The sequence below is a fragment of the Coptis chinensis genome, chromosome 8 (genome assembly GCF_015680905.1).
Source record: "Coptis chinensis isolate HL-2020 chromosome 8, ASM1568090v1, whole genome shotgun sequence".
NCBI lineage: Eukaryota > Viridiplantae > Streptophyta > Magnoliopsida > Ranunculales > Ranunculaceae > Coptis > Coptis chinensis.
The window spans coordinates 11,639,599-11,700,546 of NC_141463.1; the positions used below are offsets into that span (position 1 = coordinate 11,639,599).

A 60,948-nucleotide genomic window follows, 5' to 3' on the forward strand; every position below is an offset into this window, starting at 1 on the left:
GAAGTTGGCTTTAATGCAGCCATCTCTTGACTCTTCAAGGGTGGAGGTAGCGCATTGGATTGTTGAGACTAAACAATCGCAGGCCATTGCTGAACGAGCTCAAAATGAGTAAAACGACCTGGTCGATCTGGTAGAGAGTGGTGATGTCTACATTCTAGTGGATAATTATATGGAGCTAGAACGTAAGTGCAAAACCTTGAAAAGGTCTGTTGAAAGTAGGGCTGCAGTAGTAACTGTAGAAAGTACTATGGCAGATGCTAGTAGACAATCTAATCTACCCACCGACTTGAGTGCTGCTCCAGCCGCCGAACCAACTGAGGATGTTGCTGCTGATATACTTATTGCAAGTGGTGATCCGGTTGGTGGCTCTGTTGGTGAAGAGGGCTGCAATCTGGACCCCTTGAATATGGAGAATCTGTCTCGTGTGAACTAATATGTTTTTCTTTCTTTGATGGTGGGTGAAGTTTTTGAACTATTTTTGTTGTTGATACTGATAACTTTAATCTTTGATGGGGATGCTGAGGCCGTTTACCCAGGATAACCTGAGGGCCTCGAGTGTCTAACCGACTTTGTAGTAAGTGAAGTAGTTAATTTACTTACTTGTTTTGAATTGAGAATCTCTGTGAGTTTGGTATGACTGTGATTGCTTCCCTTGGTTCTTGTTTTACTATTTGACGACCTGTCTTGCATAGTAGTAATTTCGACAAACTGTCATATATTGGTAGATCGCCTGATGCTTGTAGGTCGTACGTACTTGTGCACGACCTGATAAATGTGCATAGTTGACACCTAGGTTACTTCATGCCCTTATGTGTGTGTGGGTTGATTGAGTGGTTCCTTTTGGGGGAACCTATGATTGATTTTTGATTGATAATTAGCCTTTGAGTGGTAATTATAATTGAGTCAAACTTAACCCTTTCAGAGGCCTTAAGTTGACTTGTGGTCCTTTTAAAGGTACCTTGGATTGGATTTGACTGATAATTAGCCTTTGCGTGGCAATTATAGTTGAATTGTGCTTAACCCTGGCATTGGTGTTAAGTTGATTTGTGATCCTTTTGAGGGACTATGGATTAGATTTGATTGATAATTAGCCTTTGAGTGGCAATTATAGTTGAATCGTGCTTAACCTTGGCGTTGGTGTTAGGTCGATTACTTTGTTGTATCAGATCGGGCAACGAGTGCAAGAGGCGTGTTATTCATGTAATGCAAGGAGAACACTTAAATGCGAAATATTGATGAAATTTTATTCATATTGATTGATACATCTGGAGAAAAATTATTGGTAAAAGCGCTTGAGTAGAGCTGTATTCCAAGGTCGGGGAAGCACATCATCGAGCTGAGTTTTGATCCAGTAAGCTCCATTTCTAACGACTCTATGAACTATGTATGGGCCTTCCCAAGTTGGGTCAAGCTTAGCTGGTGCTAAGGTCCTTTTGAAGACTAGGTCACCATCTTGGAAAGATTTTGGGACGACCTTCTTGTTGTAAGATCGTTGGATGGCTTGGTGGTACTGAGCTAGGGATGTGCAGCAGCCTCCCTACGCTTTTCTAGGAGGTCGACTTCTTTGGATAAGGTGTTGTCAGTTTTCTCCTGATTCGACGATGTCAAAACATGTGGTTGTGATTATAAGTTCTGATGGCATTACTGCTTCTGTTCCGAAACAAAGTGTGAAAAGAGACTCGTTAGTACTGGATCGGGCTATTATTCTGTATGCCCATAAAATGTTCTCAAGTTGTTCTGGCCATTGGATTTTCTTGCTCTCCAACTTCTTTTGGAGATTCTCTTTGATGGATTTGTTTGTGGCCTCTGCTTGGCCATTGCTTTGTGCGTATCTAGGTGTGGAAAATGCTTGAGTGATGTGCCACTTTTGTAGGAATGCCTTGACTTGTGTGCCGGCAAATTGGGTTCCATTATTGTCCATGATGAGGGTGTGGGGTAGACCAAATCTTATGATGATGTTTGTTCATATGAAGTTGATGACGTGGACTTCTTTGACTTGAACAAGTGGGATCGCCTCAACCCATTTGCTGAAGTAATCTGTTGTGGCCAAGACGCATTTAAGTCATGTCTTCTTTTGTGGGATAAATGGTCCCATGATGTCTAGCCCCCACACATGAAAAGGCCATGGGCTGGCTATGTTGATCAACTCCCGTGCTGGACTTAGGTGGTTGTGACCAAATGTTTGACATTGGTGGCATTTGAGAATATACTTTTTTGCTTTGATATGCATGCCTGGCCAATAATACCCTTGGGCGATTGCTTTGTGAGCAAGAGATCTTGCTCCTGCATGGTTGCCACATTCGCCTTTATGAATTTCGTTGAAGATGAGTTGGCCTTCGCGTGGAGTGATGCACCTTAGGTGAGGTCCTCCTGCGGATTTATGGAACAACCATCTGTTGATGACGGTGTATCTGGGAGCGCAAAATTGTATGGCACGAATGTTCTTTGCCTCCACTGGGAGCTCGCAATGTAAGATAAATTTTAGAAATGGACCGATCCAAGATTGGGTGATCTCTTCCTCGGTTGAAGGTTGGAAGTCCATGAGGCTGTTGATACTTTCATGTTGGTAGGCGGGCCTCTCTAGGATGTTAATGTAAACTGTTCTGGGGCATACATCTTGGGTCTTTGAGGCAAAGAAAGTCAGGTTGTCTGCATGTCTGTTATCTTCTCAATGAATGTGTTCCAAAGAGAATGTTGTGAACAAGCTGATTATATCGCTGACGACCTAAACGTACTTGGATAAGTTTGCTCCATTTGTCATATACTCTTTGGTGATCTGTTTGACGATTAATTGCGAGTCACTATAAGCTTTGAGCTTCCGTACTTGTAAGTGATGTGCCATGCGGAGGCCTGTGATTAACGCTTCATATTCCGCTTCGTTGTTAGATGTTGTGAAATCAATTTTTATAAACTTTTCTAGCTGGGTTCTTTCTGGTGAAGTTAACATAGCCCCCAATTTACTATCGCTGTTGTTGCAAGCTCCATCTACATAGAGGTGCCATGAGTCTGGGGTGGTTGGTTGATGGAGTGAGGTAATGGGCTCGGGTGCCTAGTTAGATATTTTCTACTGGGAAGTCAACAAGGAAGTCGACAACGACCTGACCTTTGCACGACGTTCTGGGGAAGAATTCGATGTGATGCTCTCCGAGTTCTTCAGCCCATTTGGCCATGCAGGCTGTTTTGTTGGTGGAACTCAAGACTTTCTTGATGGGTACATCTGTTAAGACCTTGATGTCGTGAGCCTGGAAGTATGGTCGAAACTTGCAAGCAGAGTATAACAAAGCTAACATTGTTTTCTCAATTGGAGAGTAATGTTTTTCTGAATCTGCTAATGTCTTGCTGGTGAAATAAACTGGTTTTTTTATTCCCTCGCTTTCGCAAAAGAGGACCAAGTTGATGGAAAAATCGGTAGTTGCAAGGTAAAGCCCCAATGTTTCTCCTTTATTTAGTTTAGACAGGACAGGTGGAGTTGACAGGTAAGCCTTCAAGTCGTTGAAAGCTTTGTGGCATTCATCTGTCCATGTGAATGTTGCACCTTTCTTCATTATTTGAAGGAACGATTTGCATTTGTCAGATGCACGTGAGATGAATCTGTTGAGGGCTGAAACCATGCCAGATAGCTTGTGTATTTGTTGTTTGGAAGTTGGTTCTAGCATTTCAAGGAGAGCTCGTATTTGTTCTGGATTTGCTTCAATGTGTCATTGTTAGACGAGGTATCCTAAGAATTTTCCTGGGGCTACTCCAAATACACACTTTATTTGCTGGGTTGAGCTTCATATTGTTTTGGCGCAATCTTCCAAAGGCTTCTTGTAGGTGAGAAATGTGGTCGCCATCCTTGGCTCTTTTGACTACTATGTCGTCTATGTAGACTTCCATAGTGTCGCCCAACATGTCTTTGAACATTTTCATGACAAGTCTCTGGTAGGTTGCGCCGGCGTTCTTCAAGCCAAATGGTAGGACATTGTAGCAGAACGTCCCTTGTTCGGTTATGAAGGACGTCTTTTCTTGGTCCTCTTCTGCAAGTGGTATCTGATTGTATCCTCTATATGCGTTCATAAATGATAAAAGTTCATGTCCACAAGTTTGATCTACCAGTATGTCAATCGCTGGGTAGGGGGAAGCTGTCTTTTGGATAATGTCTGTTGACGTTAGTGAAATCGATGCAGAGTCATACCTGGCCATTTTTCTTAGGAACGGCTACAATGTTAGCTAACCAGGTTGGGTATTCGACTTCTCTGATGAATCCAACCTTTTAAAGCTTTTCTATCTCTTCATTGATGACTTTTTTTGAAATTTGAGTGATAGTTTTCAAAGTCGTTGTTTGATAAGCTTTACAGTTGGATCTACATTTAATTTATGGCAAGCGACCTGAGGGTCGATTCCTGGCATATTGATATACAACCAAGCAAACACATCTTTATTGAGAGATAAAAAATTGACAAGGGTTGCTCCTTGAGCTTGGGGTCTAAATCAGCCCCTACATAAACAAATTTTGGGTCATCATCTATGCCCAAATTGACTTTCTCTCCTGGTTCGACTTGTACTTATTTTTCCTTGAGCTTGTCTGTTGTTGATGCTGGAGGGCTGGAAGCTTGAGGATCTTGTGGCTTCAAGATGTCATTTGACTTGGTGACCTGAGTTTTGGCCTTGGTTGTTGTGCTTACTTGATTGCATCGGTGAGCTTCTAGTTGGTTGCTTTTGAGCTCCATGATGCCTCGAGGTCCGGGGAACCGCAGGACTTAGTGTAAGGTTGATGGAACTATTTGGATCTTGTGAATCCACCTACGTCCTAAGATGGCAGTGTATGATGACTTGACATCTATCACACTGAATCGTGTTGAGATCTTAACCATGTCCTCTTTTTCTCCAATAAAGACTGGTAGGATGACGTCTCCAATGGCATCTGTGCGGTCTCCATTGAACCAGTAAAGTGGTGCATTTGAATCTATCATCACTGAGTCTGGTAAGTGCATGTCCTTGTATGTTTGGTAGAAGAGGATGTCTCAAGAGCTACCTAGATCGATTAGGACCCGCTTGACTGTCCATCCGTTGATCTTGACGTGCACTACTAGAGCATCATTATGGGGTAGGCACACCTTGTTGAGATCTTCCTCGGTGAATGATATCTCGGTTGTAGATCGAGAACTGGCAGGAGTGATCATTTCAGCTTTGTGGGAGAGGTGGTAGATCTCTTGTAGTGCTCCTACGCGCATGTGCTTTTCACGATCGGAGGTCTCGTTGTTGGAGGTGTTTGTAATCATGTGGATTATCTTTTCCTCTTCCTGATCGGAGGAGTGTTGTCATCTATTATGCCTCGACCAACCTGGAGATTTAGATCGTGGGTTGTTCTGCTTCTGCTCCTTCTGTGTGAGGTCGTTCATGACTACGACTCCTGCTTTTGTTGCAGTTGGCATTCAGTTTATGCCTGAGGTCGTTTTCTGGCAGAAATTCTTTGAGTTTTCCCTCTTCGACTAAGTCTTGGATGTAGTGATTGAGGCTCTAACATTCATCTATGTCATGATGGTGGAGTTTGTGGAAGTGGTAATACGAGCGTCCTGGGATTTCTATGACCTTGTTGATATGTGGCTTGAAGTAAGGGGATGTCTTTATCTTATTCAGGATGTGGCCTGGCGTCCTGGAGAAGTTGGAGAATTCTCTCTTGGTGTAATATGGCTTTTGGGAGTTTGTGCCCTTGTTGTTGCCTGAGTACTGTTTGCTTTCTTTGGGTCCCCATTTGTCGTTTACTGCGAGGACTTCTTTGCCTTTGCGCTGGGCCATCCATTCTTCGTAGTTCATGTACTAGTCGACTCTGTGGTACAGGTCGTCTAGGCGTTCTGGCTTATTGCGCATGAGAGACCCTATTAGTTCAGAATCGTCTAGGAGGGCGTTGGTGAATGCCGAGGTTGCAAAGCTGTCCTTGAGGCCTGGCTCTATTGATAGCAATTCCTTTTTGAAATGTCCTAAGAAAGCGCGAATAGTCTCGCCGTGTGTTTGCTTCAGCTGGAACAACGAGTATAGGTCGGCTTGCTTCTTCCTGTTGTGGATTGAATCAGGTGCTAGCGTATAGAACCAGTCTAATGCTCCATCCTTTAGACTGGCTGGGAAAAGTCTACATCTCAGGTAGTCAAAGTCTGGAGCGCTGTAGAGCGTCAGGATTTGGTTGAAACGAGCTACGTGCTGACTTGGACACGAGATGCCATCGTACATTGGAAACTTTGGCTGGATGAAATCATTGGAGGCTGCTTGTCCCGAATTTCAGCGGTGAATGGTGATGCTCTATAAGATTGGAGCATCTTTTGGACGATCTGGGCTGCGCTGGCCTTTTCGCTTGATTTCTCCAAGCGCTGGGCGAAGTCGTCAAGTCGCTGATTTGTGGTTGTTGTGAGTGTTGTGACGCCGTTGTTATCAATGGCGTCGGGATCCATGTTGTTGGTGTTGAACTTTGTTTGTTCGCAAAGTGTTTGATTCTCTTGCTGAAGGGATGTAAAAGAATCTTGGAGAGTCTTCATTTGATCGGCTAAAGCTTTGAGATGTCCTTCCATGGTGGTTTTTACCAAGTTTTGTGGACTTGAGAAAAATAGTGTGAATGCTTTTTCCTTAAGGAAATGAACTGGCAGACAGCACCAATGTAGATGTATAGTTTTCTACCTATAACCTGATGTTGAGGTTGATAGGGAATGGTTGCACTCTTTCTTGGGATAAGAGTTGCCTACGTATCAAGTTTCGTAGGTCAACTTGAATCAAGCCTTACGTAGTTCATCTCTCTCTACTTATAGGTGTTTGGTCAAGTGTAGATCCATATTTTGTGCTCTCTTGATGATTTGTCATTACTTCTGTTGTTACAAAGTAAATGCCTCCTTCATTGGTGCATTGACTGAGCTCCAAGATCGCGATAGATCATTTGTTTCCATGTATAGCTGTATTTGATATTTGGGATGACCTGAGTTTGGGTCGTGGTTACGTCCTGGTAGCGTAGTACGACCTAGTGATATACAAGCTGTGAGGATACGACCTGGTGGTGGACACGTGTGCTATAATGATTGGTTTGAGAACGGAGGGTACTTATAAAGATGATGGTGAGTTAGATGCTTAGAGATACGTATGTAAGCCCACGGGCAGTTAAGGGGATTTCTACGCCGTGCTTGGTGCCCACGAAATGGTGGGGAGACTCTCACCCCTCCATCTTTGTTTTGAAGAATTTAGTGCCATGTCTAATAGTTGTGAGCTAGCTACATCATGCACACACAAAGGGGACTCTATATACATGGTCTATTGGTAGATAGAAGGTCTCGTAGAAAAGAGGCTAGGCAGATGCTTGTGTTTATCCGAATTGCAAATTTGTCATAAACAAACAAATGCATACCTACTGATTTTGGAATGAACTCTCACGAGTTGCAACACTATACTTGTTCTCATAAGAAAAAAAACTATACTTGTTATTTTAGACATCCATTTCTTGGGGGTTGGGGGTTGGGGGTTGGGGGTTGAACAAGTTACAAGCTGAATTCAAGAAAAAGATATTTGAGGAATACATAATAATTCATTATGGTTAGTTAGGGGTGACCCCATTTCTAGTTGCAATTAGGGATGATCCAACAGCTACGAGATGGGTGTCTTCGAAAACATTATATTAACGACCAAAATTAACGAATAAGAACTAGCGACGAATCACTATTGTTAGACAAAGGTTCCTATATATTATGTCGCAAATGAAATTAAAGATTGTTACTTGAGATATAAGTTCTCATTTTGCATTATGGACCTCTAGCTGTTCAGTTCAACAAGGGATTAATGACGTGATTATTGAGTGAGCCTGGATCAGCTGGACCTTTAAAGTAAATCACAAAACTGCCTTGGGAGTAGTAACATCACATAATTTGGCAGAATGTACCGCGTGTGAAAGGAAGATGGAAGAATCCTATTGGGACCAGATAATCCAATCTCAGCTTTGAAATGCTTTGCTTTCCAAATATCAACCTACAAAAATATCTCTACATACGTCATAATATGCTTTAGATATGCTCCGAGTATAATGTCAATTCAGTCAGGAATACTTAACCAAAAGCATCTAATACCGTATCCATATCCTTCAAGTGCCCTCCATTTCATTAATTCTCATTCCCTTAACGTGCCATGCAAATAATGCAACTATCTTTTCACCAATTAACAGTAATTCCAGATTCTGTTTTTTTTTCTTGCCTTTGTCATTAACACAACTATAAATGCAAGTGTCTCTGTGTACAAATAACTTGTGAGAAAGAAGCAGCCTAACTCAAGCTTTTCATTATTTGCTTGTGTAAGAGTTTGAGAATGGCATCAATGAAGGCTGAGAGACCTATTGGTAGTACACAATTGTTTGGGCAGGTCAAGAAAGAGCCTGCAAAGCCTTCTGCTGCTGGTGCTGGTGCTGGTGCTTCCAAGGCCTCAACACCTAAGCCAGCTCCGAAAAAGGCGGAGCAGAAACCTAAAGCAGAGCCTAAGAAGAAGGTACTTCAATATTTAACAGAAATGATAAGCAACTATTGGAACAGATGACATCTCCTAAACGGCTAAGATTTCTGTTCAGGCAGATCCACTTTGAATTACTGCCATGACAAACTTGTCTTTTACATACTTATCTTTTACATAAGAGTTCTTGTTGTCTTTTTACGTATTTATTTCATCTTCTTCTTCTACTCATCAAATTGATTGTTTTATAGGCCAAAGGTGCCAAACCAGCAGCTAAGAACTAAGGATGGTGATTTCAAGTGATGGGTCGGTGTGTGGGAGTTGATGTTGCTGTTGATTTACGGACGTCATTCCTTGTTTAGTACTAGTAATGTAACCCGCTTGATGTTTTTCTTTGTTTTCTTTTCTTCCACTTCTCTGTGTGTTGCTTATTAGGATGATGACTCTGGTCTAATGAATAAAAAGATATTTAAATGATCTCTTAAGCAATATTCAATCATGTTTTAAATTCCTTTTATATTCAATGTTTTGTCCAATAGACGAGACTGGTGAAAATATATACAAAATCATGGCGTATATACATTTGACAAAAATAGCGTATATACATTTGACAAAAATAGTATAGGCCGGGTGCCTAGAAGTCTAGACTACCGCTGTTTCGAGATCTAAACTATATATATATATATATATATATATATATATATATATATATATATATATATATATATATATATATCGGGCCGGCTAGGTCGACATACTATTCTAACATACTATCTTGACATACCCAACCAACCCTCAGATTAAACAAAATCTAATGTCCAGATCTACTTCTAGAAAACCAAACAAATAATTTAAAAAAAAATAAAGGCAAAAATGACATTTTGTTTTGCAAAAGGGAAAACTTTCTTCTTCTTCATTTGGACGCAGGTGGCAAGAAGACGCTTCTATTCCAACACAAATTCTTCATCTTTTGGATGGGTATATTGTGGATCACATAATTTTAGTCCGGCTGCCTGGGGACGTCCAACAACATCAACTGGTCTAAAATTTTGAGTTGCAGAAACAAATTGTTCTCTTGGTGCGAGACTCCACATCTGTAATTATGAGCTTGGGATCATTTTCATTGTTCCTCTAGTGAATATATCTGAGGAAATCAGCCAATAGAATTTAAGCTTTGATGATATTACATTACCCTTTATCCTACCTGCACCAAAATATCGGCCCTGAGATCGGGCGGCAACAGCGAAAGCCGTGAGGGAGGCTGTTGCTAAACTTGCTGAACGAGAAGTTATTGAGGAGCACGAGGTTGTGAAAGAGATGATGGATGAGATTCCTGAAGAGGAGGAGATGGTAGAGGTGGCTGAATATGTTTCCGAAGAAAAAGAAGAAGAAAAGACTTATGCCGAGACACTTTGGAGCCAAGTGGATTCAGCCGACAATTGATGAATTTCCCTTATTTATCTACCAGTCTACGGGCCTTGGTTACTGCAGTGCATATGTGTATACGGTATACTTCTTGTAACTTGCAAGTAAAGAGCCGAAGATGGTGAAATAGCATTACGTGTTGGAAAATTCAGTGAGGGCAAAGTTGCGTCTCTGAAGTCAATGAATTTTGAGGATTACTATCCAATGCACCACCTTGCCAGTTAGTGTTCTAGTCAGATTTGAAACTGATTTTTCTTGAACAAATAGCTGGTTTTAGGAATTAGATTTTCTGTGGAAATTTGAATGTTAATTGTTATTTTTTCCTGAATAGCTGGTTTTAGGAATTAGATTCAATCAGCAAGGTTTCCACTGCATCATTAATCTTGTTGTCGAGATACAAGGAAACCATATCATGAACAACATTGGATATGAAACAGTTTTAATCAGCAGGGAACCTTCAATAAGCTTGCATACTATGAGAGGAAACAAACTCTCATGCCCTAACACAAACCAGAAAGCTTCAAGACAAGCTTCTGGAATGGATTCAACCCATGACAATACCGCAAGTGCAATAAAAAAATCTTATGGAGTCTTCTGGCATGGCTTCCACACTGTACTAAAATGATCCAAATATGGTTAATGTGTTCTCGGATTCTTTTTCATTTACGTATGAAATGGGACCTGGTGCACATGAGGCATAGGTCGAGGGATTATCAATAGCCCTTTCCCATTTCTCAGCTCTTATTTCTTTTATGAGAGCCTTTCCCACGAGTATTTTTTTTTTTTAGTATTTTTGCCTGATCGAGAAAATGGGGTTTCTATTTCGCGATGAATGAAAGAAAAAAAAGTGTAACTTTGGCAAAAAATTTAAAATGACATTTTCGCCCCCGTTGTTATTTGTGGCCCATTCTGTTTTATTTGCTTGGTTTTCTAGAAATAGATCGGCCATTAGATTTTGTTTTGATCCGAGGGGGTTTGGGTATGTCAAGATAGTATGTTAGAATAGTATGTCGACCTAATATATATATATATATATATATATATATATATATATATATATATATATATATATATATATATATATATATATATCGGTTTGTCTAGGTGCCACTCTTAGAAGTGCCACCCTTATCTCACTCTCCTCGAAAGCGTCGGATCCGACCTCTAGATCTGAAGATCTCAATGAGGGTAAATATGTATTTTCCTCATCATCTCTAAAAAAAAAAAAAACCGATCTTCACCAAAACCGATCTTCACCAAAACAAAACCGGAAATTCAAGTTCTCTCTCTCTCTCTCTCGGCTTCTTCTTCTCATCATTTGGCAATTTGGTTTCTTCTTCTCCCGACGGGGTATCATTTGGCACTTCAACTATAGTGCACTTTTGGTTATGGTGCTTGCTTTATTAATAATGCTTTAATTGACACTTGGATTGTCATTATACCATAAAAACTTGAATTTTGATTTACTTTAGGTTGCTATGATTATAGTTATGATTAATACCCTCGTTTAAAGACGGCGACAATTTGGTGAACTCGTCATTATTCTTCATGCCGTGATTCTCGGCCGAGTTTTGAACTTCCGAAGTTCGGTGAACTCGTCGATTCGCCCGAGTTCGGTGAACTCTGTCCGTATTCTTCATGCGTGATTTCGCCGAGTTTTGAACTCGCCGGAGTTCGTGAACTCTATTAGAGTTTTGAACTCTGTCGAGTTCGCCGAAGTAGCATATTCGGTGAACTCCGCCGAAGTTTTGAACTCGTCATGATTCGCCGAGTTCAAAACTCTTTCGAGAGTTCGGTGAACTCGCCACATTCTTCATGCCGTGATTCGTCAGAGTTTTGAACTCGCCGAAGTTCGATGAAGTATCATATTCGTGAACTTTCACTGGCCGAGTTTTGAACTCGTCGTATTCTTCATGCCAGATTCTCGCCGAGTTTTGAACTCGCCGGAGTTTTGAACTCTTCGAAGTTCGTGAACTCGGCCGATTCTTCATGTCAGATTCTCCGCCGAGTTAGTTGAACTCGCCGAGTTTTGAACTCTTTTAGAGTTCGTGAACTCGTCGTATTCTTTCATGTCGTGATTCGTCGGAGTTTTGAACTCGTCGAAGTTCGGTGAACTCTATCGAAGTTTTGAACTCGTCGCCGAAGTTCGGTGAACTCTATCGAAGTTTCAACTCTTCGAAGTTCGTGAACTCGTCCGATTCTTCATGCCGATTCGTCAGAGTTTTGAACTCGCCGAGTTCGTGAAGTATCATATTCGTGAACTTTGACTCGCCGTGAAGTTTTGAACTCGTCCGTATTCTTCATGCCAGATTCTCGCCGAGTTCGTTGAACTCGTCGAAGTTTTGAACTTTTCAGAGTTCGTGAACTCGTCGTATTCTTCATGTTGTATTCTCGCCGAAGTTTTGAACTTTTTTAGAGTTCGTGAACTCGTCCGTATTCTTCATGCCGTGATTCGTCGAGTTTTGAACTCGTTAGAGTTCGGTGAACTCTATCGAGTTTTGAACTCTTTTCGAGTTTTGAACTCTGTCGAGTTCGTTGAAGTAGCATATTCGGTGAACTCTTTCGTCGAAGTTTTGAACTCGTCAGATTCTCGCCGAAGTTCAAAACTCTTTCGAAGTTCGTGAACTCGTCGTATTCTTCATGCCGTGATTCGTCAGAAGTTTTGAACTCGTCGAGTTCGTGAACTCTATCGAGTTTTGAAGTAGCATATTCGGTGAACTCGCCGAAGTTTTGAACTCGTCGTATTCTTCATGCCGTGATTTCGTCGAGTTCGTGAACTCGTCGAGTTTTGAACTCTTTCGAGTTCGGTGAACTCGGCCGTATTCTTCATGCCATATTCTTTCAGAAGTTTTGAACTCGTCGAAGTTTTGAACTCGTTAGAGTTCGTGAACTAACATATTCGTGAACTTTGTCAGAAGTTTTGAACTCGCCGAAGTTCGGTGAACTTACGAGTTCGGTGAACTAGCATATTCGTGAACTCGTCAGGAGTTTTGAACTCGCTGAAGTTCGGTGAAGTAGCATATTTGGTTAACTCGTCGAGTTTCGATGTTTAAGTTATTTACAATCGCTTATGTACATTGGGATTTTGATCGCTTTAAGTTATTTATATTTTAATTTTTTCGATTTATAGAAATGGAGACGAGACATCAATCAATATCGAAGAAGACGAGTTGGGTCTTCGCCTACTAAAGCCCCCGCTCAAGGCACGCAAACATTAGCGCTCCTTATATAGGAATGACTTTTACAAGTATTGACGAGGCAAAGACTTATTACAAAGAGTATGGTCAACAAGAGGGATTTGAGACTCGCGGTTCGACGACTTCTAAGCAACAAAATCAGGTGGATTTGGTTAGTGGTTGTTTACTTGGTTTGCTCACGGAAGGGTTAAGACTCCTAAGAGAGATGAAGTCCGATCAAGAAATACATCAACTATCCGTGTGGTTGCCAAGCTAGAATTCGTATTAAGAAAAGAATGCATGAAGAGATATATGAGGTCATTTGCTCATAATGACCATAGTCACGGTCTAGTGACCCCATCGAAGAGAATTTGCATGAAAACTAACAAACATATGCCCGGCAAATGGGCGTTTGCTTGACCGAGATATTTAGTGATAACAGGTTTATCTGTTGGGAAAGTGGCATCCGTTTTCCATGGAGAGGAAGTTGGGTTTTACGTAAAGATTGTTGGAACCATTATTATGGTTTGACCGAAAAGATGCCTAAAGAAGGTGATGCAACCGCGGCCGCAATATTTTATGCGTAAGAGGCCGAGGATCGGAATTTCTCTATTACGCTATTGATTTAGATGAAAATGGGACTGCGGTGAACTTTTTTTCGGGTTCATGGGAGGTCTCGATGCCAAGATGAATATTTCGGAGATGTTGTGTCTTTTGATACCACATATCGCACTCAATGCATATTCCATGCCTTTTGCCCCTTTAATCGAGTCAACCATCATTATCGGGCCGATTCAGTTTGGTTGCGCATTGTTGCTTGATGAGACGTAAGATACATTCATATGGCTATTTAAGGCCCGGCTTGCAGCCATGGGTGGTCGGCGCCAACCGCAATCATCAATCGACCGTGATAGAGCGATGATGACAGCCAGCCATTGCCAAAGTGTTTCCTAATACTCGCCATCGCATCGTCTTTGGCATATTATGCAGAAATTCCAAGAGAAGATGCCATTTACCAAATTTGAGACATTGGTAACCGAAGTTGAAGAACATTATTTCTTTTTCAGATAGGATTGTTGATTTTGAGAGAAGATGGTGTACAATCATTGAGAAGTATGAGTTGTCTGAAAATCCTTGGTTGACAGAGATATATTCAATGCGCGGAGAAATGGGTTCCTTGTTATCTCGCTGGCACCTTTTGTTCGGTATGCACACGATCGGGTCGGTTGAATCGATGAATGCTCATTATGACCGTTTGTCAATTCGACGACCACGCTTTTATGCAGTTTGTACATGGTAATGAGAAGTCTTTGGCTTTGTTTGCTAGGAAAGAAAGAGATTCGATTATCGCGACCGAAGCATAGTTCACTTGATTGTGCCTAACGATGCTTTCATCCTTATGCATGCCTTGAAGGTCTATAATGATCTCAATATTCAATAAATTTAAAGAGCAACTAAAAAGGCAAAGATGGAGTACAAAATTGATGGGGAACAAATTGATGTATGGAACCGAAGCTACATGGTGAAATGGAGAGACCCACTGAAGAATTCAGTTTGGAGAGTGAGTTTCGATAGAGGAACCTTAGAGGAGATCGCGAATGCAAGTACTTTCAGTTTATGGGTTTGTGGTGGTATCTTAAAGGTTTTTTATGCTACTTAGAGATTGAAGAGATTCCAAACCATTTTAGATTGACGCCGTGTGGATGCAAAAGTCTAACACTTATAGAGCGGAGTTTGATAATGGATTTGTGGTCGGAATGTCTCAAATGAACCTTTGAGAGTGGCTCATTCTATCAAGGTTGCTTCTCAAGTGGCTTTACATGGCGTCGCGATACTTTTGAGGGTTATTCATATTTTATTGAAAAGATTGGTGAAATGGCTATTGAAATTTCAAAGTTTAATGAGACTTCCTACAAAGGAGACGCAGAAGTTGCAGAGCCTCGGTTCGCAGAGCCTTCGATACCTTCTCGGGTTAATACATCACGTGTTTTTTTATTTGAATGTTTAATTTGATATAAATTTAGTGTTTAATTCGGTGTTTAATTTGATATAAATATTTATTTTAATTCGGTCTTTATTTCAGCTATTGATTTTGAATCCCAACATTTCTCAAACAAAGGGGAGGGGAAGAAGAAAGCGGATAGATGGAAATCCCCAAAAGAGATAGCCCTAAACAATTCGTGAAGAAAGTGTCACGATGTGAATGATTGCTAACCATGACTCGAGAAATTGTCCGAGAAAATAATACGTAAATCATCGATTGTGGGTATAGATTTATTCAAAACTCTTTGATTCTAAATGTTCACTAGTTCTAATGATATTTTTATCTGCGCGTCATGGACTTCATTGATGTCTGGACTTGTTAAGAGTGGTTTAGATATGGCAGCCTTGTTAGAGTTTTATCAAGTGTTGTTAAGTTGAACCGCGGTCGAGGGTTGTGTTCCATTGCATCATTATGTCCATTGGATAGTATCTAATGTTGTCTACTAGCTAGGCTCTAGATAGGAAACATCATAATGATAGACCGGTGCTTTTTTTGATAACTTCTTTCTCCCTTTTTATTTTCAAATTTTAATATTGCTGGTTTAGGTTACATTTGGGGAGTTTAATTAGACTGAGTTCTAATCTCATTGATATTGTAGAAAAGAGAAGTATGGCTCAAGGAGAAATGGAGAATCTGGAGGCAAAGCTTTGCTTTAGGTAAAAATATCGCTTTACTCATCCGCTCGTTTCCAGCCCCTCGACTTTGCATCAATCGATCTTCGCCTTTTCATCATTCTCTGCGGTTATGTTTCTTATCGCTACGTTCCACAAGATGCCACAAGATATCGCCGCCACCTTGACTATGCACCATTCAAGAAAGGCCAAAATTGAGTTATTAGCTATAACGGGAGAAATTGTCGGAAAAAGAGCTGAGAGAAGAAGCGTATGTTGAAAGAAGGTGGAGAAGTTGAGGAGAGCTGAAACTTGGAGTGAAAGGCTTAAACAAGCCAAAGCTAGGTGCGCAGGCAGCTATACTTGTTGCTAATTCATTCGATGTGCTTAAATGTTGTAATACGTAACAATAATATTTGGGATTGCATAAAGCATTTTGATGTGCTTATTATAAATGTTACCGTTGTTACACAATGCTGCCCACTTGCAATTTTGTTCCGTAAGTTGATATGATGTATTGATGCGATACTATACCACCAAGATAATGCCAACGCTTGTCAACAACAAATTTACCTCAACTCATATGATCATCAATGAACATCAACACAAACAAACCAAACCGATAAATTGCCAAAACATCAACATCAACGATATGGACTTAGTACGGCGATATCGCTTTGGATTTGAATTTGGATAAAAAATGGCGGTTCCGTTTTGACTTTGTCCCAAACGGCATGGCCAAACCGCTTTGGACTTATGTCCCAAACGGCATGGAATACACCGTTTGGCCTTAGTACCAAACGGTATTATGCCGTTTGGGACTAAGTCCAAACGGTTTGGCCATGCCGCTTGGGGACAAAGTCCAAACAGACACTCTATTTTTTCCAAGTTCAAAGTCCAAACGATATAGCCGCATCGCTTTGCCTTAGTCTCAAACGGCATGGCCACACCGCTTGGAACTAAAAGGCCAAACGGCCATGCCGTTTGGACTTTGAACTTCCAAAAAATTTTCTGTTTGGACTTTGTCCTTAAACGGCATGGTTTGTTATTACCGTTTGGACTTTAGTCCCAACGGCATGGCCACACCGCTTGGTACTAAGGCCAAACGGTGGCCATGCCGCTTGGGGACTAAGTCCAAACGGTTCGCCATGTCGTTTGGGGACAAAGTCCAAACAGACACACCATTTTTTGCAAGTTCAAAGTCCAAACGGCATGGCCGCACCGCTTCGACTTTGTCCAAAACGGCATGGTTACACCGCTTGGCCTTAGTTCCAAACGATGGCCATGCCGCTTGGGGACAAAGTCCAAACGGTCCGCCATGCCGCTTGGGGACAAAGTCCAAACAGACACGCCATTTTTTTACAAGTTCAAAGTCCAAACGGCATGGCCAAAACCGTTTGGCCTTTTAGTCTCAAACGCATGGCCACACCGTTTTGGTATTAAGGCCAAACCAAACCGCCATGCCGTTGACTTTGAACTTGCAAAATGGGTGTCTGTTGGACTTTGTCCCAAACGGCATGGCTGCACCGCTTTGACTTTGTCCCAAACGGCATGGCCACATCGCTTGGAACTAAGGCCAAACGGTGTGGGTTACGCCGCTTTGGACAAAGTCCAAACGGTTCCGCCATGCCGTTTGGGGACAAAGTCCAAACAGCATTAATGCCATTTTTGACGCAAGTTCAAAGTCCAAACAGACACGCCATGCCGCTTTGGGGACAAAGTCTGAACAGTACACGCCATTTTTTTGCAAGTTCAAATCCAAACGATATGGCCACACCGCTTGCGTGACCACACCGCTCAAGAGGCAAAAACAGATCTTTTGTGTTTTGGCAAAAACATTGCGCATCGCATTAGATTTTTGTGTTTTGGTAAATAACATTGGGATTTTGTGTTCGTGATCAGAGATTAGAGATACTAATAGAGATAACATTGGGACAATGTTCTCGCATTAGATTATTAATAGAGATACTTCGATGTGACAAATTAAAATGCTAAAATTGTCGGAGAGCACAAGAAGAGCCATTGAATCGGTATTCCTTTAGATGTGAACTTTGGCAAAGTTGACATCTAAGAGCTTCATTTTATCGTATAACTATACAAGATTGACAATAGATCGCAAAAAGAGATAAATTAGGATGATTTGACTTTCAACATGATACATGTCATTCAGTAGTATTAATCGGTATATATAACGATTCTTTACATAACTAACTTCCTACCATGCCCACAATTAAGAACCTGCAGGTCGAATAGCAGCTTGTTTGCATGCAACACAAAGTACATCAACGCTTGAAAAAGCTTGCATATTCCATCCTTCGATCATTTTCTAAGATACTACTTTCTTCAACGGCTAAAGTATTTGTCACTTCCGAACTGAACGAGCTTCCGCAGAAAGTAATGAAGCATTTGCATGAGCCAACATGTCGAGTTTGCTTCTCCACAAGATTACTAGAGGTATTTATTTTCCCATTGGAACAAGTGCTACCATATGGGGCAGCTTTGGAAACACATGCCGAGAATGTTTCAGTGGGAGTCCGCATAATTTGATTCCTCACAACTATGTGCCCTCAACACATTGTCACCAAGTCGAGGTGAGAAGAAGAAGCCTCTTTTCTTCTTCCTAGAAGGAAAGACATCAGACAAATAAATCTTAGTAATAGAATTACTCGGATCAAATAAAACTAGAAAAGCTTCAAATTTAACCTAGGATAATGATATAACTATATAATCATTGGTGTAATAATCGCGGTATTGTTCACAAGAGGTTCTACAAACCTGTGTTTTTATAATCCATTCTACAAAACAACAATAATAATAATAAAACTACCAATTTGATCCAACTTATGTTGATTTCACACAATTTTAGCAATTATCAAAGGCAACCGCAATCGCAGACAAACAGAAAAGCAATGGATGAATATTATTGTGGCTCTTTGCTTATATGTTACTCTGTGTACTAAAAAGCATACGATGAAAAATAGAAAACATGAATAGCTTTATATGTTAAAAATTACCTAACATTTGTTTTTCCCTTCTCTTATAGGCCACGTGGTACATTTTCAAGAGCAAAAAATGAAGCAATTGACGTGATACTAGGGAAGTGACTATATGGACACCTACATATGGGACAATGAGACTCTCCCATTCCACTCATTGCCAAATGGACACACCAAAAACAAGATATATGGCCACAAGCTGTAAAATCCAACACCAAATCTAGAAACCTCATTGGACCGGAAAACTCTTGAACTTAAGTCATGATCAATCAAAAGAACAAAGAAAGACAAATGCCAATAAAACACCCCCGCGATCATCTCAACTAACACAAACTGAAAAGTAAAGCAAAACCAAAGATCATCTCAAATGCCAATAAACACCCCCGCGATCATCTCAACTAACACAAAAAACCATTTCCATTTCCAACACTCATCCCAACACAAGATAAAAGGAGGTAAACTAACCAAACTAACCACTAAACCCTAAACCCTAAACTAACCAAACTCAACATACCTAAATCCTATGCTCCTTCACGATATCGTCCGCCAATGAACTTGCACGGGTCAAATTGTATGCCTCCATGAACTCGTTTCAGGCATCCTCCGGAATCGCTGATCCCACCCAATTGCAGTGCCTTGATTGAGCAAGTTTAGAAATTTCATCGACAACGGGTGTCTTTGTCAAAATTAAAACACAAAACTACATTAGTATATACATTTACATTTATAAAATACCGAAACAAAACAAAAATTAATGTTGTAAGATATTAACTCACCATATTATGATATGGAAGACTCTGTAGGGAGTAGTGACTAAGATGATCGGGGTTTATCATTCTCATATGACTATTGTTTTCGCACCAACTCATGTATCTACTAACACACTCCCATGGATAAGACGGAATGGGTCCGCGTTGTTCAAGTTGAATCAAGTGATTCCGCCAATTACTCCAAGAGGGAAGACGCAATATTAAATTTTCATCATCATACGCGTCCGAAGTAGTTCGCGTCGAGGTCTTTGGTTTTGGGGATCCGAGGGTACAAACCTGCATATGACCCAATCGGCGACGCGACAACCCTCGCGAACATTGTACCGCTTTCGACATTATCAAGAAAGCATATAAATCCCTCGAAAAATGCTATTTCATCCACCGGCCGCCGTAGTAGCTCGGACTTCAACATAGGGATACCATTCAACCCTGTCAAATAGCATATGATCGAGGAAATTAATCATTAATCACATACTAATAATATTAATTAATAAATAAAACTATTTACATACAAAAATGCTTACATCGGGTACAAGTCATATTATCAATGGTGGCTCGGTATACTTCAATGCAAATTTGTTGTGCTAGCATAAAAAGATCGAAATAATCGAAAGTACCTATTAGCATCGGGACATGCTCAAATGATAGTCCTCATTTGGGTATGGCCCTGAACACTAAGGAAGTACTCATAAATCCATGCCTACATTAATATAGACACCGAAGTTAATATTGTAATAGATAGATAAAATTAACATTGAAAAGAAAAACAAAAACTAATACCGTAGGGAGAGTGAAATAGCCTGAAACACCCTTCACCTTGGCACTTGTGGCGGACCCCAAAGACTCGCATAAGTAAGCGGTAAAAGCGAGACCCCACGCCGTAGTCTCGATCTCGGCAAATTTCAAAAGCAGTCTCGGATAACAAACGGAACTGCGGTAGTTCGGGCGTGTCGGTGAAGCGGTACATCCAAAGAAAAATAACGGATAAGCTCTCACAAAGAATGCACCTCTTTTTGGGTTGGCCTTCTTCACAACAACCACATTTTCATCACGTAAATCTTCATCTCTTACCTTCCCAAAGAAACCGCTTCATCAAGAAATCCATCCTAACTTTGGAAGTGAACTTATTGGATTTCATCTCCGTGATCTATCTTATCCATGGGTATGCCAAGATTTTTGTGGAGAAGTCTTTTGTTCGTTCAAGGTCAAATCGGTGTCCCGATCCTTTGCTTTGCCTCTCTCGATCGAACTCCTAAGAGTTGGGAAACATCGCCCAACGCGTGATTGTCATCTCGCCCCACGGCATATGAAACGGTTGGTCTCACGGATGCCACCTCTCCACAAACGCTAGAGACCAACACGGGATCGATGCTCAGATACACCTAAGACCGAAGCACATAAGCCGGTCCTTTGAAGCTCCACGTGAAAAGTAGAACAAATCCAACACTCTCTCCTCGATATCCCATTGTACCAACTTGTTGAGGTGCCCATGGCACTTCAACACCCTCCTCCGCCTAAAACAACAAAAAACTTAGTATTAATGTATGCACAAGTTTCAGTAATACAAAATTTAAATACTAATAGACACTATATGATAATATTACCCTGCCCTCCCAAACATCGCGAGCCAATGTAATGCCTTGATAGTCATACAATAGATGTGACACACAAGGGCCACCTCCATAAACACCTCTCTTGAACTCCAAGTCATTGTTAGACTTTCTCACAATATTCACTGGAGGTGCTGTGTACATGGACTTCCTCGTCATCCTCATCATCCTCCTCCTCCTCCAGCGGCCCTCCGCGCCCCTCTTCCTCCTCGTCGGTCTCCTCTTCCGCATCATCAACACCCTCTTCTTCACTATCAGCATGACTTAGAACTACACTCTTCCCACAATCCATATTTACGCCATGGTCATCTACATCTACATCTACATCTACATCACTCATCTCTGTCCCTTTCTTCTCTTTTGATTTCCTAACTCTACACCACTTACAACATTGGGATCATCCGCTTTCCGATCCCCTACTTAACCGATGCGAAGTGGTTGTTCTCCTTCCTCTCTTTTTCTCAGCTCCTCATCGCGACCGAACTACTACTCCCCACCTAACAACTTCTTAGCACCCGTGGAAAACACTTTTTTTGCTGCATTCTTCACATTCAGATTCTTTGTTCGAGGCATTGCTACAAAATAAATAGGAGTTAAAAATAAGACATTCAACTAATTCAAATTGTTGTAATACCAACGTGAAAAAACAAAGAACGAAATAAGGCGGTGTGCATGCCAATCTATATCTAAGGTTTGCATGTATCTAGGCAAACTATACTCCTCTATTAAATCCCCCCTCCACACACTAACAAAAAAAACCCAATCTAATTGATAAATAGACACTCAAAGGTCCAAAGCACGATCAATCATGTCAGCAAAACTGTCTTCTTTTGGATCACTACTACTATTTGTTACATTCCCCTTTTCTATCTGATCTGACTCATTACTATTAAGAGAATAACAAACATAACCCAAACTAACAACAATAGTAATAATCAAGAAAAATAATAGCCAACTCCTCATCGCAGAGAGGAAGAGGAGTGCGTAGGATACAGTGGGAGTGTGGCGTAGGTTAAGAGTGAGTGATGTGTTGTTGGTTTTGTGTGACAGCGTGGAACTGAAAAACAAAAAATAAAAGAAACAAAATAGAGTGCAAGTAGGAACCGTAAATTTGGTTGGAAACTAGACTTCATGAGCTTTCTAGTGGTGTGTGTTATGTATGGAGAAACGTCCTGTTCAGATTCAAGTTTGACTTTGAACTTAGAAGAAAATCGGGAATAGTTTTAATGCTTGTCTCTTCGCGATCGAAGTTTGTATTTAGCTATAAATTCTCTAAGACTTGTAATGGAAGTAGAGCAGTATTTGAATGAAGATATAGGACTTTTATTGAGAAGAAGTGGTTCTTCTTGGTGAAACAACTCTTATCTCTTTGGTGGATTCCATAGAGTGGTGAGTTCTAGTAACACAACTCTTATCCCTTTGGTGGATTTCCATAGGGCGTGAGTTCTTTTTTTTTCTCTTAGTTTGTGCTTGTATTTACTTCCTATTACACCATTCTAAATGGTGTCACAAAGAGCTTGTCTAACTTCACTTCTCTCGATTATCAATTTGATTTATCCTTCCCGAAGTTTGGTGAATGCAAAACTTCGATATCATTTGATGTGGATCTTTACGGGCATTATCTATATATATATATCTGCTATAATTTGAAAATATAAATTTTGTTATACTCGAAATCTTGTGAAACTTGTGTTAGATGGATGACCACTAGCTAGGTTCAAACTTTATTTTGGTTTTCATGCATTCTTAACTTCATTTTAAGAATGGGTGATATCAACGAGAATGGGTGATATCAACAGGAAAGTACAAAATGGGTGTCTAGAATTCAAAAGAATTGAATCAAACATAACATTATATATATATAAAAAAAAAAAAAAAAAAAAAGATAGAAAGGAAAGATAGAACACAAAACTAAACAGAGCTATATATTTATTTTGAATCAAGCAAGCATCTACTCGGTCGATATGGCCTCAAATAAAAATCTAGTGATATTAACAGGGGAGAGACAATAAGTTCATAACTTCATTGTTTGATTTAATGATTTATTTATTTTGAACTTGGATAAACATAACATTGATGTCTGTCTCCATTTCTATAAATCAAAAAAAATTAAAAATATAAATAACTTAAACAAATAAAAATCCCAATGTACATAAACGATTGTAAATAACTTAAACATCGAAACTCGTGAGTTCAAAACTCGACAGAGTTCAAAACTCTGACATAGTTAACCAAATATGCTACTTCACCGAACTCTGTCAGAGTTCAAAACTCTAACAGAGTTCACCGAACTCTGACAGAATTTAGAACTCTGACAGAGTTCAAAACTCTGACAGAATTCAAAACTCGATTGCGGAATTCACCGAACTCGGCGTAATTTAGAACTCGGACAGAATTTAAAACTCGACAGAGTTCAAAACTCGGCGAAATTCAATCGAACTTCGACAGAGTTCAAAAACTCGACGAATTCAAAACTCGACAGATTTAAAACTCGACAGAGTTCACCGAACTCGACAGAGTTCAAAAACTCGACAGAGTTCAAAACTCGACAGAATTCACCGAACTTCGGCGTAATTTAGAACTCGACAGAATTTAAAACTCTCGACGAGTTCAAAACTCGACAAATTCACCGAACTTCGACAGAGTTCAAAACTCTGGTAATTCAAAACTCGACGAATTTAAAACTCGACGAGTTCACCGAACTCGATAATTTAGAACTCGACAGAGTTCAAAACTTCGACAGATTCAAAACTCGATGAATTCACCCGAACTCCTCGGCAGAATTTAAAACTCGACGAGTTCAAAACACCGATGAAATTCACCGAACTCGACAGAGTTCAAAACTCGATGAGAATTCAAAACTCGGCAATTTAGAACTCGACAATTTAAAACTCGGCGAGTTCAAAACTCGATTGCGAATCACGGCATGAAGAATACGACAAAGTTCAAAACTCGATAGAGTTCACGAACTCTATCGAGTTCAAAACTCTGACAGAATATGGCATGAAGAATACGACAGAGTTCACCGAACTCTGAAAGAGTTCAAAACTCTGACAGAGTTCAAAACAGTATACTAATATGCTAATGGCAGCCACCATTTTTCTTTTTTTCTCGTTTTACAAACAGGTATGAAAACTAAATTTGAGATTTAAACTGACGAGCCTAGAAAATATTCCAAGGCACTCAAAGTTGTATATTCTTCATACATGAATATATATGAGCTAGCCATACAGATTATACCACATTACCATCACACACACGATACATTACCACCTACATAACAAACCCGCAGTATTGGGTCAATTCATAACGCTTGAAGGAATGTCTCGCTACTTAGAAGTAGAGATTATCTGGTTAACAAAGTTAAAAAAAATTAAAACAAAGACAACGGAAATAGGAACGAGAATGCACAACACAACATAACGAGTTTGCAGAGTGAGTGAAGTGAGTGAGAATAAAGTGTGTTAATGGAAGCATACCTTAATTGGAACTTCGAGACAGAGTGAAGTTCGGAGATTTCTGTGGTCGATTAATGGCCGAAGGAATTGGTTTTAATAATAGTCGATCCCTTTTTTTTGGTAGATCTGTTTTTTTTTCTTTTTCGGAGAAGTTGGAAGGATTGCGAGAGAGAGAGAACTTGATTTCTCGGAGAAGAAGAAGTTCTCAGAGAAGAAGAAAAAAACACCAAAATTTTTGTTATTTTCGTTTTTTTTATTTTGAAATACACCGAAATTTTGAAATATCGGTTTTATGAGTAAATTAGATCTTCAGGATCTAGAGGTCGGATCCTGACTCAAGAGGAGAGTGAGATAAGGGTGGCACTCTAAGAGTGGCACCCTAGAAAAACCAGATATATATATATATATATATATATATATATATATATATATATATATATATATATATATATTGTTAGGAGATTTCACTAGAAAGTCACACCTCAATCTAGTTATTTTCTATCCCAAATGATTTCAACTTGAAGCTCACACCAAGGAAATCACTCCACCCAAGACTTTGGTAGTTATCACAACAAACTCAAACAAGCAAAGCCATTTAATTTATCATCACCCATAGCAAGCAAACAATAAATAAGGAAGTAAATATGCAAAGAGATACAAAGATTTAGGTGGTTCGTAAATGTTACCTACATCCACACAAGAGCCAAGTTTCCTTTATAGCAAAGATTGGAGAGTTTACAAGAGATATCAAGAATCAAGAACAAGAGGCCTCACTCAAACCCTAGCTCAATAGAGCTCCCCACAATACCCAAGAAATGAATCTCTCAAAACCCTAATCTATTTCCTTTATATAGGTACACATAGAAAAAGGTGAGAAATATGGGCTTCAAATAAATATCGACAAATCATCGAAATTCGAAAAGTTTGAACTCTAAAGCTTGTCGGTGAGATCTGGGAGCTTCATTAAACGCCGACGGTTCCACAGCCCAACAATCTCCCACTTGGAACCTTCGAGATTCTACATGCACATCACATCTCAATTGTAACAACTCAATCCAAATCCAATTTACTAATGAAACACTCGGCTCATCCATCATGGTCTTCAAGCAAGAAGACCCACCGAAATTGAACACAACTTCAACTTCTCAGTAGGCATGGTCTTGGTCAACATATCTGCCGGATTCTCACTCCCTTGGATCTTCTCAAGTGCCAAAACCTCATCCTCCAACAGAGATCGGATAAAATGATACCGGAGACCAATGTGCTTGGTCCTAGAATGAAAGGCGGAATTCTTAGCAAGATGTATAGCACTTTGATCATCCATCGTGTAACACACTTCTCTCTTGCTTCATCCCAAACTCTTCCATCAATCCTCGTGAACGGATCATCTCTTTGTTTGCCTCTCAGAACGGCCACATACTCGCTTACGTGGTAGACAAAGCAACAATCTTCAATGGCGAGAAATCCAACTCATCAGTTAGTAGCACCCATTGTAAAGACATAACCAAGAGTGCTTCTTCTACGATCTACTTCTCTGCAAAATCGGCATCCACATACCCTTGCGGGTTCACAACACCCTTCCATAACATAGGCATTTTCTCTGTAATACCTACCGGATATCTCAATATCCACTTCACGGCTTCCCAATGTTGCTTGCCAGGATTAGGCATAAATCTACTGACAGCTCCCACTGCTTGGGCTATATCCGAATGCATGCAAACCATGGCATACATAAGACTTCCAATGGCAGAGGCGTATGGTACCTTAGCCATGAAGTTTCTTTCCTCAACAGTCTTGGGAGAGTGTTCCTTGGACAACTTGAAGTGGACTGCCAAAGGTGTGCAAACTGGTTTCGCACTACCCATGTTGAACCTCTTCAATACCTTCTCAACATACTCAGCCTGAGACAACTCTAGAATACCTTTCTGCCTATCTCTTCTGATCCTCATTCCTAGAATCTGTTTTGCTGCACCCAAGTCCTTCATAGAGAACTCACTTGCTAACTTCTCTTTCAATCTCCCAATTTCTAACATATCAGAACTCGCTACTAACATATCATCAACATATAGCAACAGGATGACGTAGGTGGAGTCGAACCTCTTGAAGTAGCAACAATGGTCAGCGTTGCATTTATAGTAGCCGTTTCCTTGCATGAAGTTATCAAACTTTCTGTACCACTGCCTAGGGGCTTGTTTCAAACCATACAAGCTCTTTCTGAGCCTGCATACCATATTCTCTTTACCCTTCTTGATGAAACCATCTGGTTGCTGCATGTAAATTTCCTCAACTAGGTCACCATGGAGGAAGGCAGTTTTAACATCCAACTGCTCAAGATACAAATCTTCAGCTGCAACAATACTCAACACTGACTGAATGGTATTCAGTTTCACCACTGGGGAGAATATCTATGTGAAGTCAATGCCTGCTTTCTGCTGAAAACCCTTGACTACTAGCCTCGCTTTGTATCTCTGGGAACCATCATGTTCCTCTTTGACTCTAAACACCCATTTGTTGTGTAGAGCCTTCTTACCCATGGGTAGTTTGGCTAACTCCCACGTGCCATTAGAGATGAGGGACTTCATCTCATCTTGCATAGCAAGCTCCCACTTGCTTGCATCACTCGCCTCCAATGCTTCATCATAGCATTGAGGCTCGCCACCATCAGTAAGTAGCAAGTAATTCACATAGGTGGAGGGTGGATATCTCGTGCACTTTCGGTACATGTGGCTGGATGTCTTCTTGGGGGGCACGAGGTGGAGATGGACTCGGTGGTGTAGTATCCTCATTATTCTCTGAGTCACTACTAATGTTATCCTCTGACTGTGGGGCTCCCACTATACCACGACTTACATCGAAGTCTTCCAACTCAACATACTCTGTGCCGCTCTCTGTACCCGATTCCTTGGTTTGTGCTTCATCTCTTTCCTTGTACATCACCTTCTCATTAAACACAACATCTCTACTACGAATGATTTTCCGATTTTGATCATCCCAAAAGCGATATCCAAAATCATCACCGCCATAGCCGATGAAGGTGCACTTTAGTGACTTAGCATCAAGCTTGCTTCTAGCTTGGTCACTAATGTGAACATAGGACACACAACCAAACACCTTCAAATGGGAAAGGTTCACATCCTTCCCGCTCCACACTTTCTCTGGAATCTTAAAATCCAAAGGTACTGATGGTCCTCTATTGATCGGGTAAGCTGTTGTGCTAACACTTTCTGCCTAATCAAGCAAGCTCAAGCTAGTGTACGCGATACACCTAGCTCTCTCTGTCAATGTTCTATTCATCCACTCTGCAACCCCATTCTGGCTTTTGAGGTGTCCTCGCAAAGTCTTTTCCATCTTGATGCCATTGTCGACAAGCTTTTTAAAACCTGAATCCTCATACTCTCCACCGTTTGCCGGATCTTAGCTTCTTTACTTTCAAGCTTGTCTCATTCTCAACCATGGCCTTCCAAGTCTTGAACACTTCAAATACTTCTGACTTGTGTCTCAAGAAATAGACCCACACCTTCCTAGTATGGTCATCAATGAAAGTCACAAAATATGATTTTCCGCCAAGTGAAGAGACATTAGCTGGCCCCCAGACATCTGTATGAATCAACTCAAGCCTTCTAGCTTTCGGAGTCTAACCCATTCTCTGAAAACTCACCCGTTTACGCTTTCCAAATACCACGGTTCTCCACGAGTCAATTTGATTTCGGTCAGAACTTTGGGAGTTTACCGTAAGAGTGAAGGATTTTCATTCCTTTCTCACTCATGTGACCAAGTCTCGCGGTGCCAAACATTTGGATTCTCTTTGCCATATTACAACAATCGACTCACAACCATAATGCGGTCATGTAGAGAGTACCATCTTTCTTAGCATTTGCAACAACCATTGAACCTTTCGAGACCTTCCAAGTATCACCGGTGAAGACTATAACAAATCCTTCACTTGCCAATTGCCCCACAGAAATCAAATTCTTCCTCAAATCTGGAACGTGTCTGACGTCCCTCAATAACCATGACGAGCCATTCATCCTTGAAAGAGGTCCCCTCCGACATTGTTAAACTAAATAACTTGGTGATCAAATAGACTTTGTTCGCGGCCGAGGGTTGTTCATACATCGTAGTAAGTGCCTCCATAAGAGACTTCGCCGTCTTCTCAGTTTTAATATTGAAGGCTACCAACTTCGAGAGACTCAATCGGATTGTGGCCAATGCCTTTCTATCTTGCAAATCCCATTTGCCTTACGGAATCTCATCGGGCTTCTCACTTATCAATGTTTCCATCAAATCCTTTTGATAGAGTACGTCCTCGATTTGCATCTTCCAATAGCCGAAGTTTGTTCTGTCAAACTTCTCTATCTTGTAGCTTTCTTTTTCGGTTGTCATGACTTCCATTGAACCAAAACAACGGTGGAGACTCTCTCAGAGGAATTTCTTCAAACACCTAGCCTTCTCTGCTAAAGATGGAAATTTTCCTCACACACCTTGTTCCAATGATTCAACTGTAGCTCTGATACCACTTGTTGGGAGATTTCACTAGAAAGTCACACCTCAATCTAGTTACTTTCTATCCCAAATGATTTTAACTTGGAGTTCACACCAAGGAAATCACTCACCCAAGACTTTATTAGTTATCACAACAAACTCAAATAAGCAAAGCCACTAATTTATCATCACCTATAGCAAGCAAACAATAAATAAGGAAGTAAATATGCAAAGAGACACAAAGATTTAGGTGGTTCGGTAAATGTTACCTACATCCACACAAGAACCAAGTTTCCTTTATATCAAAGATTGGAAAGTTTACAAGAGATATCAAGAATCAAGAACAAGAGGCCTCACTTAAACCCTAGCTCAATAGAGCTCCCACAATACCCAAGAAATGAATCTCTCAAAAAGTTGTCTCAAAACCCTAATCTATTTCCTTTATATAGGTACACATAGAAAAATGTGAGAAATATGGGCTTGGGGCCGAAATATCGACAAATCATCGAAATTCCGAAAAGTTTCAGAACTCTGAAGCTTGCTAGTGAGATACCGGAGCTTCATTCATTCGACGGTTCCACAGCCCAACATATATATATATATATATATATTTTAAAAATCGCGACCTTCTTCTGGTTATTTACCTGATTTAACCCTATTTGTCTCTTCTACATCTTTCTGTTTCTGTCTCACCGACTCCGATTTTAGTTTTTCTTTCTCCGTTCCCAGTCTCATTTAGCTTCATTAATTAATCTCATCTCTGGTGGATTAGTAATTATTTTGTTGGATATAGGAATTCAAATTCCCTTATGGATTTTATTTAACAAAGGTGTAAAAGCACTTAAAATGGACTGAATACTACGTATCTGCTTGAGCAAGTATAGCAACTTACAACGATGAATTTATTGTTTACTTACTTATTTACTTGGATTTGAGTCCTGTTGGGGAAAGAAAACGTGGAAAGTGCCCACTCACTCCTGAAGAAGTGGGTTTGATGTTAAGGGCGCTTGGTTTCAGAAAAGATTCTTATCTCTATGTCGCATCTTGGTTTCAAAATACTCTGCATCCCCTCAGAGACCTATTCCCAAACTTCTACACCAGAGAGATGCTTGCAAACTAATAGTTGAAACCATTTTTCCCATTCTCATCTCAACTTGCTGCCATTGACTACATTGGCATCTCTGATTTCAATTTGCCCCCGTCTATGCACCCCATCCATGTGGGTAAGTGTTTGATGTTGCTAGATTTCATCTTATGATAATTATCTTATCTTACCTATTAGATTAGATAGATTTGTTAATACGTCTTCCATTTTCTGTGAAAGCTACTTGAAGAAAGCTATACCCGGTTGTTCAATATATATATATATATATAAATAATGGCAACTAATTCGGGCGCTAATCGATTATCTAATTCTAATAATGATGATCGGTTGGAACAACGACAAAATCAGTATAGAGAGCGCCGCGAGATGATGTCCGAGGAGCAACGAGAACTTCAGCGGGAACGTTGGCGTTCGCAATACAGAGAACGTAGACGAAATATGAGTAATGAACAAATTGCAGCTAAAAGGGTACCTGCTACCACAACTCCATGACAATATGCTGCTGCATTCAGTCTCTTTTTTGCGAGGCAGCAAACCAGTTTGTGAATATAAGGATCATGGTTAGAAAAATCCAGTCGCAATGCAAGCTTAGCAAGTCTGTAAGTCTGTTTACACTAGCAATGGCAATGACACCTTTTGCAGGTTCTTTTGTTCCTCTGTTCATATAAATACACACATGAACCTGTAACTACTTTACTCCATTTCTTCGCAAGTAATTCTACAAACATTGTAGTCACGATGAGAATACATTATACTGGTGGCTTTTCAAATGCTTGCATTGTTGACCTTTTGAGCCCGGCCAAGATATATCTTTGCAAGTGTGAAATCTGAGATACACCCCACTTTAGTGTACTTACTGGGATTTTGCTGGTTTGTTTCTTATTGATATGCCCTCTGATGTTTCTCTGTAATATCAATGCGATGGACCCAAATACCAAAAGTTTTTTGCAGCTCCTCCGTTTGAGACAGGTAAAGACAACTGAGATTCTAATTCCAAATTTCTCTTGATTAGGCATGTGTTAAGCATAAAGAGATATCTTTTTTGCAGATATTCAATGGCATCTTCCTTAAAGTTAATATGATGTGTAGGCTTGAATCTTATGTGCCATTTAGGTAACTTTAATCTGTTTCCTGACAATTTTTTAAAAAAAAAATCGATGTAATGGTCATTCTCAAAGTTCACAGAAAATGATCCTTCAAGTGTTTAGAGCTCCTTTAACTTATTCTCTGAATTACAGATATCCTAATCTGAAAAGCGTAAAGGAACTGATTTATACGAGGGGTTATGGAAAGTTGAACAAGCAGCACATTGGTTTGACCGATAACTCTATCGTGGAACATGTATACATTTTAGGTTTTTCCATTTGCTCGAGTGATTCCTTTGCTTGCCTTCTGACTTCGCTTCCTGGCAGGGACTTGGAAAGTATGGGATAATCTGCGTTGATGATTTGATTCATGAGATCATGACTGTAGGACCTCATTTTAGGGAAGCAAACAACTTCTTATGGCCTTTCCAGTTGAGTGCTCCATCAGGTGGAATGAAGAAGAAGAGAAACCACTATGTTGAAAGTGGAGATGCTGGAAATAGGGAAGATTACATCAATGAGCTCATAAGGCGGATGAACTAGATAGGGAGCTTATATTGTCATAGCTATGACTATATGGTTTCATTTTTAGTTTCGGAGACTGTTGATTTTAATTGCTCATATTATCAAAGCTATGACTATATGGTTTCAGTTTTCATTTTGCAGAGTATTTTGGAATTTGAATTAGCTGAGTTATGCATTAAACCTATTGTTTGTTTGTTGGAGTTTTGTTGTTCTCACCTGTCTACCAGTTCTGGGTTCGTATTATGCATTTATAGCCAATTTCAGATGCTTTTCGTATTGGATACAGACATCATTTTTGCTCATAGGACATATATGCTCCTATTTTGTAAGTAACTATAAAAACTATATATATCCACTTCCAATATGAAGTGTACTTCTCTTAATTTGTCGCCCTCTACATCAATCAGTTGTGTCTTCTGCGTATCGTCATCTTGAACATTATTCATTTACTGCTGATGAAAAAAAAAAAAAAAAAAAAAAAAAAAAAGACATCATTTACTGCTGCAAGTGTATTAATTCAATATCAAAAGTTCTGCTCATGTATAAAAGGAGCTATACTGATGCAAATGTACTAATGCAAAATCACTCGGATCATCTCAATGTAAAATCCAAAATTGAACGCTAATATGGGCCATTCCCCCACTCAGCCCAAACAGCTAACAAAAAACACATAACCGACTGCATTCATTCTCAAGTCTCAACACTACCCATTACAAGGCAAGGAGTCTAGAATGTTTTCGACACCTCTCAACCAAATTTGTTTCTCTTATTAAAAGAGATGTACTATTGCAGTCGTACTGACGCTTGCACAATACTTTCAGCCAAATTTATTTCTCTTAGATCTGATATTGTATCATTGTGTATACCTACCTCTACGAATGGCACTTCTTCAACATCACTGCATAGCTGCCATTGACTCCTCTAATAGAGACTGGAAGATATTAGCTAGCGTAAGTAGATTATGGGAAGCCGTTGACTACAGTACGGATGAAGTAACAAGTTTAGTCATGCTCCTCATTGACGAACAACGTATGTATAATTATATATCTTTTGTTTTACTTTCTTTATCAAACATAATATATATAACGACATTTGCATTTTTACTAGGGACACCGGATACATTCAAGAATTTATAAAACATTCATGGATAAGTTCAGACATCGCATAGTTGAGAAAGAGATTTACGAAATCTATAGATTTTCTCTGATGAAAAGCGACAATGCATATAAAGTAACATCTGGAGAATATATTATCACTTTCAATTGGAGCACCATGATAAAACCAGCCAAAATCAGCGCTACGAACTTCCCAGAGCATGCATTCCAATTTGTCGATTTTGATCAAATACCATCCAAGATTAACGACAAGCATCTTATAGGTATATGTACCTACATACTACAATATTTTAATAATTATTTCCAACGTTATTCTAATGTTTTACGCTGTTCTTTTTATTTACAGATGTAGTCGGACGGATAATTGTGTGGAACAAACTAAAGAATGTTACAAAAAAGAATGGCCATCATACTGTTATAAGGGTTATACAAATCCAAGATGAACAGTAAGACATTTCATTCCAAACAAACATTAGAAATACTCTGCTGATGAATTACTTATTTATGTATGCTCACTTTTCTATTAATCACTATACTCCGTCTTAGCGTACTGTTATTGAATCTTCTTGAAAAAATTTCATAAAATAAGACATTAAGACAATTTAGATTGTATACAATTTTCTAATTGTGTAAAGTAGTTTGAGGACAGCCCCGCCTGTGTTAAATTTATATATAGGTGCTAGCTATATATTCCCACCTTGGATTGCCTCCTTTTATTATAGTCTAACATGAAGTTGGTGTTGTATGCAGATAAAAGAAAACAATAGAAGACAAGGACAGAATTATGTTCTGAAATAGAATTCACAAAAAAGATGTTCAAAACCTTTGAGGAATGTAATTTGGTGCCCGATCATGAGGAAACTTCTCATTGAAATCAGCATATGATGAAATAAGAAAGAGGAGGCCGACTATTACATGGAGTAAGAGCGTCTAGAATAGTTGTATAGGAAAGCATGGAAAAAATTATTAAAAGCGGGAATTGCAATCGATGAAAGAATTCCTTCCAATTGCCCGCTTGTGTGGAAGTGCTGGGGAAACTACACAACATCTCTTTTGGCAATGCAAAGAGCTATGGGATTGGGTCAAACAAGTTTTTCTTCTTTGCTATTAATAGCTTTCCGATACACTAAAGATTAATCAGAATTGGAGTCCTTTTGCTGCATGGTGGAAGTCTTGTGTGGTTGCATCTACGGTAAGTATATGGAAAGAACGAAACAAGGTGCAATTTGATGGGAAGAAGCCAAAGCTTGAAACTGCAAGTCGTTTGTTCGATTTGAGAATCCTGGTAAGGCTGTCAAAGGGCCATTGTTACAACTGATCTTTGGAATGTGGGTATTGGATGAGAAAAGCACTAGTTAAAAGTTAAACTTGGATGTGAAACTTAACCCGCATAACACCCTCTACGGCGATCCTTGATCTTTGGAATGTGGGTATTCAATGGATGAGAAAAGCACCGCAAGTTAAACAATGCACGTGGATTCCACCGAACCCGGACATTGTGAAACTTAACTGATGGGGCATCAATAGGGGAATCCCGGGCCATCCGGGATTGGTATCTTCGGAGGGAACATGGGTCAATTCCTGCTTACACTAAGCATGAACATTGGGGCGGGGACAACTATAGAGCGAGTGCATGGCTATCATTGTGGGTGTCGAGCTGACCCTTAAACAAGGATGGAAGAACACGTGGATAGGCAGGGGATGTTCCCTGGATGCTACAACCTAGATGGATAACATGCAAGAGGGACTTCAAAGGTGGAGGATTACAACCATTTGGAGGGAAGGAAACTTCAGTGGGATGGGGAGTATCTTTGGACGGAGAATGAGGAGTGTATCATTTGTTGGTAGGCCAATCTGGTATTCCATTCCAAATATTTTTCCGATTTGTATGAGTTTGTAATAGGTTATGATATAGACATGACTTGTAGAGAATGGGGGCAAAGACATGTTGCCCACCCTATACACCATCCTTTTTTACTTACATTTACGGTTTTAATGAATTCAATCTTACCAAGCAAAAAAAAAAGGACGAGAATAAAAGGGTGATTAGGGCTGTCCTTAAGGAAAGATTTAAGCCCCTTCCAATGGTGCGTAAAGGCAGCGATTGGCGTCTTCCTCACACGAGGATTCAATGGTTAACAAGAGTCGACTTTTTGCACTAGAAACGGACTACCCTCTAGAACAGCAATATAACTCTCTGCGGCCGGGGAAGAAGAAGAGAAGAAGAATAGGTGTGAATCTCTATAGAAGTGGGATGAAGGCTGATAGAGTATTCACGATTTCTGGTTTTCTCTTGAATTGGGTTCGCTGGTGTATAGAGGCAGCAGCACGACTTCTGTCTCTCTCGATATAGAGGCAGCAGCAGCACGACTTCTGGTATACACGAGTTCTATCTCTCTGCGTCTCTCTCTACGTTACGTGATGATCTCTCTATGAACATAGCAGTGTTTATATAGAGTATGATCGGTTATCATAGATGGAGAAGGACACCTCTCCAAGTCGGTTTCACAAAACCAATTCAAAGTAGAACTCTAGCTAGCCGAAACTTGCTGCAAAAGCAAAAACTAAGTTTAGGCAATTGGTAATCCACTAGACAATCAACCCAAGCCCAAGCCCGACACGACGCGACTCGGCTCGGTTCGGTGCGGGGCGGGCGGGTGTGGCTTTGGGTGAGTCCTCCCTCCTAACACAAAAGTCTTTGTACCCTAAGGGCACGCCCTTATGCTAGAGGATCACCTCATATACCTCACTTGCTAGTGGTGGTTCACCAATGTGGGACTAAACAACACACAAGTATTTTGAAATACTCATTAGAGATTCCAACAGTTGGCAAGGAACAAGCTCACATTGCTTGAGTCTCTCACGTTACATGTTCTAAAAGTAGGTAGGGAACTATGGAAGTACGAGGTGAAATAATTTACATTAGATATACGTCAGCTTGATCACACATGGAAAGTCACGTAAGATATATGAAGATTTAAGTACCGATTATTCCGTAAAACTGAACATAAGAAATTTGGGTATATCTGTATTGTACTTGAACCAAAACAACAACACACGAGGTTTGAAAAAACTGAGTAGCATCATTTTTTATTACTCATTTTAAGAACTAAATCTCTGCCTGTCGTGGGGAGAAGAAAAATCTATTTCAGGACCAAGAGGAATGATTCCAAATGGATTGATATGGATGGGTCACTTCCGTAGTAGTGTTTCTTGATGTGTTGCAGGTTAACTGTATTACTCATGCCTGGGACTTGGAAAATGTCTTTGGTGTAGTTGAACAAATTCAGGTACTCACGAAGGAGCTTTTTGTTGCATTTGAAGTGAACTGCATAAACCTGCAGGAACATAAGCAAGAATCTGTCAGAATAGGGAACATAATGTACTATCATATACTTCTACTAATATAAACTATAAAACTTCACGTATTTGAGGAGGGAGAAAATTAAATTGACCACTGAATTTCATCCGGATCCATTTTGAAAAGGAAAATTACTTTATATTATTCTACATAAAATTTCGATATCAAAATTGTCTCTCTCTATTTACTCTCCCTCTTTACACACATGTTACCTATTTATTGCTTCATCATGTAGTGGGTATGTCTTGAAAATCACATTGTGGAGCGGCTTAGCGAAACAACTCGATGATGAAACAATCAAGAATCACTGTAGTACAGCAGTTTTGACCGTAACTTCTACGATCATCAAACATAATGGTATGTTTCTTCACACCAAACACATATTCTATCATAATTTATAATCATTCAACTTATCCAAAACCTAACATAACGCAGATGAATATGCTGAATATGTTTTGTCATCTACATCTGCAACAAAACTTTATCTAAATTTGGAAATTCCACGTGTTGTGGATATCATGAACAGGTACTTTCAATTACTTAGTTTCGACTAACTACATTCTATTGGTAATCATGCCATGTAAAATCTTCTCTAAAAAGAGCACCAACATTTATATTCTCTGCCCATTCTTCATGACTGTACGTTTTGGCATTTTTATGTATGAAATCACGATTGAGCATTTGAAGAGAATTTTAACATAAATTTTTAATATATTTGATTGAGAACACTTCCTTTCAACAGCTGTACGACTTACTGTACGACTTTTTTTTTTTTCTCCAATCCAGTACCGACACAAAGTCAACTTCCATTACAAGGGCTTCCTCAAGCACTGCCAAGATTCACCGCTCTCTCTTCATTCCAGAACAAAAAGACATTGTCAGAAATAATTGCCTTGGTTAACGACGCTTCATCACAAGTATATAAATCAACATATGTTCATCTATAACTTTCATCTCTTAACAATTCTATATATACAATATAATGAACTATATTATTTACAGCAAATGCATTTTACCTGTGAGGCAACTATTTCCAAAGTACTTCTTGACAAGGGATGGTCTTACAATGCATGCCAACATTGTCTAAAAACAGTTGATATCACCAATAGCGGTTACAAATGCGTAACGCACGGCATTGTGCCTCGAGAACAAAAGTAAGATTTAAGTTTTACATCTTTCCTATCTATATGCTATAATTAACTTATATATTGCACAGGTACCAATTGCGAATGGAGATAAAGGACGAAACATCTACAGCAAGAGTTGTAGCATTTGATCCTGAAGCAACAACACTCCTGCAAAAAACTGAAAAAGAACTTGCTCAAATTGAATCACATGTGAAAAAAAATAACTATAACTACTCCTACATTCAATATATACATGCAATAGCAATTTAAATTATGTGTGTTTCGACCCCCACCTACGTGGCAAACGTCCATTAGTAGGGGTCTCTATTTTATTCATTTAATCAATAGGGCTAAAGCCCAATTCACAATATCATGGATCAATGTACAGGCCCATTAACTCATATGTCTAAGGCTGAACCTTAGCCACATGGCTTGCCACTAATGTACATTGATTTATGTCCAGATTCATTTCTTATCAAAGAGATAGTTATCAGTTGACAGTTATACTCTATCACAATTACTCAAGATACAAGATTACTTGAGCTACAAGGACTCTCTACTCTACCTCTATAAATATCAAACTATTTTTCATAAGGAACTACGTGGAAACTTGATCCCTAGAGAATAGATCTTGGGTACGTAGGCAGCCATTATTTGGTTCAGTTTCATCTCCCCCAACATCAAAATCCTCTGTTTCTTAGTGCGTTCATCACCATTGCTCTCGTTGTGTTGAAGCAGTTTACTGCCGAAACATAATTGGCGCCGTCTGTAGGGACTAAAGAATTCATTATCACGTGAAACAATCAAGATGGTAAGCACAAGAAGCAGATCAAATAGTCAACATATTCCTCCTACTAACAAGAATCGCAACCCTCTAAATTCAAATCGGCCAATGCATGAACCGTTGAACAATCAAGTTGCTCCTAGTAGTAGAATCAATTCTCAACATCCAACTGTAGCAGTGCCACCGCCTCCGCAAAAGGCCGTACAACCGCCGGCACCAACCCTAACAGCCTTGCAACAAGAAAACCGACAAGTCAGTAGTCCTCCATGCGGTCCGCCGTCTGTCCATGTCGATCCTTCAGTTGACATGGATATGGACGTGGACATTACTCTCACGCCAACTAGCGGAAAAGGTGATAGTAATGACCAATTCACCCCTAATATGGTTGAGCGGGAGTTACGACGAGTCAAAAATTTAAATAGGAACTTGAGAAGGAAGTCGGCAAAGAGGCAAAGGCGGTGGGACGATGTTGCAAATTCAACAACATCAAGGTGGTGACGAAGGGGACGCATGCCATTCGGTGTATGGGACCGTCTTGATGATCCACTTCGCCGCCCTCAAAGAATGCGTGCCATTTCTCGCTAACAATCAACGATTACTGCGCTCTAGGAGTAATGACCCTATTACCCGTACTTTGGGGGGAGAATCGGATTGGCAGGGATAACTACTACCCTAGACATGTCCGATCTCAAAGGGAAGATTTACCTCTGAGAAGCAATTTCAGGGAAGACCGCCATCCGAAATATGTCCGACACGACTGGGAAGGCGGGCATCCCAGACAAGAGCAACAAAACATGGAGAAGTGGTATAATTATTCCGACCACCCGGCCAAGGGTGACTACCGGCCTAGACAGGCTGGTTACAGGGATAGACAAAGACAATCACCGGTCGGAGCTGATCGTGCATACCGCCAAAGATCTCTAACTCCAATAAGAGATAATGGAAGGTATCCTTCTCCACATGGGCACGACCGGGGGCGTCCAGTTGTTCGAGCCAATACTTTAACTCTAACAGAACAACAGCTGAAAGAGTTGATTGCAAAAGAACTTAACGATAGAGAGTCAAGGGATGTAAGAATGAAAAACTTGACAGTCAATGATGGCGTACTTGATAAGTTTTCGGTCGACATTCAAGAAGCTTACCACCATCCCGACTTCAAACAACCCGATTTTGAACTTTATGATGAGTCGGAAGGAGATCCTGGCTTGCATGTTCTATCGTTCAAAAATAAGTTGGTGTTATGGGGTGGAGATGATCCGCTCATATGTAAGCTCTTTCCATCGACTCTAAAGGGAGAAGCGTTCAGTTGGTTTAGTGAGTTGCCTTCAAGATCAATTCACCAATTCAATGAACTAGAAAATCAGTTTGTTAATCGTTTCCACCACAATTGCAAGACGCCAAAGGATGTCGACTCACTTCCGAACATCAAGCAACAACATGATGAGAAGTTACGTACTTTTGTTACTAGGTTCGAAAGGGCGCAGCAGATGTTCGAAGTTTTCGATGGGATGCTTCTTTGCTTTTAAAGAAGCATTATATTATGAAAGAGACAGAAATTGAACTTCATTGTAAGGGATCTTTACCACTCTCTAACTAAAGATGTCCCTAAAAAACTCGATCACGATCGTATGTTAGAAATTTGAACAACACATCCGTGATCGAGGAGAACCTATCGGCGAAAAGCAGCAAGGGACAAAGATATTCGAGATAAAGATTTTTCTAAAGCAAGAATTTTAAAATTTGGAAGCAAAGGTCGGATCAACAACATAACGATGGAAAGAATGACAATCGAAGCAAGTCAATTTTAATCGTGATGGAAAAACTCTACGAGCTAAAAACGACCCCCTCAATGCCAAGTACTGCTATATATGAGAAGTTGAAAAGTGGGAATCTTCTTTCCCCCTTTATCCACTTTCGGAAGATACCAAAGCGACAAGGGACAAAGCTTTGTGGTGTAAATTCCATAATGACTATGGCCATGAGACGTAACTTTTGTCGCTCTCTCCGGGTCGGATTCAGAAATTAGTGGAGAAAGGACTTTTAAATGAATATCTTATTAAAACTCTCTCAACAGTGATTCTTTACAACTTATGAGCATGTCATTAATGTTTCCCATTCTCATGTTGAGTCTCTTTCCAAAAGTCGAGTAAGAATCAAAAGCGTTTGAAAGTTAGTTATGTTGGTGAATTTAACCGTATCAACAAAGTCGATTTTGTCAAAGGAATCGGACCGAGACTTCGAAGAAGAGCCCTCCGATTCAGCGATGATGATCTCCTTGGTGTATATCACCCTCACTATGACGTAGTTATAATTTATGTGTCTATAGGTGCTTCTCGTGTTCAACGGGTAATGATCGACGGGGGCCACCTCGGCGTCATTTTAGGTGGATGTTATTCTCGGATACAACTTCGCGAGGGTATGATCATCGCCGAAAACAATCCTATCATCAGTTTTGATGGGACAACATCTTTAGCGGTTGGAAGAATTACTTTACCAATCAAATTAATGAACAAAGAAGTTGAGCTCGATTTCTTATTGATGGGTGTCGATCCCACTATAACGCAATTTTAGGGAAAGATTGGATACATTCCATGGGGTTTGTAGTCTCCACATTTCATCGGTGTGTCAAGTTCCCATTCTCACGGGCATATTTGCAAGGTTCAGTAGTGACGGTATCTACCCATTCTGTCATGACAAAGCAATGGATGACTATAAAAATCTAAAGTTCGAGGTAATCACGATCCTTGCAAGTGCCCTACCCAATTCTGATTACCAAGCGGCGTGCCCTCCATCTATAATATTGAGGCTCATGTGCAAGGGCCGCCTATAGTGGATCGACTTTTAGAAGTACAAGTAGGAGATTCAGCAGAAGAAACCACTTTTATTTCCGCTAAACTTTCGAGCGTAGAACAACAAGAGTTGGTTTCCCTTTTACAGCGAAATAAGCGTATCTTCGCTTGGAAAATTAAGGAAATGCCGGGAATAGACCCTTCTGTTGCCTGTCATAAACTTGACATTGATCCAAGTTTCAGGCCAGTTCGCCAAAAACCAAGAAGAATGGCACATGATCGGAAGCTCAAAGTTAAAGAGGAGATTGATAAGCTACTTGCGGTTAACTTTATCCGACGAAGTTACTTACCTAAAATGGCTTGCTAATGTCGTTATGAATGCCAAAAAGAACGGACAAATCAGAATTTGTATTGACTTTACAAACCTTAACGCAGCTTGTCCGATTCATCCGCATCCATTGCCACGAATTTCGAACTAGTGGATGCCGCCGGATTCCAACGCCCATCTTTCATGGATGCTTCTTCGGGGTACTACCGGATCTCTTTGAATGTTGATGACCAAGAGTTCACCGCTTTCATTACCGACCAAGGCATTTTTCGCTTAATCGTTATGCCTTTTGGTGCGAAAAATGCCGGTGCAACCTACCAAAAGCTTGTCAATACAATTTTTCCGATCTGCGGGGATAATAATGGAGGCTTATATTGATGATATAGTCGTTAAATCGAAGCTTACTGGTGATCATCTTTCCGATCTTCAACTTGTTTTTGATAGGCTTAACAAGTATAACATGAGACTCAATCCCGCCAAATGTTCTTTTGGCCTCTCTTCTAGAAAATTTCTGGGATACCTCATGACTCGTAGAGGTATTGAGGCTAATCCTGATCAGATACGTGTCGTTATTGATATGCCATCACCAAAAAATAAGAAGGAAATTCAACGGCTTACTGGTCGGCTTGCCGCTCTTCATAGATTTATTTCTAAATATTCGATCGTTGTCATCCCTTCTTCCGGACTTTAAAGGGGCTGCAACTTGGAACATTGATTGTGAGATGGCATTGCAAACGGTGAAGAAATACTTGGTCGGGATCCTCCTATATTGACAAGTCCTTCAACGGGTCAACCGATTGGCATGTACCTAGCAGCTACAACTCAAGCCGTTAGTGCTTTGTTTTTTCGTCGATGATGGTAGACCCGTCTTTTTATCGATAAGGCGTTAACCGAGTGAGTCTCGTTATTCAAAGATGGAAAAATGGCACTTGCATTGGTTCATGCCGCTCGTCGGTTAAAACCATACTTCAGGGGAGGTTGGTCGAGTTTTATCTTGAAAGTATCCCTTTACGCAAGATCTTTCGTAATGCACAAGAATCAAGCAGATTAGCGAATAGGAAAGTTATCTTAGTGCATATAGCATTGTCTTTGAAAGTAAATCTTTGCTGAAAAATGACATGCTCTAGCTTCTTTGATAGCTGATTTTCGATTGATGATTCTCCTATTGACGATTTCTTCGCCAAGAAGAATCTATGGAAGACATTCTGCCGCCACCAATAGCTGGGGCTTAACGAAGACCAACTTGCAAACGCAATTCCTAATCCCATTGACCTATGGATTGTTTATTCAGATGGCTCCCATAATAAATCTGGGTCTGGAATTGGATGCATTTTTGTTAAACCCGGCGGAGAGAAGATTGAGAAATCTGTGCGACTTGGCTTCGCCGCTTCAAATAACGAAGCCGAGTATGAGGCTGCCGTTTGTGCCTTGAGAACGACTTTTGAAACCGGGGCTGAAAAAGCTCCGGTTATACACGGATTTCGCCTTGTAGCCAATCAGTTTGGCGGGTCTTTTGAAGCAAGAGATGACCGTATGGTGGCTTATCTTGGTTTGATACATAGCCTTGCTCGACAATTTGATAGCATCTCTATCACTCAAAGACCCCGAAATGACATACGTCATCTGATTCATTGGCTTATCTATCCGCCCGTTAAAAGCGAAGAGTCAAGACACATCACTATGGAGTTCCAGAAAGAGCCAAGCATTGACTTTACCGAAAAAGAATTGCATGACTTGTATGTACATGAAAGCAATTACTTGTTTTTGCTTATGCTAATAGCGAAATACGACCCACGTATAATCGCACCAATCATGACTCGGAAGCAGAAAAGGGAGATGGAAAATTCACAACATGACCATACTTTGGATCTTCCATTAGAATCTATAGATCCATTTGTTCCTCCTGAATTCGCTCCCGAAACAGATAGTGAGTTGCTACATGAAGCAGATGATAGTCCTGAAGTTCCCGATATGATACTATCGAGCCGGTGATGATCTCCTCGCGCAAGATTGGCGTCTTCCTTATATCCACTACTTGCAAGTTTCTTCACTTCCGCCAGAACCAAAACTCGCTGAAAGAATCAAACGCGATGCATGGAAATTTTTGGTGATATCTATTACTGACGGAAGTTTGCAATTATATCGCAAAGGCTCAGACTTAAACCCTATGTTGCGATGCCTCTCAAAACAGGAAGGACTTCAAATTTTGGAAGAGATTCACTCCGGCTTATGCGGAAGCCACTCCAAGGGACGAAGTTTAGCTCATAAGGCTATGACACAGGGCTATTGGTGGCCAAAGATGCAAAAGGATGCAAAACACCTATCTGAGAGGTGTGAGCCATGCCAAAAGCATGACAATATGAGTAAACTCCCTGTTACTGAGTTGCATCCCATGCTAAGCCCATGGCCATTTGCCAAATGGGGCTTAGATATTATTGGCCCTTTACCTAAAGCTCAGGGCGTTATCGATTCCTTCTTGTGGCAACCGACATTTTACCAAATGGGTAGAAGCAAAGCCTTTGGTCCAAATCCATGCTTCCAACGCGTCAAAATGTTTTATGGAGAAATATTGTTTGTCGTTTTGGCATCCCTGCGGCACTTGTATCAGATAATGGTAAACAATTTGATGCTGAAGAAATTCGTCAGTTCTGTGCTAATTTGAAGATACGGCATAACTTCTCCGCACCTTATCATCTGCAAGCCAATGGGCAGGCCAAAGCCACCAATAAGGTGATTTTGGCCAACCTAAAGAGGCGTTTGATGGGCGTCAAAGGAAATTGGGTCAAGGAGTTACCAGCTGTCTTGTGGGCTTATAGGACAACGCCAAAATATTCAACTGCATTATCACCTTTTAACCTTGCATATGGTGTTGAAGCAGTCTTACCTACAGAACTGATTTCCAATACATCTCGGTCGATTCTTTGTTGAAACAGTTCCAATGACGCTTACTTTGGCTCGGTCAAAAGCTCTTATTGATGAGGTTAAGCTCGAGGGACTACAACGGCTTATTAAGTATCAAGCTGACATGAAACGGAATTACGACAAGAAGATCCGTCCTAAGTCTTTTGCTCCTGAAGACTGGATTCTCTGTAGAAACCCAAAGCTTATAGAATCAGGAAAGTTTGGGGAAAATTGGCAAGGACCTTACATCATAGATCGTCCAGCATCTAAGGGATCATATTTCCTCCGTACTATTTCCAGAAGAATAATAGAGAAGTCATGGAATGCTTACCACCTTCGCAAGTTTTACCGTTAGGAAATTTTTTGCAATTTTATATTACTCCATCAATAACAAATCTATCCATCTATGTAGTTCGTTCTATTTTATCCATCAATAAAGGCATTCAACTTCCATTCTCTTAGTTTGGTTGTCATTTTACATTTCTCTATTCTTCTGTACTTTTACTTTCAACAATATCATTCATTAACGTTCATTCTAGGGAGGTCATTCATATTATGCCTTTTTCGGTCCAAGTAAGTCGCATTCATGCCTACTTGACGGAAATCCGAGTCAATAAGATTGTTATTCTTGCTCGGAACAATTATTGCAATACTCCCACAATACAATATCCATGCTAATTCCACTACTAAGGCAATGGCGTTGTGTTTTAGTTTGGTCCCAATGCACGGGTGACGACTTTGAACCTGTGACAACTCCAACAGTTGTCAGGCCTTGCTTCACGTTCGGTACAAATATTTTAACACCTGAATAGCTAGGTTCATTGAGGACGATCATGTCCCTTTGCCTTTCAATAACTTTCTCCAATGGTTCTATATTGGGAGGTTTTTCTCTCTACATGGGGGCATCTCGTTCTTTTACATTCATAAATCAACAACACTACGTTTTATACATGTATGTTATATGACATCACAATGATATTCAATAGCCAACACATACTTTATTTTTATTTTCATAAAAAGAATTTTTAGCTCTACGGTATTACATACTCATAATCACATGATCATTGGTTTGGGAAAATCCAATGGTTCCTTCCCAACTTTTCGCGTATACAACTCGTACAAATCTTTGTAATTCATCTTCTCACGTTCTAGTTCATCTCCCATTTCTATTAAAGTCTCTGTCAATTGTCTTACGGACGATTCACAGTGTGCCATTTGCACGTGATCTTGACCGAGCCGCTCGTTTAAATCTGTCATTCGCTTGTTATTTTTCTCTACCTCTTTTTGCGCACGTTTAAGTTCCTAATCTTTGGTCGCCACGAGTGACTTCAATTCTATCACATCTGCTTTTAAGTGTTTGTGTTCCTCCATTATCTCACAGGTTTTCCCAAATTCTTCGTACGATCTCTCCTCTGCTTCTTCCGTCCGCTCGGTTAAGTTTTTGTTTTCGTCTTCTAACTCTCTGATGGTTCCGCTTAACGCTTTGTTTGTCTCTTCCAATTTTTGGTTGAGTATCTTCTCTTTCTCTATTTCTTCTAAGGCATTGACTTCATTCGGAACAATATTTTTCTTCGCGACTTTTTCATGAATTTCTTTGGCCCGTACTACCGCCGTTTTAACCTGCGGCGAAAAATATCTGATTTCATCAATCTTTCAAACTTAAACACAAGTTTGCAATAACTAATAAAAAAATACTATCATACCTGGTTTATACTATCGAAAATCATTGACATCGCTTTGCTCATCATATTCTCCGATGTTCTCCGTATTCTGGTCACATTTTTGATATTTTTCGAGCCCTTCCATTGGCGTAGTCCCGGGCAATCCCTTCACTTCGTCTTCCAAACTTGAACATCTCTGCTTCATCTGCCATTTTCATCTGTTTAGTGTTGGACACAAATTTCTTTACCGTTCTAACGCAATAGTAAAAATCAACGGTCAACTTACTGTTAACAGATTCTGTGGTTTTCCTCCATGAGTAGTATTACCCCCCGATTACTTGCCGCGATTGGTTGTTGGATTCTTTGCTCCTGCATTTTGCTTTGTCGTTTATTTTCTTTCACCGACTTTGTGTTCTTCGCTGCACTATCTTTTGTAAGTATCACTGTTTCATTCTTTTCCCAGCCATTCTTTTCCTGTATATACCAAAACAGAGCGAGATATTACATCTCTCTACACTTTTACATATCTATGTTTTCTACGGTACATACATTTTCCTCTTTGTGTTGAGAATGTATTATTTTTAAATGCGGCTGTTTTGTGCATTGTAGTCTCGTCTCTCGAGGCATCATACATTGTAACGTTGGTTGTCTCTCTTGGTCTCCGTTCGCCCATTTTCTTGTCGAACATTTTCTTTTGTACAATTCGCTATTTGTATTTGGCAAGCTCAGCACTAATTCTCGCTGTGTTAATTCCATTCCATCTTCTTTTTCACTATCGCTATCGCTGCCAAATATTGCATTTCTGAGACTCTTATTCTTCTTCGCCATTTCACTATGTGTTTCCATGGACCTATCGGGCCGTTGTTCGATACCCCCATAGTGTCGGAAATCAACAATATTATCAAAGTAGCTCAAATCTACCAATCTTTCGTCAGAGCATTCATGAAAGAAGAAACGAAGGTTGTTCTCCACTTCCTTGTCTAATTCAATATCTGGTAGTGTACTCGCGGTTTCTGTTAGACACAAAAATAACTCGTGTTAGTCAACAGTTTACTCGTAGTACAATTTTTCATACTTATGTTTTGGCTTACCTCGAAATTTGTTCGGCACTCTAAACTCGGCCGGATTCCACTTCCCTCGTAAGCGTGCGAAATCTATCCATCCGTGTATACTTTTTGGGAACCCTTTAAAACTTCTGTTTGAATCCTTGAATTCAATTTCAAATTTTATGTACCCTTTCGTCAGTATGGCTTTCGGTCGTATCAATGCAAAGATTTCTTGAGCCCCAAACCTTCTGTTAAATTCATTTTGTAAACGGTGCGCTCTCGTAAAGATTAACCAGAACGATATTGGCAGTTGTCCCGGTGTAATTTGCCACCACTCCAGTAATTGCGCTATTTCTTTGCTCAACGGAATTGCATTCCTACAATTTAATTGTGTGTAAGTCATTACTACTTCATCTTCTTTGACTTTCGTTTCAAATTCGTACACTTCATCCATCTCAAATTTCTCGAGTCCTAGTATTTTCTGTATTTCCTTAAGCGACCATCGACACGGTTCCAGGTAGTCGCTGTATCTGTCACCTTCTTTCTACCTCACCAAGTCTGCGATCGTCATTGAGTTTTCTTCTCAAGTGTTTTTTCGCCTATTTAATACGGTTGTTTCTCCCTGTAAAAAAAAAACCAAAAAAAACCGGGTCAGAAAGCACCAAAACCGGGTTCACTGGCCATATTAAAGGAGCGCAGGTATGGTGCCCCTCCTTTACTGGTAGTGCACGGTATCATGTTTTATTGAACCAAGTTTCAAATAAGAGGCGCCATCACTCCATCAGTATCGCCTTCACCATTTTTCTTTTTTCTCATCAGCTCATGTAGGAATTCGTTCCTTGCATACACCAACCACTTTTGTGTCGCCACCACATGTTCCATAGAGAAGACATCCTAAGGAAATATTTCCAACGTTCAAAGGCAGTACAGCAAAAAAAAAAAAAAAAACAAAAAAAAACAAAAAAAAAAAAAAAACACAAAACACAAAACAGCATAACGCACAAAGAATGCTTACCGCGATATCCTCGCTGCGCTGACGGGTGAGTATTCTGCGGGCGCCTTCCAAGCCCAGCATAGGTCTTCCATGGGCAAAGACGACATGGTCTTCCAACGACAAGGTGATGACACTACCTATATCATCTATAGCTCCAACGCCAACAGCTCGTACAACATCGTCAGATGTTATAGCGGCTTCCATGTTCACTTCTCCTGTGATCTGTACATGACTAAGAAAGTATGTATAGATAAACAGCAAAAACAATACTAACCTTTTCTTCATCTCACGCAATTTTTCTTCAGCGAGACTACCGCTGGCACAGTACGGAAACTCACTGTAACAATGGTTTAGTACTGTTGTGAACACGGTGGTGTTTACTTTTGTTCTTTATCATTTCTCAGTGCTGGATCGTGACTTCTCTCTAAGCTTTGTGCTAAGCATGGATGTCTCTGTGTTATCTGTTTATATATACGCTGGTCTAGTGTTTAAGTCCCTATGTAATTCTACCATCCAAACCGACTTAAGGTGGGTGACGCTATTCTAACCTTTATCCAATCCGGATTTTTTTTAGCGTCCTAGTTTTATATGATGTACACTTCTTTTATATTTACTTATGCTCACTTATCACGCTACTTGTATTCATATTTCGGAACAAATTTTTGACTCTTGTACATTTTTCGAATTCCAATTATTTCGTTCACCACAATAATTCGCCGATTTATGTCCGTTCCGTCGGATAATTCGCAGATTTTTCTCAACAGTTTTCAACGGTCTAATCCAAGTCTCGCTATTCCACTGGCACGCATTGTCGAATTCAAATTTCGTATTATTACGAGACGCGTTCGGTACAGTTTTCGCCAATCGAAGTTTGTTTTGCAATTTTATTTTATCTGTACATTTTCGGCTATCTTTTATTTAACTACGTCATTGCGTCCCATATATGTTAATTTGACATTTTTTCGTTTCCGATAATTCACGAATTTTTCCCGATTGTCCATTTTTCTTATCATTTACGTTCACACGACACTTTGTTATACACTCCGCTTACTCTTTTATTATTTCACGTTTTCCGTGATTTATCTTCTCTTCTTTGCCATATGAACTTTGTTAACCGACAAAGAGGGGCGATGTTCGACCCCCCCACCTACGTGGCAAACGCCCATTAGTAGGGTCTCTATTTTATTCATTTAATCAATAGGGCTAAAGCCCATTCGCAATATCATGGATCAATGTGTACGGGCCCATTAACTCATATATCTAAGGTGAACCTTAGCCACATGGCTTGCCACTAATGTACATTGATTTATGTCCGGATTCATTTCTTATCAAAAGATAGTTATCGGTTAATGGTTATCTTATACTCTATCATAATTACTCAAGATACAAGATTACTTGAGCTACAAGGACTCTCTACTCTACCTCTATAAATATCAAACTATTTTTCATAAGGAACTACGTGGAAACTTAATCCCTAGAGAATAGATCTTGGGTACGTAAGCAGCCATTATTTGGTTCAGTTTCATCTCCCCCAACATCAAAATCCTCTATTTCTTAGTGCGTTCGTCACTATTGCTCTCGTTGTGTTGAAGCAGTTTACTGCCGAAACCATGTGCATTCAATATATTCAGGAAAATGGTACAGACGTTTTACTAGAACTGTTCCAAGATTTGGTGGGATATAAGGCTATATTCCAACTAAAAATAACCAGCTTTAACAAGCAACATAAAAACAGTTTCTTTGCCGTTTCAAAGCTACTTCCAATTATTAATGACTCAACAAGTGGCAATGCACCAACTCTGGATAAAAATGTAAGTGCGACATTCTTACAATTTCAAATACTTACCATAAAATTTTCATATCTCTAATGTACACATTCATACAAATATTTTTTTATTTTGGCAGTGATGACATCCGCTGTAGTGAATGCTTCGATGAACAACTTTACTGAAAGACACAGACAACAACTTCACTTAGCACTAAGTGACTAACTTTTGTTCTTTTGAAACCAAATATGTAAAAGATATTCAGTATTTTCTTGCATGTTCTTTACTAATTACTATATCCTCTTTTGCTTTTGCTTCTGTATATGTCTATGATATTAAGTCTTTTCTTATGTGTTTTTTACTGTCTACTATGTTCTATGTATTTTTTACATTTTTCACCAACTCTTTAAAATAGATTGACAGCACAATGTAAAATTGAATATATACCTTGCTTGCAGCGACGATATAGATACGATATACAATATATACCATTTTAGATACGTTAGTACTTAGTTGGTTAACAATTGTTCTAAAAATATTTGCCGATTTATAAAAATTAGCTTGGCATAAAAACTGGCATATGCACGTGCATCATACTAGTACCAATAATAACAAATCATTTGAGCGAACTTACATCACCATATCAACAGTATTAAAAGTTTAAAACCGGTAATGCTGCGCTTCTGGCATTTTAGGGACAGCACACATTATGCTTTCTAGCAAAAAATTTCTAACAACTTGATTTTTTTTTTCGGTAATAAAAAGAACAGAAATCGTCGCCCTGAGAGATTCGAACTCTAGCAGGGAAACCATGTATTTAGCAGGCACACGCCTTAACCACTCGGCCAAAGCGACACTTTATATTCAGTGTAATTTCTAACAACTTGATGTACAACAAAAGAGTGCAAAACCAACATTGCCAAAAAGAAAGGGAGGAAAATATGTCGAGACTGCTTATATATTATGTTCTTAGTGTAACTATTTACAAGATGGACAAATTGACCATACACTTCACCCAAAAAAAGACAAATTGACCATACAACCTATGTTAGCCAGATACTTCAAAAGGATAACTTATCGTTATCAGATCTTCAAAAATTTTGGAGCGTCGCTGTCTTTTGCTACTCGAGTAACACAGCATACAAAAAAAAAATCTGACGCTGTGAGCAGTGAGAACCTGAAGCTTTGCATCACTTGGAATTTGAAGTGGCGATTAAAAGGGGCTGATTTTCCGAGCCAACTTCACCATGAACTCAGGAACCAGGCGTCTTCTAGGAGTGACCACTGCATCTTTGGCAAGAGCCGCTTCATCACCAGCGTGAATTAAAGAAATTATATCTTTGACTAAGTCATCTGTACCACCTCGTAGAGGATCCTGCATTTACACAAGGAAAAGAATGACGTACCAAGCATTTTGCTAACAAATATGCTTCAAACGAGCAGGTATATGAACTTCATGATAGACAGTAGGAGTTTTATTTGGCGGTCATCCAAGTAAAAGAGCTTCCACTGACAAATATTATGACGAATATAGCAAGAATGACAACCGTGATTTTGAAAGTGAGGCTCTCATTTTCTGTGTTAAAGAAATGTCATTTCAAAATTTTACTCCCTCTTTTTATCCCACTAAAATGGAAACAGAATACCCTTTAGAAAATGATGCCGCTAAATGTATAATACTGAGACGTGTATCAGCATCTGCACCAGTACAACCACACTGGATTCATGATACATTTGTACAAATGATTTCTTTTTTACTGGATCCTTAAAATTCATATGTTATTTCAGTGAGTATTCTTAATTAAGAATAGGCTATTGTTTGCTTATACAAAGTACAACATGAAGCAATGGGTTGATAGCGTGTGTAGTACGCTTGATTAAAAAAAAATCTCAGTCTTTGACAATTTAATTTCATTTTCTAACGTAACCTTGTTAAATCAATCTCCTTTCAAGCACATAAGCAAGACAAACAGATTATTATTATTTTTTTATCTCATTACCTGAATAAACAAATCTGTATGAGTTTTTCCTTCATATAAAACTAGTTCAGCTCTAGCTCCCACTCTCTGAAGAGCATCTGCAAAGTTCTTACTGCAAAGAACAATTCATTGTTTGTTACTAGCATGAAAATATGGCAAGTGTACATGCACTTGCTAGTCATGCTACAATGAGTAAAAACTAAAGATACCACAATCCACAAATAATGCAATCAACATAGTGTAGTCATTAGTCAACTGAGTAGGAAGCATGACTCCTGTGATTTCTCATTTATAATACTCATATATGAACTAAATAACTCAGGAAGGAATCCAAGTTATGTACTACAGATATATTAATATATAAAATGCTTCTTTGTTTATATCTTTCTACTAATTATTCTCCACATTACAGATTAGATACAAATCCTTTTTTATATCAACCAACATCAAAGTGCAGTACCTTTAGTGAAGGATTGCAGGTAGATAAACACTAAAGACATGCTAACTAATGCTATTAGCAGTCCCTCTAAAGGAGATCTGTACCTGGAATCTGATGGAATGGAATAATCTGCAGTTCCATGGAAAAGGACAACAGGAGGCAGAAGTGAAACTGCACTTTTGAATCTTGGGTCTTGTACAACAACTTCCGGAGAAAACCTTCCCAAGGACTCATTCCCTTCCATTATACTGTTATGACACTCTAAAAAGTTCCTTATATGCGACAACACATTAGTAAAGATATCAACAACTAACTAAAGTATAAAAGTGTCACCTGAGAAAGATGGAGCGGTACAAGCCTCGTTCATGGAAGTGATCAACTAAGCTAAGTAAGTTGTACCTAAATGGTTTCAAAATGGTAAAACGGTAAATACATTCCCAGCTTGTTTTTTGTACAAACTATGAAAATGTTAAAATTATAACTAAAGAAAAACAAAATAGAAGATGAATATGAATATGAATGTTGCTTCAGATGAAAGAAAGTGTCACAGCCTCCAGTCCTCCACTGAGCAGGACTTGTTAAGAAGACATGAATAAGTTCATCTCAAACCAACTGAAGTCCAAGTGTCATGACGTGTTCGGGTAGATTTCAGGTTAGACGCAACAGCATGCAGTCTAAATATAATTAATAGAACAAAATCTGTCAGTCTAGTCTGAGCCATATAATCGGAGATGAAAATTAATTAAAATCAACCACTCAGTCCCCACAGTTGGATTTTCTTATTGTCAATATGTTTAGAATAGTTCCGCATGGAACATTTAAGGCCTTGCAATTATAGTATATAAGTTCATGGGGCCGCACCACCTATTGCCAATTGGTTTTGAGTTGGATGCTCTAGAGTTTCAGACCGGTACTCTTTTTTCTTTTCTTTTTTTATTGATAATTATTATAATTTTTTACAAAAAGGGGTGCAACACGAGGATTTCCCAGGAGGCCACCTGTCCTCGTACTACTCTCGCTTAGCACGCTTAACTGTGGACTAATGATGTCATCTGGTGCATTTGTGCTGGTACTCAGTGGTCATAACTCATAAGTGATAACAATAATTTGTCAATCTTGTATAGTGGAAGAGTAGGATCAGCTGAAAACTTAATCAGTTAAACAATGATGAAATTTTCTCCAATTCCAAATTAACGGTGTAGAACACTTACCCTCCAGATAAACCAAAATAAGCTTTTATCTGTGAGACACTCCAGGAAGTACTCTCTCCTTCCCCACATTCTTTAATTGCTTGATCAATAATGGCACAAGATGCAATATGTGCGCCAGCTGATTGCCCCATTATATAGATTCTATAGCACGAGCATGAATTAAAACATGACATGTCTGGTCAAGCAGAATAGTCTCACAATCACAAAAGAATATGCATTACCTGTTAGGATCGCCTCCGTATTCAGAAATTTTATTGCACACAAATGAGATTCCCTGGGAAGCATCATTCACCATGTCACTAATAGTCGCTTGAGGAAAATTTCTGCAAGCCCATGTCAACAAAGAGATGCTCCGAGATGAATCAAGAAATGTTATGCATATAAGATATGCATACTTAGCCAGGTTTTGGAGTTAAATGTTGACAGTGACATTGTTTAGAATCGTGTTAATAAAGTGATTAAAATAAATGCTGAGAGTGGTGTTGGTACTCTGTACATGAAAAGTTAAAAAACAATAACAAAACTGTGTAGTTTTAATTCCATTTTCAGTGCGATGCTATTATGATCAAATTAAATCAGAAAAAAAAATCTGCATTACCCAAGTATTACCTACGGTATCTGCCATGCATCAAATACCAATTATGCCACATCATGATCATAACTAAAGAATCAGATTGTGTACTTCTTAATAAATGAAATGCAAACTGTATATACTAATGTATACTGTCGCCAAGTTAGCTTGAGACTTCAAATACAAAGTGGGTACAGACCTATATGTCTGTGTTGTTAAGGAATTCAGTTTACCTACAAACTAACCAAAGCAAAACAGATTTATGAATGACACTAATTAAGAGGAGCAAAACATATTGCTATTTGGGAGGGTTTTTTTTTCTTTTTCTTTTTTTCGGCAATCCTTGCTGTGCAGAGTGCAGTGCCCACCCATTGACAATGTGAAGTTTCACCTTTTCCCCACAATTGTTATGTTGGATAACCCTCGTAATGTAGCATATCTCGTCCTACAACTATCCTTTTAAATTTTGTTAATATAATATATCTCTATTTTCAACGATCAAAGAAACAAAGAACTTTTAACAAATAACAACTAATCCGTCTGTATTCATAGGTATCCATGAATCTTCATTAATAGGGCCTGCAGCTGTGTTTCATTATTATTTTTTTATAATATTCTTATTATAAGTATTATTATTATTATCATTCTATATCTTGCACGCCATGTTTAACTTTCTCACCCAGAAGTAAGGGAAGTGGGTAAAATCCATGATTATTATTCGACCGATAATAAGCTAGCAACATCTCGATCACACACCGGAGGTTGGTACAGAACTAAAGTTTGAATGGTATAACTCCCATCAAAGATGCTCAGGAGACTAGGCGGTTAATTATAGCTTGAAAATAATATTTATCAGAACCATCACTTCTTCTAAAACAAGTCAGCAATACTATGCTGCAGAAGTGGCAACATGATCCAAAATGGTGTTGTGGCATAGACTAGATATACAAACATATATACTTATGTGTATCCACACAAGATTATTAATCGAGAAAATTCACCTGTAATCTATGCATGCCACAATGATATCTCTATCTGCCAATTGTAGTCCTAAAAGAGAACCCCAAGCTTTGTAACTGCACAGTAAAACACGAAATGAAACTTAAAACCAATTCCAAGTAGAAAGCTCAATACTTTGAACTTTGTGAAAAATAGGCCTTAATCTCTAATCCATTTGTCAATCTAAAATTAAAAACTTATTTTATTTCCTTTTGTTTTTGTGGTAGCTAATTTCATTATACATACCACCTTTGTCTTGTTCATTTAGTCAATTTACGTCAATGAAATAGTTTCTAGAACTACACCGTAACATACTAACATGACAGATATGTAAGTGTGTCAGGCTATTTTATTACTAGATAACCGTACGCGGTGTAGACCGACCATAAATTTGTGGAAGACAATCAGAGCCCATCATCTGGAAGAAGTAAACATTTTCCAATGTCATAAATTTGAAGGAAATCCTCTGAAATCAAACCACTGGCTTCGACGCCAAAAAACTGCGGGAGAAAACAAGAGAGATGGGAGGAGAGTGAGCAGGTACGTGAGAACAAGAGACCTAGGAGAGTGATGAGTTTGAGGTAGGAGAAATGTGATTTGAGGGTTTTGGTGGAGGAGAAAGTGAGAGAAGATTAGAAGAAGAGGACAGGCAGGGACGTAGACCAAGACAAACATTTTTTTGTGTGACCCGACCTTATGGTCGTTCTGATCATCAGAATCTACTCTGTGATTAAAAACAGAATTTACATTCGTCATTTACGCTACATTATTATCATTATATAAAGCGAACAATATCGAATTGGCCACTAAAATCCTATTTCTGCATTCAAATTCATCAAAAAACCATGCTTTCTTTTAAGGAACTCTTTTAGGCACTACCAAACTATCCAATTGGCTCTCCCCTCTACTTTATTTTTCATGCGTACAAGGAGGATATAAAAGCAGTACACCCACTATAAAGGCGACTACCCACCCACCAAGCATTCAAAAGACTCAGTAGGTGATATCTCCTCATACAGTTCCAAAGTAAGTAAGAGCAACACCTACTTCCATGCTAGCCTTAACAAAAATGCAATATGCCCATAGGTTAGAAAATCACAGCTTAGAGCTTACCCAATTATCCAAGCTCCACCGGTAACAAATGCCACAACAGGCTTCAGTTCATCACTCTTTAGAGGTACATACAGATCGAGCCTGCAACAACGCATCCATTAGCAAATAAGATAGGTAGGCAATGTACTTTTTATCACATATACAATGGAAGTAAATAACTATATTTACCTATTTCTTGGTTGATCTCCATAAACTATACTTCTTCTAATCTGACTTGAGGTATAATAATAATATCCAACTGCAAACAGCTGAACAATTTAGCTATCCTTCCAGAAACGTAGATACAATTGGGTCATCTTAGTTATAAAGAAAATAAAATTCAACCAACATGCCTTTCTATAACTTGCAAGAATCAGGAAAAGGTCTTACGCTCTTACCTTGAAGAAAACCTGGCATAAGTAGCACAGCATAGCAACTAAGCGCAAAAAATCTTACGATCCACTTGTAGCCTAACCTGAATGAAAATTATGATGAGAATGAGTATCAATACTCATCACACTTATGTTAAACTGTGCTTATTTTTAAAGCAGATTGAATCACCAAAATGACCAAATAAATGCTACCGCACATGAGTAAATTAGGCTTAATGAACCAACAGTCAGAAATGAAGAATTCTGTTTTGATTGGTAAAGGAACAATATTATCTTTATCTGTGTTTATTATTTTGCCAATACCTGAGTGAACCAACAACACATATTCAAGCAGAAACGCTGAATGACACAACAAACAACAAATGATCAACAAGCACAACCATACAACACGAATTCCATCTAAACTCCAAGCATCCCAAGCAAAGATTCAATAAAGAGACGCCAATCTAGTCCAAATCTTTGTTGCTTAGGAAAAATAATTCTAATATGCAGTTTTCACACTTCCTCTGCAAGCAGAAGACCTCTAAAGTATTTAAACATCTCAAAACTGAGTTGTTTAACATAATCGTCCATGTAATGAATGCTATTGCTAAAGACCATTCCCAAACACCTGGTGGAGGCAATGTTTAGAAATCAAAGGCAAATTCACTTTATTATTTAAGCAGCTATAGAACAGATGAGGTCACTGAAAATGTCTTGGAGACCAATTCAGGTTCATGATGTAAAAAACCATAGATTTCAACACGAAATTGCGCAGAATGTGCAAAAGGTAAACAATGAGCTCAAACTACAGATAAATTTCAGTGTCACATAAAGCCTCATTTTCGCCAATAACATTTTGCACTCATACACATTCCCAACTAGACCAAAATCCATACGAAAGAATTTACATTCAATAACCATAACACTCTACAAGCATTGTTGACCAGTTTCTTCATTGTAAAGGCAAACAAGGCTTCTGAAAAATTGATTGAAAGTCATCCAAAAACACCAAAACACCCTATTCTTCAAAAGTTTAATATGGTTTCAAATTACGCGAAAAATAAGAGAAAATTAGATAAATGAGTACCCAAGATACCGCAAAAGCTTGAAAGCAAGCCGGGTAATCAAATAAGTCTCAGCAGCAGCATGCCCAACATCTTCAGTAAAAGACTGTTGTCGAGTCGGGTGCAAAGAATCATCATCGTTGGCGACTTTTCGCCGCCTCTTAGAAGAAGGCTTAGACAAGAATGGAGTCTTCTCCTTCTTATTTCTTCTTATTCTTCTTCTTCTCATCTTCGAAAGACGAAGAAGATGAAGAAGAGGAGAGGAGAAGTAGAGTATTAGATTGTTGTTGTTGTTCCTCTATTCCTCCTTGTAGCAACATTGTTGTTCTTGTTGTTGCTTGAAATGAAGAAGGAGGAGGAGAAAGAGAGATGGGCAAGAGTGGAGAATTCATTTTATTTTTTATTTTATTTTTACTATTTTGAGGTGGTGTCTTAGCTAGCTAGATTGGATCTTGGAAACAACTAGAGTTAAATGACAGGAGGTACATGAAAGATCATCTGACATATAAAAGGTTGTTATTATGTCTGACATAATCATTTGTTTGGGATATATGTTATCAATCATTATTTGTGACGACATGGTTTTGGTACAGTTGTTGACTGCCGCAATGTTTTCGGAGGAGATGGATGGTATTGGTCTTTTCTCTCTGTCTAGCTGGTAAAGCAATATTTTTGTTTTTTTTCTTTTGGCAGCAATGGAGTTTGACAGTCACATATATGCTCTCTCTTCTCCAACTTCGTCCTTCAATGTTAATTGCCTTCAATCATTAGAAATTTTTATTGTTTTTCTAATTTAAAAACAAAATTTCTTTTAAGTATTTATGGAAAACAAAATAACATGAATTTATAGGATAATAGGACTATTCTTTTCATTTTTTTTGGGTGATCTTGGACACACCCATAAAAATACTCTCATATCCTATAACTAACATAAATTTTTGCCATACTCCAATAACTGCCTAAATCCAATAATATCTCCCATATATTTTTGGGTATTTTCCATAAGGGCAAAAGAATTTAAAAAAAAAAAAAACAAACAAAATAACAACACGTCTATTTTGTATCCTTTTTTTATTGAAAGTTTCTTTTCACATTCTTCTTCATCCTTCGTTGTATCTTCTACCAAAAAAAAAAAAAATCTTTCGAGCCTTGTAAAAAGGAATTGGGTCTGTTGTATGAATTGGGTGTAGTCATTTTGGTGAATGGTTGTTTGAAGTGGGTGCTGGTTGTTTGAACTTTTGTTGTTGATACCCTACCCAAGGTTGCATTTTCTGTAAAGTCTCATCAGCGGTTCTCAAAGAGTTACTTGTAGCCATCCTAGTACAGGATGTGGTGATGTTCTGCATCCGTCTTCATACCCATAGTCTTAGCAGTCCATCAACATATTTGAGGGTCTTAAACTGTCTCTGATGTTTGGAGCCGTCACAAGAATAATTAAGCCGTTGTTGGACATCTCCTTTATGTCGTCTCTGTACCTAATAAAAGGGTCTGGAACCAGATAGGTTGCCAATAACTACTTCATCCTCGCAACTTGGCATTGAAAATCGCTCGCAGCATTGATGGCGAACCACCAGGAAGAACAACCTTCTTCCGGTTCGTCAATCTCTTCAACTTCAGCGTTTTTGGAGGCACATTTTTTCCAAGATCTTATTTACTTCCTGAGATTGCAATCATTTTTATGACATCTAGTTTCCATTTTAAAGATCATCCATCTTAGAGATCTTTGCCTCCTTTACTCATAAAAAGAAAACCAATTTTGAAGATATAATGATTCATTATCATCCTGCAGTTACTGCTATCTCCGGCTTGGAAAGCTCGATCTTCCCCTCAGTGGTGCAAGCAAGACTTCAATTGATGGCATTTTAACATTTTATCATCCTTTTGAGCAATGTAAACCCTTAGAAGAGTGCCACTGTAAGTTGAGCAGCCAAGGAGAAATAGTTCTTTGACTCTACACTCTACTCCATTTTAGAAATTATGTAGTTGTAGACCAAGTAAAAAAGGAGCAATTCATGTTATGCCTGAAGCTAGAAATCTTTTGCATGTGCCTCTTGATGCTAAAGTCTGCTCACTGCGGGGTCCTGGAATGATCATGTTATGTCTCTGCCTCTGGGACCTCTTAAAAACATGATTCTGGGTATATACAAATATCAACAGATTCCTACATGAAGCCAAGATTATTTGGACTCCAAGTTCTAACAGACTCTTCTCCTCCAAGTCGGCTTATGAAGCTATGAGAATCCCTAGAGAGAAAGTGATTTGGTTCAACCTTGTCTGGGGTAAACTTGTCATGCCCAAACATTCCTTCACTGCTTGGCAATTATTTGCCAATAGTCTTCCCACTCAAGATAGGCTGATTAAAAAGAAAGTCCTTCATTCCTCAAGTTGTTGTTTGCGTAACATGGCTAGGGAGAACTCACATCATCTCTTCTTTTGATTGCCAATACTCTATGTACATTTGGAGCTGAGTCAAATCTATGTTAGGCGTCAATGCATCAATTTTGAGCTCAAATAGTGAGTGGCACCATATCATGAGTATCTGTAGCTCTAACTCAGCAACAGCTGAGATTATCAAAGCTTTTACTTGTGCAGCTATAAGCTTCATTTGGAATGAGAGGAACCAGAGACACTTTGAACATAAATCACTACCATGGCAAATTGTCTATACCAATCTCATGAACACCATGAAGGTCTATCTGCAAGAGCTTTTAATTCAGGTGAAGCTCAATCCATATGCAAAGTTCCTCTTGGACAGGCTTGGCATCGAGGCTTCCTACAAACAATGCATTCAATCCAATTGCATATGGACCAAACCGGAAGTGGACACTGTCAAGCTCAACTCGGATGCTTCACTGACTGATGATCACACTGGTATTGGAGGTCTTATCAAAGACTCTAATGGAGAAGTACTTCTTGCGTACACTGGCTTAGGAGGAACTAGGTTAGTGTTATATCAAGAGATGAAAGCCATTTATGAAGGCTTACTTGGCTGACTCCATGAATGCAATTCAAATTTTGATGGGAAAGGAACTAGCGCCTTGATGCTGCTGGGACATCCATGCGGCCATCAAAGATGTTGTTTCTAGGATGCAAAAGGTGGATTTCAGAGAATGTAATTGGGCAGCTGATTACTTGGCAGCTCTTGAGGTTTATAGTAGCTGTAACTACTTTGTACCCCCTTGAAGGTAGACTTCAAGACATTGTGGGTGAGGACAAAGCAGGACAGACGTTAATTAATGAACAGGGGGGTCAGACATTGTGGGTGAGGACAAAGTAGGACACTTGTATTTGAGACGTTAATTAATGAACAGGGGGGTTCTGTAACCCCAAGCTTTATTCAAAAAAAAATGAGCAATTCTAGTAAGTTCAGTCAGGCATGGATCTATATGTCATGTGAAGCCAAATCTGCTAGCTTCGAAGTTTACAAACTTTTTCCTCCTTGCAACAAGTTAATTTGACTATATAAAATAATTGGATTTTTCTGTAACTGAAGCGAGCCTAAGTATTTTTCAAGGCTATTTTTGTGCTAGCACCAAACAAAAAGTTAGATAGGACCACCCAATTTTTCACTAATGATATATTCCAGGAAAAGCGGAATCATAACTGGAAATC

The 60,948-nt window shown here is 39.3% G+C and overlaps 2 protein-coding genes and 1 long non-coding RNA gene across 3 annotated transcripts; 2 read left to right on the top strand and 1 right to left on the bottom strand.

The window, feature by feature from the left end:
- The first annotated feature begins 8,236 nt into the window (after nucleotides 1–8,236).
- Nucleotides 8,237–8,925, top strand: LOC147479953 (uncharacterized). The gene is made up of 2 exons (XR_015206004.1): nucleotides 8,237–8,487; nucleotides 8,700–8,925. It is a non-coding gene; the product is annotated as an uncharacterized LOC147479953 (long non-coding RNA).
- Nucleotides 8,926–31,022: 22,097 nt separating this feature from the next.
- On the top strand, nucleotides 31,023–31,883 carry LOC147479954 (large ribosomal subunit protein uL30x-like). The gene is made up of 4 exons (XM_086578528.1): nucleotides 31,023–31,094; nucleotides 31,174–31,238; nucleotides 31,364–31,466; nucleotides 31,538–31,883. The coding sequence occupies exons 1-4, from the start codon at nucleotides 31,023–31,025 to the stop codon at nucleotides 31,751–31,753; spliced, it is 456 nt and encodes a 151-aa protein (XP_086434654.1). The 3' UTR covers nucleotides 31,754–31,883.
- Nucleotides 31,884–50,537: 18,654 nt separating this feature from the next.
- LOC147479955 (isoprenylcysteine alpha-carbonyl methylesterase ICME-like) lies at nucleotides 50,538–58,102 on the bottom strand. Its single transcript, XM_086578204.1, has 11 exons — nucleotides 57,360–58,102; nucleotides 56,297–56,373; nucleotides 56,088–56,157; nucleotides 55,920–56,000; nucleotides 54,809–54,883; nucleotides 53,458–53,559; nucleotides 53,237–53,377; nucleotides 52,359–52,424; nucleotides 52,130–52,273; nucleotides 51,608–51,698; nucleotides 50,538–50,982 (listed from the first exon to the last, which is right to left on the bottom strand). Exons 1-11 carry the CDS (start codon nucleotides 57,563–57,565, stop codon nucleotides 50,821–50,823), a joined length of 1,215 nt encoding a protein of 404 aa, XP_086434330.1. The 5' UTR covers nucleotides 57,566–58,102; the 3' UTR covers nucleotides 50,538–50,820.
- Between the last annotated feature and the right edge of the window lie 2,846 nt (nucleotides 58,103–60,948).

Bases quoted from the DNA above. Each gene is read 5' to 3' on its own strand.
- LOC147479955 (XM_086578204.1), bottom strand. From the start codon at position 57,565: ATGAGAAGAAGAAGAATAAGAAGAAATAAGAAGGAGAAGACTCCATTC. The intron at 56,001-56,087 runs GTAAATATAGTT...GCGTTGTTGCAG, and splicing joins GGAGATCAACCAAGAAATAG to GCTCGATCTGTATGTACCTC. The intron at 53,560-54,808 runs GTGAATTTTCTC...ATGGGCTTGCAG, and splicing joins GTGGCATGCATAGATTACAG to AAATTTTCCTCAAGCGACTA.
- LOC147479954 (XM_086578528.1), top strand. From the start codon at position 31,023: ATGTTTCTCTGTAATATCAATGCGATGGACCCAAATACCAAAAGTTTT. The intron at 31,239-31,363 runs GTAACTTTAATC...TCTGAATTACAG, and splicing joins GAATCTTATGTGCCATTTAG to ATATCCTAATCTGAAAAGCG. The intron at 31,467-31,537 runs GTATACATTTTA...GCTTCCTGGCAG, and splicing joins ATAACTCTATCGTGGAACAT to GGACTTGGAAAGTATGGGAT.